This window comes from Notolepis coatsorum (assembly GCF_963971535.1).
Source record: "Notolepis coatsorum genome assembly, chromosome: 4".
Classification (NCBI taxonomy): Eukaryota; Metazoa; Chordata; class Actinopteri; order Aulopiformes; family Paralepididae; genus Notolepis; species Notolepis coatsorum.
The window spans coordinates 197,880,644-197,952,732 of NC_140168.1; positions in this window are offsets into that span (position 1 = coordinate 197,880,644).

The following is a 72,089-nucleotide window of genomic DNA, read 5'->3' on the forward strand; positions in this document are numbered from 1 at the left end:
GACTCTGCCAATGGAGCCAGTATGACGGCCGGCCAAGCCGGAGACAACACTGACAGCCGGATTCGATACCAGTGTCTCTCGCCTTGGTGACGAGCGCATAGTCTGCTGCGCCACCCAGCCGCCGATCACCTATACCTTTACGTTTACATTTTGTCATTTAGCTGACGCTTTTATCCAAAGCGACTTACAAGTTCTGTACGACAAGTGGGATCATCTCTATGTTCCCCGGGTCCTATGTTCCCCGGGTCTTATGTTCCCCGCTTGATTCATTAATAGATTGAACATTTTATTAATTCTTATTATTTTATTAATTATTAATGTCCGCCTTGTTTCGAACTGGTTAAGCTTAGGCCCTCTTTCGAACTGGTTAAGGTTAGAGTTTGGAATCAGGGCTGGTGGTCTAAAATTTTCAATCAATCAATCAATCAAAGCAGGGAACATAGAACCCGGGGAACATAGGACCCGGGGAACATAGACATGCTCCCCGACAAGTCATCAGGAAGGGTGCAATTCTTACAGCTGAGTAACAATGATCATCAAACAGTACTGAAACGTGGGTGTTGCAGTGTTGAGTGCATAGTAGTAAAGACATTATTAGTATAGTAGGAAGAGTGCATGATTTTTTATTTCAGATATTGATTGAAGACGTGAGTTTTTATTCGATGGTGAAAGATTGATCGGGTTTCGGCCGTCCTGACTGTGGTGGGAAGCAGTGTTAATTTTATCAACGAAAATTATGACTAAAGAAGTTCGTCAACAAAGCTTTTTCCCCCGACGACAACGAGACGTGACGTCACGTTAATGTTGATCATGTGACACTAACGTGACTAAATGATTTATGCATGATCGTTGACTACATATGAGGACACAAAAATGTATTTTACAAAAACCATGATGAATGATCTCTTAATTTATGTTGACTAAAACAAGATGAGACAAAATAATTATAACTTTTAGAATAATTCACGTTATTATTTCAGCATTTCCGTTTCCGGCTAATCGATAGCTATTAGCTATTGCTCCCCACCGTTTATGTCCCACTAAAAGCCAAGCTATGTGAGGCTAAAAACCGCGTCCCAGGTATCTTGTGACTACAGCTTATACCAATAACCATGAACGGAATCTGCTACTCTCTTAACACTCCTGCGGCAACCGAACAGTTCTACCAAAAGAACATAGCATTTAAGACGACGGAGGCTAAAGAGGATGGCTAGGCTGCGAGAAGAGCTAATAGCCTAGAACCTATATCCCAGACAGACGTGCTCTCCCCTGTAGATACTCTTTTGTCTGTGTATACCCACTACTATCAACATTACACATGGATACAAGGACAAGACCACGTTCACTTAAAAAGGTAATGTTGGTATGAAAAGAAAAGACACAGACGAGTACTAACAGAGAGTGAGATGGACCCTACTACTAGTATAAGTTGTTAAAGAATCCCTTTAGCGCTTGAAGTGCACTAAAACATCGTAATGACTTTTTATTTTTCATATAATGTTGGGTACATGCTCAGTAGAGTTAGAATGCTACCAGTCTTAGGGGCTATGATATTTTGTTACCACACTTTATGCACATAGAAGCACGGTGTGGTGGCAGGTTCGCTAAGCTAATGTTGTTAGCCGAATGCTCTGATGGGGGCCGCCATTTTAAGTTTTAAGTTTAATGTGACGTCAGCGATCTACGGTTGTACTCAACGGACAAAAGGGAATGTGTGTGTGTGACGTGTGTGAAATTTGTACAGTAGGTCCCAGTGAGAATTGCAATCAGTGTGTAGGCTACTGTGTATTTACACTATCCTAATGTTGCTTTGTTGGTTAAAAAAAAACAAGCAATTTAAATCAGAATATGTTCTATTCCATGTCTGACTATTTCTGAATCTATTGACCATTTCAAGGAATGTTTGGTTACTATTGGGCTTCTAGCCTTCTACTGAACGTATTGTGAATCACCTAGGGTATTGGCTAGACTATACTTAATAAATAGAATTGCATTATTTACAATATAAAAATATGAAATGCCTTTTTTTCATTAGCGAAAACTAGACAAAAATCATCAGTTTTCTGTGACTAAATCTAGACAAAAACTAAAAAGACAAAATCGAGACTAACACTGACTAAGACTAAAATGATCAGACATTTAGTTGACTAAAACTGACTAAACGAAAAATAAATGAAGATGACTAAATATGATGAAAATGAAAAAAGAACACTTGACACATGACTAAGACTAAAACTATAATGAAAATAGCTGCCAAAATGTGTTCGTTCCACCATTGTGGAGCGAGGACCGAGAATAGGCGTCTTCTCTTTGATGACCCTCCCGGAGCTTGGATAGGAGTGGGTCTGAGGCGGTACATCCCACAATGCATCACTCTTAAAGGCGCAGGCAAAACTTTAATCTTACAACACCCGTTTCATCGGGGCCTCTGCTCACAACTGCTCGGTCAAATCTGATTCCTGAACAGCAAACACTTCTTTCGTTCCGCTCCACGCGGAGAGAGGGGCGACAACGCGCTGTCCACGGGCTACTCGAATGTTTCCAGTCAGGCAAACACGGTGTAATGAGAAGGAGAGACAAGAGGGGTAATCTGCGTCTGGAGCTAACCTCTGGTGTGTGACGTCCCCGGCTCTCAATCAGCGGCGTGGTGGAGGGCCCCTCCGGCAGAACTTTGTCTCAATGGCTGTGAGCTTAATTACCGATGTCTCCAGGCAGGACGTCTCCCTCCACGTTGGCTGGGATTATCCTTCAGTACGCCGTCACTAATCCTCAGTCACAAAAGCCTCCTCGACACGCGTGGAGGAAATTCTACATGGGATCGGTTGCGCCACGCGATGGAACGGAGTCGATCACATAATGGAGAATGAATTTTGTAACGATTGTAATGGTTAGGATGGTTCGGTGTAGAGGATACGTTCCTGGTAAATGTAAATAAAGAGTTTCCTTTCCTTTTCTTCATGGACAGTGCACTGCTGAATGGTACAAATAAGAGTTACAGTATAAAATGAAAAAATATAAATCATATGAAAACTCTGCAGGACTTATAGGATTCGTTATATATTAATGCATTTTACTTAACCTCTTAAGCCCTAGCCATATTTTCTGAAAATCCACCTAAAAATACATACCTAAGTAAATGGAAGATTGCTCCACTTCTACAAGGTCCATTTGGATGTGTAGTGTATTTTTTATTGGTTATTAATGGTTATTAAACAGTAAACAGCACAAATTGTTATTAAGAAGCAATATGAACAGAATGCAAGACAAAGATGTCGATTGCAAGAGCTCAGAGAAGCGTTCACCCCAATCAATACCAGTGATGGGAATAACGGCGTTATAAATAACAGCGTTACTAACGGCGTTAGTTTTTTCAGTAACGAGTAATCTAACGGATTACTCTTCCAATCTTAATAACGCCGTTACCGTTACTGCCAAAAAATGCCGCACGTTACTATGATTGAAGCAGTTTTTTTCATCAGACAGATCTCTGCACCAACACACACACACACCGCGCATCGCCAACACACACACACACGCCGAGCATCGCCGACACACACACACACACACGCCGCGCATCGCAGAAACACACACACACACACACCAGGCCACGTGAGCGGATCGGCGCGGCCAAGAAATCCGCTCTTCGCTCTTTAAAGCTTGGTCCGCTCCGCTAATCGTTCATGTTGACCCCGCCCCCAAGTCGCTCTCCGCTCGCTCCCCACTCACCTTGAATCGAGCGCTCCCCGCTCCCCGCGCCAGAGCGCTCGGCAGATTTTTTTTTTTTTTTTGGAGCATGGTGTAAATGAGCTCAAACTACAACAGTCTACACCCCCTGGGCCCCTTAACAATTGTTTGTATTGAGCCGCATTGTAATTGTACCCATTCTGCAATGTTAAATAACGTTCTTTATCCATTCACTAGCTCTATTAAGCGATGATAGGCTAGCCGAGCCACAATGCTATGGTCGCTGCCATTAACGTTAGCATGTAAACAACAATGGCGTCGATACTTTTTCTAACAGGAGTGAGTGAAGGAGGAGGAGTGAAGCCTGAACAGGATATCACAGATTCACCCTTCTCATTGGTTGAAAATGGCCTTCATGTTTGTACATCGCCATCTGTTGCTTTGGCATTGTACTGCATGTATATTACATCAACAGTGTTAAACCACTGTGAGCGGCCTGGAGTGGATTGGAGCGGAGGAGAACTCTCGCTCCGGACGTCGCGCCGACTCATTTTAAAACCCACTCCTCGCTCACGTCAAAACCGCCCGCTCCGCGCCCCGCGCCGCTCACGCTCCGATCCGCTCACATGGCCTGACACACACGCACGTCGCCAACAAACAACAACAACGTTCTCCCCGCTGGACTCGCGCTGATCAAATAAAAAAAAGAAACATACTTTTTTCGGACTGATCATCTGAGCTCCTCTCCAGTTAAATCCAAATAATCCTCTGCCATTGTTGTAATATGTCATCTGTTCTCTAGTATTTAGTCTCATGCAGTTAAATCCTCTCTAGAAAGGAAAGTGAAACTTACCAAGCCTATAAGTTGTTAAAGGGGCAGTAGGCAATTAATTTACTCTGGATGCCTGAACACAGAATGCCACCAGTATCCCACGGCAAGCCTATAGAAAATTATTCTATTTAATAATAATAATTATAATAATGATCATAAATATAATATATTGAAAAAAAGTTATTAAAAAAATGTATTATATTAATAATAATAATTATAAATATTTATTTTCTGTTGTACCGAACTCGTACCGAACCGTGACCCCAATACCGAGGTACGTACCGAACCGTGGCTTTTGTGTACCGTTACACCCCTAATCTATTGTGTTTGTATTTGTATATATGTATATATTTTCTGCAACTAACGATGGTAAATTAACTGGTGCAATTGTTATCGATCTGAGCAAAGCTTTCGACTTATAGTTGACCACCACCTACTTCTAGATAAACTTCACTCTGTTGGCCAAATAGAAAACAATGTGTTGTCATCCAAGGGTTCCAATCGGATACAATGGTCCAAGAACGTGGTGTGCCGCAAGGTTCAACCCTTGGTCCACTTCTTTTTTCAATATTTATAAATAATATACCTGTTTGTTCTGATTGCAGCGTTCATCTTTATGCAGATGATAGTGTTGTATACATCCAAAAATAATGTAGCACAGATTAAATCAGCCTTACAATCTGACTTTAACACTATGGCGACCGATGTACTTTCTAAGAGCTTTATATATCATTTATATTATTGCTATCTGTCCATTCTCATTGTCACTTGAGTGCATAAACCGTGCTTTAATAATGGCTTAAAGAAAATAAAAATCCATCGGTTGGTTGTCATTTTATAGCGTCGTGAATATAAGGTATATCGCACTTTTTGTCTAGGCTTTTCTATAGGAGGCTGCAAAAAAGGCTAAACGTTGGTGCCGTTATATCAAACGCCATTTCTGCTGTATGTATACGAATGAAATAAAACAAACTGCGTAGCATCCGGACTATTACAGAGCATCTATGGATGAAATGGGGGCGGCGGGGAACGCCGATTACTATTATTGATTAGCAATACAGTGTGCGTTCACTCAGCTCTCAGATTTATAACTGGTGACAGATATGATACTCACCATTGTGTCCTGTATGATAGGGTGGGTTGGCCTTATTTTGCAGAAAGGCGCAACAAACACTGGTATTTATTTATTTTTAAAGCCCTTATTGGTAAACAACCTGTTTATATCTCCTCACTGTTAGATTGGAATATTGGAACCTATTCAACTCGATCGAATGACTGGATGGTTCTTAGGGTTCCTCAGATTTGTTCTGAGCTAGGGAAGTCAGCCTTTTCCTTTGATGCCTCTAACTCATGGAATGTCCTTCAACTCACGCTAAAATTGGAGGTTCTCCCTTCCCTTGGAATGTTTAAATGTATGATTTCAGACCATTGTGTGACTACCTGTAACTGTTTTAGTTGATATTTTAAAATTATTTTTAAACGTTTTTAATTTGTTTTACTCTGGTGTTTACATTTCTGTGAATATTGTTTTTATTATGTACTGTACAATCGTCGTTTCTGTAAATGAGGGAAACCTCAGATGCTTACGATTTTTGTGGGGCGGCGTGGCTCAGGGGTAGAGCGGGTCGTCCAATGATCGAAGGGTTGGTGGTTCGAATCCCGCTCAAGCCCATGTCCATCCCACTGCCGTTGTGTCCTTGGGCAAGACACTTAACCTACTTGCCTCGTATGAATGTGTATGCATGTGAATGAATGTTGGTGGTGGTCGGAGGGGCCGTAGGCGATGATTATTCGCCACGCTTCCGTGAGTCTGCCTCAGAGCAGCTCTGGCTGCAATTGTAGCTTACCACCACCGGTATGACTGTGTATGAACGAATAATGGACTCTGTAAGCGCTCTGGGGTCTCTGGGGTGTCACGAAGAGCGCTATATAAATCCAATCCATTATTATTATTATTATTATTATTATTAAATAAAGGTTGAAATGAAAAAAATATATAGCATTTTCATTGATCGATCACGTTACGTGATAAAACAATGTCCATCCAATCCAGCTGTAATTTGGGATAATATTATCCTACCGTCAGGCCATGTGATCACCGGCATCATTTCCTCACCAGTCATCGGATTCTGGTAGATCGATATGCACATTGGCTAATCATAAATCCCATTATTCCACGCTAAAAAAAAACGCTCTGCAAGCTGATCCAAGATGGAGGGTCTTCTTTTGGAATCAAGGATCTATGATCCGCCCACAAAACTGTACTTGCATTTTTTTTTTTATCCACATAATGATACTGCAGTAGAGCGATGGCACCCCTAAGCGGGTCTGGCCGGTACTGTATGTTTCGAAAATCAAATATGTGAAAAGATCCTGCTAGTGGATCGGGTACCTAAGAAGCGTTATAAATACGGAATAAAACAATAACAACTCATCACGTATATACTCGTGGCTCTGGTCCACAACGCTCTTTTTCAAAACACGTGTATATATACGTGGACGGACGCCATAGTGTTAAGACACTACAGAAATGGCTTGCTGAAAATAAACGAATACTAAACAAAACCAAATCGTACTTTATGATTTTTGGTACTCGAAAAAAACTGAAGGCAACCGAATCTAATGCAAGCATTATCTTATCTGCCGATAATACACCTCTGCAAAAAGCTGAACGCATCAAGTATTTGGGAGTATGGCTTGACCCCGAACTCTCATTAAATTTCCATATTACCTCTACTGTTAATAAAATGAATTGTAGCATTGGAGCCCTTTATAGAGCTAGACATTGTTTTACCTTCACTGTTAGAAATAAACTTGCACAACAACTTATTTTGCCAATAATGGACTATGCTGATGTTGTCTATCAAGCTGCCTCCAAAACCCATTTATCACCTCTAAGGTCGCTTTCACATATAGTTTTGGTGGACTCGGTGCGGTTCTGGGGGTGAAGTTGCAACATTGTTGCATTCTTCATTTGGTTCGCCTGCATTCACATAGAAATCTGTCAGCGCACCGAGACCTTCTGAACAATGTCACACGGTCGAAAAGGGCGCTTGTCTATTGGACAGTGGAAATGTGTGTGTGGCTGCGATCCCGTGTGTGCGCGCGCGTGTGTGTGTCTGTGTGTGTCTGTGTGTGGACTGCGGAGCACTCCAGATCAGCGGAGCCGAGTTTTGACATGGCATTGATCCATTGTTCTATTGAAGCACATTACCACCATCCTCTCGCTAAACAACTTGTAGACCACTGTGTTTTTATGAGTGCCCACAAGTAGCTGTTTTATTAATAATATAATAAGCCGCGCTCGGTAATAATAATAAGCCGCGTTTTTTCTTCCTTCTTCCCAAGATGCACAGATATATAGATAGATAGATAGAGAGATTAGATGCAGTGTGCTTGTTTTGCAGTGAGTGCTGCGAGCAGTGGTAATAATAATCACTTCCTATATTTGGTTCGCGTTTGGTCCGATGAAGCCGAACCGAGACCGACGTTTTCAGGCGGACCAGAGTTCGACTGTTTGGTCCGCGAACCGAGTTCGACGCGCATTCACACAGACCCGAAAAACCGGACTATCGAATTCTGGTCCGAAAGTCCGGACCAAACAGCCCCTGTGTGGAAGCGACCTAAATGTGGCTTACAATAGACTGTCCAGATTTGTTCTTGACTGTCCGTTCACAACCCACCATTGTACTATGTATCAAACCTTAGACTGGCCTTCTCCTACTTTAAGAAGACAGAGACATTGGCTGCAATTGATTTTCAAATGTATCCATTCTGACTATCCTGCTTATCTGAAACAGTTGATGGTCCCTTTTTCTTGCACTTATCGTCTAAGCCCCTTCGGACTGGAACAATCTTCCGGTGAACATTCGATCCATATCTTCATTTTATCTCTTTAAAAATGCTCTTTGTTCTAATTTTATGGTCAAGTGTACATGCTTCCGTGGTGGGGCTCCTGCGCTGGTGAGGGGACGTGGGCCACAACCGTCCTTTATGCGGGTGTTACGGGTTAGCTAGTTGGCTCTACTCCTATTTTTAGGCAGGGGGGGGCGATTGGTTGATTTGGGGCGCTTGTTGGGCGGGTTGATTGCTCCTCTTCTCCTGCTAGTCCTGGAGCTCAATATCTATTACATCCTGTATTCTACTCACCCTCTGAATGTTTTGTTGGGCCTTTTTCGCGGCGGCTGCCTGGCGGTGTCATCGCGGAGTAAGCATATTTGTTTGCCCTGCGGTGGCACCGTCATGTGACTGCCGTGGAGTGGGCCTATTATGATGGAGATTGAGACATATCCTCTTATCTTCTTATAATGAGACATATTCTCTTACAATGTATTCTCTTACAATGTGTACTTGTTCTGTTGTGTTTTTGTATGTGTCCTTTATTTATTAAATTTTTTTGTCGTTGTTGTGTGCCATGTGTTCTGATTCTGAATTACATTGCACAAAATGTGGTATCTCAATGTGGTTATCCCAATAAAAGAATTTCAATATATTGTATTTGTATGATCCACTATATAAACATAGTAATTATAATATCTACATATACATGGCATTTGATTGGAGGCTAGTCTCACTTTGTCCCACAGCAACATTAAAATAGTTTAGATTTGTGTATGTTGTTTATGTAAAAAATGTACTTGAAAGTAACGCAATAGTTACTTTCTGAAGTAACTAGTTACTTTTATAATTTGTAACTGAGTAAGTAATTTAGTAACTTTTTGGAAGAAGTAACTAGTAACTGTAACTAGTTACTTTTTAAAAGTAACTTTCCCAACACTGATCAATACACACACACACACACACACACAGAGCGAGAGAGAGACACACACTAGATGCATGTGACACACACTCTATCTCACCCCCCACCCCAGGAACCAGTTTTGTTGCAAACCTGATGAACGAGACACACACACACTAATTAATGCATGTGACAGAGATTAAGACTCACACACCAGGTATAATGTCGTTAACATTTGAGTGACAGAAAGCCCCATCCCAGAGACTCACACACACCCAGACACCCCCACTCAGCCAGAGACCAAACCAGTTTACCCAGGTAGTGATAAGCGAATCTCATCACAGCATTTAGATTCGGTTGAAACACATATAAGCCACACATCTTGACATTAGAGGACACACAACCGAACCAAGCTGTCCGTGTCACTGAGAGATTATTTGTATCCTGTGAATCTGCTGTCTACAGCTGTTGCCCTGCTGAATAAATCGACTGGAGAAATCTGAAAACCATTGAAAACCATAGACCTGTATCCAGCGTCTACTTTTTGCCGTGAATTGGTAATTTTATCATTGTTGTTTACAAAGTCATAGCTGATTTGTATACTTCACATGTTAATGGTATCTCGGGACATCTATGGATCTCAGGGAATGTATTCCCAGTGTCAGAAATATTGTGTCTGTCACTAGGCTTGAGTCAATTGTAATGAACCAAAGGAGAATATCAATTCAAATTTGTTTTCATCTTTGACGGTGAATAACACCATGCAAAAAATGACCGGACATGAATAACTGCCACTGAGCTCGTTCAGCACCTTCTTGCGATCACGTGCACATAAATTCTAAGCAAATTAATAAAGAGAAGATGATTAAACAGAAGGTTTTGTAGATACAGTACTGAATTCTGCCATCCGGACACATGCATGTTCTCTCATTCCGGGTGTCCTAGCCACCTCGTTGAGAGTCATCCAGCCATGACTATTTTTTTATTAATACTTTGATGAGTTAATAAACTGTATTAACCAGGTCTCTTTTGACTGAGTAAGTTATTCAGCTTCGGCTACTTTCCACCACAGTCCCTATCAGCTATATTATATAGTATAGAGTATATGCTACACTATAGACTACTGTAGAAGCCACTATAGGGCCACTGTCGGTGTGGACGTCAGCTCCACTGAAGCCTCCCCAGCAGCTAGCTGCCGCTTCCCCCCCCCGGGAGGACCGCGTAGCTCCCCTTTCATTTCCATTGGGCTGATGTACCAGGTCGGGGCACTGTATGACTTTTGAACGATTGTGGCAAGAATATCCGCCACCGCTCTCCCTCTGAGCCTCTCCGGGAGAAACGTTCTCTCCCTCTGTGCCTCTCCGGGAGAAACGCTCTCTGGGGACAGTCGTGGCTTAATCGCATGTGACAGGTGAGTCCACATTGGGGGCCGTGCACCCCCCACCACCACTCAACAAACCCAATTATTATTCGTGTGAAATCCCCGCTCTCTCGGAAAGTATAAACATTGTTTGTGAGAAGGGAGGGAACAGCAGAGAAAGATCCGCTTTACTGTAGCCGTGTAATAAATAATAGTGTAATAATAAATAATAGTGTAATAAATGCACACTGCCAGTTGATCTCTCGCCATGTCTGTAAAAGCTCTCGTCATTTCTTCCTCCAAGGCCAGAGCGAGGTTAGCTGTCGAATCTAAAAGAGAGCTAATGATTGACCATATTCACACGGCGGCCATTTTGCACTTATGTCACGCTCAGGTTGTCATCGCAAGGGCAGGGAAACCTCCTCCCCTGCCTCATGGTACCCCATACACAGTGCATCCGTCCACTCAAGTTATTATGCTATTATTCTATCTCCCATGGTGGATATTCAGAAGACCTTTTGAAACAAAAAAAGCAGCACACACTGGCAGGGAGTACAACGCTGAACCGTAGCACAGTGAGATTGGTCTAATGAACTCCTGGAGCGAGGAGGGAAAAAAAGATATTCAAGTCTACTTTGTTCCATAATCCGAGGGAGATGAGAGGAGGAAGTCGAGAGCGGAGTCACTACTGTACCCCTGGAAACCATTATGAGCCAGAGAGCAAGTCTTCCATATTATTCCTGTATCCCAGAATAAGGCCATAAGTCACAATACCACCTTATTTCTGACGGAAATGGATGTCACATACTAAGCACTGCGCACGCATCCGCTCTACTCTGACGTACGTGTACACCTGTATACATGTACACCTGTACACCTGTACACCTGTACACCTGTACACCTGTATACATGTACACCTGTACACCTGTACACCTGTATACCTGTACACATGTACACCTGTACATCTGTATACATGTACACCTGTACACCTGGCGGATTCCCCAACATGTTTTGTACAATAAGATATTGAGTGAAGATGAGACTTATATAATGAATGTAACTACGTATTTCCACGCAGAGGTACCTTTATTAACTATATATTTTCATTTTAGGGAACTTTGTACTTTGACTCCACTACATTTCAAAAGGAAATATTGTACTTTTTACTCCACAACATTCATCTGAACCCACCCGTTACTAGTTATTTTGAATACAATTTGCATGATTTTGCATAGAAAACATGGCAAAAGATTTATGATTTTTTTTATGTACTTTCAAATTTGAAGCCTGTCAACTTCAAGACGTTGTAATCCGAGCAGCAGAACTGGACCACATACCACTTTAACATAACCTTTAACCAGAGCAGCATAACGTTAGGTTATGACTATAACCAAGTTCTGTTAGTTAGGGGCGACGCTTGGCATCACCTTCTGCACTATCTCGCGTACGTGCACGCGTACTGAATAAATTCCACAAATGTACCTCTAATACCAGTATTAGTCTGACCACACCCCTCATCAGCTTACCTTCATAAGCAGGTGTGTGGTCACCTGCTCTCCTCCTTCCCAAGCTTTCACCACAAGGTGAGGTCAAGGGCTGCAGCGGCCGTCTGATGCCAAGCGTCGCCCCTAACTAACAGAACTTGGTTATAGTCATAACCTAACGTTCTGTATCGTTAAGGGGCTCAGCTTGGCATCACCTTCTGCACAAGGGAGGCCAAGCGGAGCCGCTGGCTGACAAATACACCCCGCTGACAGCCCCCCACAACCATCAGAACAGGGAGGGCCGAGCCCCCCCGACCCCCCCTAATGGCGGGTAGCCCCCCTATTAGGGGCTTCACGGGAAGGCGACGGACCCGACCGTGCGAAGAGGCACTCAAGCAACTCAACGCACAGGGTGAGCAGACCGTGGCTTGACCCCACGACTACACACACGCACAACCCGCATGCCACCCGGGAACGAACGGAGGAACAACCTCGTTACTGCCCCCAGAATCACGGGGTCAAGAGCAAACCCAACCCCGTGGCAAGGCCGTAGCAGCGGAGCGCGAAGGAAGACCCAGATCCACCAAAGGACCGGGCTCCCTGGAATGGGGGCCCGGAGAAGTCCATGATGCCAGCATCAAGACCCCACCAGGGGGGCACCTAGTGACCCCGCCCCCCACATTGCCAGCGTATCGGGACAAGGGGCCCCTCAGCCGAGCGGGCCCTGTCCTCCCCAACAGCACACCGCCTGGAACACAAGCCCTGCAACAGGCAGACAGCACGGTTAAACACACAAGAGGTAACCAACGGAAGCAGGCAGCGCACCGGGGAAAGACCAGGCAACAGGCTGTCAACCCAAGCCTGGAAAAACTGCGGACGAGGCAGGCGCCAGAAAGGACAGCTGAACAGCCGTCCCGGCGGAAGGGGCGTATGCTGGCGTTGTCGCATAACCAAGCTTTCAAACAGCACGTCAGAAGTGGGATCCGTAGACCACTCGACCCCTGACAGCTGCCCACAGAAAAGCCCATATGATCGGCAGACGTCATGAACGTGCAGGGGCACCCTCAACCGGAGAACCGGGAGTTGACACTGCAGCAACACACCAGAGAACCAACCACCCAGGCATCACCCCATGCAATGGTTGGTCCCATAACCCCTCAGGAAAGAACCCCGAAACACACCTGCGGCACCGCCGCAGCCCGCATTCCGGTTCCCAACAGGGCTATCCCGGGCCTACGGGTCAACGAGCATCACCCCGGACCGGGCCCGGTGATACGGGGAGCACAGGATCCCAAAGGAGGTTAACCCCACCCAACAGGCTCCTCAGCGCCAAAACGCAAGAGAAGAGCGTAATATGGAAGACCAGCCCCAGCACCCCGCACTCGGTATTCCCAGGAGGTCACCCAACCAAGTACCAACCAAGACCAACCCGTACAGCGGCCGAGATCCGACGAGATCGGACGCGTACAGGTCGGCACGGCCGTAAGCCATTACGACAGTGCAGAATACAACGCACCCAACAAGGGTCCCATAACGCTCAACCCTGTGACACCCGGATCGACCTAGCATTTTTCCCCCTGAAAAAACCCCAAGTCCCTCAGGGTACCAGAACAGCAGATCTGCATCCCCAGCGGACAACGGGTGCACTGATCTGGACCAGCGCGACCAGAACCAGTCCCGTGCCCTAATCACGCCGACCTGCCAACCCCAGGAGAAGGGGCAGATATGCGCGTTTGATCCCAACATAAAAAAGAAGGCGCCACCCAGACGTGTCGGTTTAAACCGCGTCCGGCGGCCCACCCCTAGGGCGTGATACCCTTCCCCATATGTCCAGACCCATTCCGTCATCATCCCCTGACATGAACGGGAACCCATCGACAACACACAGGATGTCGGAAGAGGAAAAAAAAACCCATCCCAATTGCTCCATAAAAACGCTGTTTTACCAAAACAAACGAGGCGCGCCAGTCAGCAACGGCCCAAAGCACATCCTGAGCCAGCACTATGTGTGCGTTCTGACATATTTACCCAACAGACTGCAGTACAGGAATACACACAAAAAGATAAGGGGAGGCAGACCTGAGAAAGACGTTAGTCTTGTTTCCATCAGGGACCCTCATTTCATATCCATCAAGACACATTCAACTCTTTATAAAATAAAGAAAAGGCATCACCCGTATGACCCAACTGCACAGCTGGGAGTAAAAACCCTGTTTTTCACATGATTTTAATCCAGTCACTCCTTTTAATCAGAGTGTAAGACCAGACTCCCCCAGAAAACACCTTCCCACATGAGACCACGGTCAAGAAAAAGATATGTAAACTGTGAGACACGTGACCAACAGACTCAAGTTTGACACATAAACGGGCGCAGCAGGCTGTAAGTCCTGTGCCCAACCTCGACATCTTTAAGACACCAGCTCATGGAAGGCGTCGCCATAGCAACAACGCTACAACGGGCGGGGAAACCCACCGGATCCTGTCATAACAGGAGTCGGTAGAATACCCCTTCCCCCCCCCCCCCCCCCCCCCCCCCCTGTCAAGCACTGGCTTGGCCCTGACTGGCTCAGCAGAAAAGATCAACAAATCCTTTAAACCAATCAAGTGGGAAAAAGGAGGGGTTTATTCGACACCCCCTCCCGAAAACACACCTTTTATCCCTACACACAGAAAACAACCGTAGCCATCTTGAAAACCTCCGGTAGAAACAAAGCATAGCATAAGCTAATACAATGCCTGCTACCCACAAAGTGTAAAAAAGGGTTTACAACAAAACACAAGTTGCCTGTGCGTGAATCCCATACCCGTTGCCTATGTCATACATAGGAAGACCGCTGAACGAGAGTAATGGCTAGGCCATGAAAAAATGTGCATACGAGCATTACTGCAACTAACAACACAGCGTTGTGAAAACACATATACTTAGTTAAAGCAATGGAATGAATGAATGAATGAATGAAAACTTTATTTAACAGATTGCAGAATGGGTACAATACAGTACGGCTCAATACATACAATTGTTAAGGGGATGCAGACCTGAGAAAGACGTTTGTCTTGTTTCCATCAGGGTCCCCCATTTTCAATTCATATAGACATATATGACATACATGACATACAGATAGTCAGTACTGCTACATCTATACATTTATGACATACCAGATTTGCAAATACAGTACTGTTTGTGATACAGAAGGAGTCAAGAAAAGGGAGTATATACATTTGACGTAGAAACTGTACATTGGAGGTTGGGTGGGGGGGGTTGGGTACATTGGGATATTGACAACCATACTGGGTAATTTACATTGGAGGTGGTTGGGGGGGGGGGGGGGGGGGGGCGGGGGGCATACTGTATAAACAAGTAACACTGTACATTGAGGGGGGGGGGGAGGAGACACTGTACAAACAAACACAATTGTACATTGAACTATTGACAAAACCATACTAGGTAAATGACTGTACATTGGAGGGGGTTGGAATGATTGGGTTAGGATATTTACAGGGGCCAGTGTTGAATTGCAGTCTCCCGTAGGTGTCCCTTGAGAGAGGTTTTGAAAGTGGGTAGTGATCCACATTCCTTTACAGCTTTGGGTAGGGCGTTCCACATTGATGTGGCATAATTGCGAAACGTGTTTAGTCCCTTATTTGAGCCGAATCTGGGTTTGACATGATTTGTGGAGCTCCCTCTGGTGTTGTGATCGTGGTATTCACTGACCTTTGGGAAGTATTTTGACATGTACATGGGTACCTTGGTCGTGTAGTGTATCTTGTAGACCAGGCCCATTGCAAGTTGTTGTACTCTGTCGTCTACTCTAAGCCATCCTAGGTTGTCGAAGTGGGCAGGGGTGAGGTGGGTTCTAGGAGTAAGGTCAAGCAGTAGTCTGACCAGTTTGTTTTGAGATGTTTGTAATTTTGTTTTTAGCGCCTTTGAGGTGCTTTGGTACCATGAGGTGCAAGCATAGTCGTAGTACCCCTGAATGAGTGCTCCTGCCAGAGTCTTCAGGGTGTTCTTGTTTACCAGAGAGGAGATCCGGTACAAGAATCGAGTTCGTTGGTTGACTTTTTTTATTACATTGGATGCCATTTTGTCACAGGAGAGATTAGCCTCTAGGATGGACCCCAGGTAGGTAATTTCATCTTTCCTTGTGACAATATTGTCACCCACTGTAACTGAGAAGCCGTCGGTCTTGCTGAGTTTGTTATTTGAACCGAAGAGAATGGACTCTGTTTTGCCCATGTGTAATGATAGTTTGTTATCAGCGAGCCATATGCAGATTCTGCCTAGTTCCGAGCTGAGGGTTTTTTCAACCTGTAACTTGTTCTTGTCAGAGACCAGCAGGGCTGAGTCGTCCGCAAACAGGAACAAGTTGCAGTCACAAGCTGACGACATGTCATTTGCATAAATTAGGAACAGTAGCGGTCCTAGTATGCTTCCTTGTGGAACACCACAGCTCACTGTGAGGGGGGGGGATAGGGTACCGTTTACCTCCACCATCTGTTCCCTCCCCTCAAGGTAGGATTGCATCCAGCTCACTGATAGACTATCAAAGCCAATTGCTTTTAGCTTGTCAATCAGAATGGAGTGATTGACCGTGTCAAAGGCCTTTTGTAGGTCCAGCATGACCATGCCGCAGTATTTGCCTGCGTCCACCTCTTGTTTGATGTGGTCATTCAAATAGAGAAGGCATGTGTCAGTGGAGTGGGATGTTCTGAAGCCAGATTGGAATTCGTAGATTAGATTTTTTTCCGCTAGGTACTTTTCGACCTGTTCGTAGACTATTTTTTCCATGACTTTCGAGATGGAGGTGAGAATAGAAACAGGGCGGTAGTTGCCTGGGTCTAATTTGCTGCCCTTTTTGTGCAGAGGGGTCACCCTCGCAATTTTGAAGTCCTTGGGGACGTGTCCCTGTTTTATGGAGAGGTTTATTATGTGTGTGATGATTGGTGTGATGGCGGCTGCTGAGTCTCTGAGGAATTTGGAGGGGATGTTGTCATGAATAACACCAGTTCTAATTGCATGTGGAGCATCAAGCTAATAGAACCTATTACCGAGTGTAAGTTGCAGACCTTGCTTAAAACCCGTAACACAACACAACTCACCCCCCAACGTAACAGGGTAGATTCATATATACACAACCCCACCATATGATTTGTATGAAGAAACACACAGTTTGTTCGGCCAAACACAGTCCCCCTTATATCGGGGAACTTTTTTTATTAATTAAAAAAGTGTAAGGCACAAAATCACAGAGGGGCAGGGAAGGGTGTAGAGGAGGGGACACAAAGGGGAAAAAGTCACTCCTAACGGCGTCTGCCACCTCGCGCCGCTCGAGTCTTGCCACCCCGGGGAGCCCCGGAGGGACGATAGGTTACAGTCTGCTGGACACGACGTTCCCTACCGTCTCCTCCGGTCTGGGATGGGCCGGCGGTGGCCGAAGCGCCGTTTCGTCCCCTGGCCCTCTTGGCAGGGCCAGCAGCGGCGGTGGAGGTAGTGGTAGCGGCGACGGAGACAGCTCGACGTCGCGGAAGCCTTCTGCCCCCACCGGCAAGGACGGGAGGCGGAAAATGGGGTTGAAGGACGGATCTCTCCTCTGCCATTTCTCTGCATGTTGAGGTCATCAATTGCAGGGCCTTCCCGAACAGGCCAGCGTCGGAGAGGGCGGCCGTCAGAAGAGGGGCTCTCTTCTTCTCTGGCACACGGGCCTGCTCCAGCCAAAGGTGACGCTGGCCCAGGGTGGCCAGGGCGCGCACTTTCCCCATGGCTATGGCCAGCACCTGGGAAAGGTGCAGAACAGCTCCCGCAGCCTGGGTGATCTGATCGCATTTTACCTCGTTCAGATCCGTGCCGCCCGTCATTATCCCCGATACAAATCTAGCCAGGTGGGCGATGTTAGACGCCGCAGCCAGCGACTGTGTACCAGCGATGAATGACTGGTCACCCCAATAAGCCAATCGCCTAGCCGACTTCCCCTGGAGGACCGGCTTGCATAGGGGTTCCCACACCATATCTGGACAGAGGAGCGCGGCCATCAGATTGTCAAGCCGAGGTACGCCCTCCCCCATACCTTTGACTAACCCCGACACCCGCGTAACTGGTACGTAGGCGGGAGTTAGTCCCATGATGTTGGACACCGCCTGACCCCGACGAACATAGGCCCCCATCGATGGGAAAAATGGGTAGACAACGTCCACCCCTCTCACTGGGGGATGCTGCCAGGGATGGCCTATGAGGTCATCAGGGACAGGTGCAGGCAATGGCAACGGCAGCGGCACACCGTTTGCGGTGGCGGCTACCGCCATGAGCTCGGGAAACAAGGCCCGCAGTTCCCCCTGCGAACCCTCCTCCACCGACCCCGCATCCCTCGCATACAGCAGGCTGCGACTGGTTAAGGAGCCACAATCCGATGCGGCTGACAGTAGGGCATCCTGCTGATGAGGCCAAGGTGGTTCCTCGACATCCTCGAACAAGGCGCCCCATGGAGCCATTTCTCCCCCCTCCGGGGTCTCCGGAGGAGGGATACTCTCCTCCACGGGACCATCATACAAGAACCCGTCCGCCTCCTCCATGAAGTCTTCTGTTTCCATCAGAAATCCAGAGTCGGACGCGTCCTCGCTGGTCTCCAGCAATTCCCCAAACCCAGGCCGTTCGCGTCTGCACGCCACCATCTTGCGACGCGAGCGAGCAGACGCAAAAAGTTTTCGTCGCAAATCCTCCGGCTCCAAGACAATCCCCCGTTCATCAACGGGCGATTCCCCAGAACCAGAGGAACCAGAGTCGAGATCAGGCCATCGCCGGAGCGACGGCACCAAACCCTCGGCTCGTCGGTGAGGAAAACTATCCACCGGCAGTCTCCCGGGCTGGGTCGGCAACCACGAGAGTGGCAACAGCCCAGCACCGAGGCGCACGACGGAGGCGGGAATGGAGAACCGGTGGTGAAGAGTAGGTCTAGCGGGTCTACTCTCCGCGGAATACATTATGACCCAAACCTTTTCTTATACAACAAGTGAGAGAAGAAAAGGTTAAGCACAATGTAAACCAGTCACAACTCTTTTCAACTAACAACACGTCAAGTGGGGTACTACCGAGGCACTTTCCTTGTGGTGAAAGCGAGAAGGAGGAGAGCAGGTGACCACACACCTGCTTATGAAGGTAAGCTGATGAGGGGTGTGGTCAGACTAATACTGGTATTAGAGGTACATTTGTGGAATTTATTCAGTACGCGTGCACGTATGCGAGATAGTGCAGAAGGTGATGCCAAGCTGAGCCCCTTAACGATACAGAACTGGACCACATACCACTTTAACATAACCTTTAATCAGAGCAACATAACTGGACCATACCACTTTAACACGACATTTAGAGGTCAGTGGTTCGAGGGTTGAATTTTACACACGTTGAAATAATGTCTGTAGGTGAGGATAATAACTTTATTTCTAATTTATAATGTTACTTTTGATACGTTCAATGTCAAATACTTCTCTACTTTTACTCAAGTAGAATTTTGAATGGAGGCCATTTACATTTACCAGATTACTATTTCATAGTAACTGTTGTTGGTAATAAAGGAAGTAAAGGAACGGTGCACTTCCTCCACCACCGCTCACAGCAGAGGCTGTGGTCGTGAGCCGTTCAGTCCAGATCAATCCCAGGTCATATGGATTAGTGCGGAGAGTGATCCATGATCTAATACGGCATGTGGTGCAGCATGTATTATTATTTATTATATTACTCAAATATAAGGTGATACATAAATATAAAACCTCATTATTATCCTAATTATATTTGATCTATAACATAATTGTATTCAAATAGTGACAAAAATATATATATATATAGAAATTATAAATAAAAAAAAAACATAAATAAATGTGTATACGTTTTGTACATAAAACTATGAAACGTTTGTAACCTTTGCTAAATGATATACTGAATTATGTTTCTTTTTTGTATTTTTTTGTGTGTAAATAATGTAATGTAAAAAGGGTAGGCAATTAATTATAAGCCTCGGCTTCAGCCTACACCTTTTCTTTTTTTTATCTACTTTTTTCTCCCATTTTCTTCTCCCATCCCAATTTCGTATCGTCCAATTCTACCCTCCCCTGTCTCGAACGTTGTTAGGCCATGCCTCCCACAAGCCGGCTGCAATGTGGACTAAGCCTTACATCACGTGTCACCTCCGGTACTCGAGGAAGCAGCAGTCGCATCTTTTCACCTGCACAGCGTGATCTCTCAGTGTCGGAGGTCTGCGTTTGGAGGGCACGCCGCCCCCGTCGCTTCCTGATTCTGCTGCGCAGGCGCACCAACCGACCTGTAGGAGTTGCTGTCCACAACGTCCGATCCCCACCCATCAGCTTCCCACCCCCTAATACTGCCAATTGTATTAGTATGAACGACCAGCCAAGCTGATAGCAATGCGGAGAGCTGGGCTCGAACCCAGCGCCTCCTGCATTGGTGGTGAGCGCCTTGCCCACTGCACCACCTAGCCGCCCTCAGCCTACACCTTTTCGTCATTTTATTTATTTTTTTGTTTTTAAATGTTCTACTACTATGCTTTGTAAAAGAAGACCGCAATAAAATTCCTTGTATGTGTAAAGTATACTTGGCAATAAAGACTTGTCTGATTCTGATTCTGACTTGAACTGTCCCAGGGGGCAGGAGCGGGGCTGGAGTTACTGTTTACCCCTCTATTTATCTTGTGCATTAACACCCATTTAATCCTAATGGTCACATTTGTGATACTTTTCTTTTTTTAATTCTAGAAGCTCTAGAAGCATGGTAGTTTGCTCTGGATAAAAAAATAAACGTTCACAAGAAACAACATGTTGTCTACTTTCAAATTGTATAAAGGTCATGTGACTAGCTTGAATCATCACATGACCAGGCCAGTCTACTTCCTGTTTGTCCATGCAGCACAAAAAGGCTGCCAGAACACCCCACAAAAAGAAGTAAGTACAACATCTTACTTTACAGATTAAACTATATGTTGTGTATATACTAATTAAAGGGTCTTCTACTGATATGTAATGACAATGATATGCTTGCATGCATATTTTAACCTCAAGGGGTGGAAATGTAACCATGGTCACAAAAGTGACCATTGGGATAAAACATAGTCAGAAATGGGCGATTTTGATGATTTCTCTTATTCATCCACGTTTTTTGATGACCACCCAGACTACACATGATGCCACCCAGACTACACATAATGACCACCCAGACTACACATAATGACCATCCAGACTACACATAATCACCCAGACTACACATAATGACCACCCAGACTACACATAATGACCACCCATACTAAATAATGACCACCCAGACTACACATAATGACCACTCAGACTACATAATGACCACCCAGACTACACATGATGACCACCCAGACTACATAATGATCACCCAGACTACACATAATGACCACCCAGACTACATAATGACCACCCAGACTACACATAATGACCACCCAGACCACATAATGACCACCCAGACTACATAATGACCACCCAGACTACATGATGACCACCCAGACTACACATAATGCCCACCCATACTACACATAATGACCACCCAGACTACATAATGACCACCCAGACTACACATAATGACCACCCAGACTACACATAATGACCACCCAGACCACATAATGACCACCCAGACCACATAATGACCACCCAGACTACATAATGACCACCCAGACTACACATAATGACCACCCAGACTACATAATGACCACCCAGACTACACATAATGACCACCCAGACTACATAATGACCACCCAGACTACACATGATGACCACCCAGATACATAATGACCACCCAGACTACACATAATGACCACCCAGACTACATAATGACCACCCAGACTACACATGATGACCACCCAGATACATAATGACCACCCAGACTACACATAATGACCACCCAGACCACATAATGACCACACAGACTACACATAATGACCACCCAGACCACATAATGACCACCCAGACTACACATAATGACCACCCAGACCAAATAATGACCACCCAGACCACATAATGACCACCCAGACTACATAATGACCACCCAGACTACATAATGACCACCCAGACTACATAATGACCACCCAGACTACACATAATGACCACCCAGACCACATAATGACCACCCAGACTACATAATGACCACCCAGACTACATGATGACCACCCAGACTACATAATGACCACCCTCACAACGCTTCTTCACTCTGCTGCCCTCTGGGAGGAGAATGAGGAGCCTCCCAGCTGCAGGACCAGCAGACTAAGAGACAGCTTCATACACCAGGCTGTCAGGAAGCTGAACTCTCTCCCAGCCCCCCCCCCCCCCCCCCCCCCCCCACAGACACCCAGCTTCCCCCCCACTCTCTTACCTGCCTCCACAGAACCTGGACTAAACCCCCCCATACACACACCCAGCTCCCCCTCCTCTCTTACCTGCCTCCACATAACCTGGACTAACCCTCCCCCACACACACCCAGCCCCCCCCCCCCCTCTCTTACCTGCCTCCACAGAACCTGGACTAACCCCCCCCCCCCCCCACTGACACACACACCCAGCCCCCCCCCCCCCCTCTCTTACCTGCCACCACAGAACCTGGACTAAACCCCCCCCCCACACACACAGAAATGTTCGGGCGGGGTGTGGACCTGCCCTGTGGGTCGGATTCACTCCTAATTATGAGGGATTCTAAGTTGGCCCATGCCACATGCATCCACCAAGTTTTGTAAAAATGTGTTCAATAGTTTTTGTGTAATGCTGTTCTAAAAAATGAATGGAGTTGAATGGAGGTCAATGGACAGCTGTGTTTGGATGGCCCGTGGACCCGCCCTGTAAGTCGCATGCACACTAAAATGTCACAGGTTCTACAATGGACCACGGTACACACTTCCACCAAGTGTAGTGCAAATCGGTCCAGTCTAACGCAAAATATATAACAATACATAGTCAAAATCTGCAAAATTGCTAATTTTGACTATGTTAGATCCCAATGGTCACTATTGTGACCAAGCATAAAACTAACATTTTCACCAACTTAACCATCATAAAATTAAAAAATAAATACAGATCATCTGTTAGGGAGGTCTAAGGAACAAAATGCAAGCACTTACATTGCAAGAAAAAATTGGGATTAAATGGGTTAACTGATTACATAACTATATCTCAGTAATTTTTTTAAGTGCATAGCTCTTGATCCATGTGATATGACTATACACATGTGTTGATGTTACACTCTTCCAGTCATTTTACAAACCTGATCTCTGACCATTTTCAATTACAATAGTAGATTCGATTCGATTCGATTAGATTCAAATGTATTGTAAGGATAAAGGATAAGGATGAACTTTATTGATCCCCTTGGGGAAATTCGGTGACATACACATACAGCCATAGCCTCATTATACAAATATGGATTTTGTATATACGGTACAGTATATACTGAATCATATACAGCACTTGCTCTCATGCAGAGTTGTATGGATTATATGCAGGTGTATAAGTAGGTATATAAAAGGATATATATACATATTGTGATGAATCTGCTGGGGACGAGACTCGCCATGGTTCAAATACAAACAAATTCAAAAGGTCCACACAAGAGCAATATCAATCAATAAGAATATTTATTGAATTAAGGCAAAAATCCAGTTTGATAAGCAAAAGAATGGTCATAGACAGTCCGATGGTCAAAAACACAAAACAGGAAGGCAGCTGGGTGGCGCAGCGGACTAAGTGCTCGTCACCAACGCGAGAGACACTGGTATCGAATCCGGCTGTCAGCGTTGCCTCCGGCTTGGCCGGCCGTCATACTGGCTCAATTAGCAGAGTCAGCGGGAGGGAAGCCGGTGGGGTGGTATTCTGGTCGTTGTAAACAGCGACTCCTACAGGTCGGTCAGGGCGCCTGCACAGCGAGGGAGGGGGTGGTGAGGGTAGTGTGACCTCCCACACGTTACACCTCACCAATGAGAGTCCGCGCTGGCAGGTGAAAAGATGCTGCTGGCTGTCTCCTATGTCTCAGAGGAAGCATCTGATAGACTTCAGGGCTCCATAGACCGACCAGTGGGGGGCACATGCGAGCAACAACCAGGAAGGGGAGGGGGGAATTGGCATAACGACTAAAATTGGGATGGGAGAAAAACACAGAAAAACAGGAGGAAAAAACTGTACAACTGTACAAGCAAAACTGTACATTGGGATATCGACAAAACCTTATTCTGTCCCAAGAAGAGGGTCTCATGTATTATTGAGTTAGGACATTTACTGTACATTTACAGGGGCCAGTTTCGAATTGCAGTCTCCAGTAGGTGCTCTTTGAGAGTGGTTTTGAAAGTGGGTAGTGATTCACATTCCTTTACAGCTTTGGGTAGGGCGTTCCACATTGATGTGGCATAATTGCGAAACGTGTTTAGTCCCTTGTTTGAGCCGAATCTGGGTTTAACATGATTTGTTGAGCTCCCTCTGGTGTTGTGGTTGTGGTATTCACTGACCTTTGGGAAGTATTTTGACATGTACATGGGTACCTTAGTCGTATAGTGTATCTTGTAGACCAGGCCCATTGCAAGTTGCTGTACTCTGTCGTCTACTCTAAGCCATCCTAGGTAGTCAAAGTGGGCATTGGTGAGGTGGGTTCTAGGACTACGGTCAAGTAGTAGTCTGACCAGTTTGTCTTGTGATGTTTGTAATCTTGTTTTTAGCGCCTTTGAGGCGCTTTTGTGACAATATTGTCACCCACTGTAACTGAGAAGCCGTCGGTCTTGCTGAGTTTGTTATTTGATCAGAAGAAAATGGACTCTGTTTTACCCAGGTGTAATGATAGTTTGTTATCAGCGAGCCAGGTGCAGATTCTGCCGAGTTCTGAGCTGAGGGTTTTTTCAACCTGTAACTTGTTCTTGTCAGAGACCAGCAGGGCTGAGTCGTCCGCGAACAAGAACAAGTTGCAGTCACAAGCTGACGACATGTTATTTCCATAAATTAGGAACAGTAGCAGTCCTAGTATGCTTCCTTGTGGAACACCACAGCTCACTGTGAGGGGGGGGGGGTAGAGTACCGTTTACCTCCACCATCTGTTCCCTCCCCTCAAGGTAGGATTGCATCTAGCTCACTGATAAACTATCAAAAGTTTCAAAACCAATTGCTTTTAGCTTGTCAATCAGAATGGAGTGATTGACAGTGTCGAAGGCCTTTTGTAGGTCCAGCATGACCATGCCGCAGTATTTGCCCGCGTCCACCTCTTGTTTGATGTGGTCGTTCAAATAGAGAAGGCATGTGTCAGTGGAGTGGGATGTTCTGAAGCCAGATTGGAATTCGTAGATTAGATTTTTTCCCAGTAGGTACTTTTCCACCTGTTCGTAGAAAATTTTTTCCATGACTTTCGAGATGGAGGTAAGAATAGAAACAGGGCGGTAGTTGCATGGGTCTAATTTGCTGCCCTTTTTATGCAGGGGGGTCACTCTCGCAATTTTGAAGTACTTGGGACGTGTCCCTGTTTTATGGAGAGGTTTATTATGTGTGTGATGACTGGGGTGATGGCGGCTGCTGAGTCTCTGAGGAATTTGGAGGGGATGTTGTCATGGCCAGTGGCCTTGTTAGGTTGGAGGGCGCTCAGTTTTTTGAGTACCTCATCTGTTGTTAACATTTCCAGTTTGAAATCGTCTTTGCGGACCCCTAGGTTTTTGTAGTATGCTACTATGTGTTCTACCCCATAATGCCCTGAGTGGGAGGGTAGTTTATTAACCAGTGTTGTGGCTATGTTTGTAAAGAATATGTTATATGGTATTATATGGTATTTGGCCACATCCAGTTTGTCTGTGATGAGCGTGTTTTCTGTCTTTATGTTTATGTTTGTAAATCTGGTTTTTAGTTTTTTGCTGCAGCCTAGTTGGTTGTTGAGTCATTTCCAAAGTTTGCGGGGTTTGTTTTTGTTTTCCTCAGTTTTGTCATTGATTTTTCGTTGCGGTTTTGATCATGGTGTTTACGTCATTTCTTAATCTGTTTCTTTGAATTTTTAGTTCAACCACGTGGGCTTGGAGTTCACTGTTTGCGATTTTGGTAAGCTTTGTCTGACTTTTATGAAGTTCAGAGCATTTTTTGTCTCTGGTTTTCATAGCGGTCAGTATTTCAGTGTGCATCCATGGCTCAGCGCGATTTTTTAACCCTGGTGGTTCTTAGGCAGTGGCGGACTGGCCATCGGGACGTTCGGGACGAATCCCGATGGGCCGGGACCAAAGTGGACTGGTCCAAAAAAAAAAAAAAATTAGACTTTTTTTTTCTTTTTTTTTTTTTACTTTTTTACTTTTTTTTTTTGGGACAGTGTGTGGGCCAGTGTGTGGGCCACTAATGTGGGCCGATGTGTGGGCCAGTGTGTGGGCCAGTGTGTGGGCCAGTGTGTGAGTCGGTGTGTGGGCCACTAATGTGGGCCGATGTGTGGGCCAGTGTGTGGGCCAGTGTGTGGGCCAGTGTGTGAGTCGGTGTGTGGGCCACTAATGTGGGCCAGTGTGTGGGCCGGTGTGTGGGCCAGTGTGTGAGTCGGTGTGTGGGCCACTAATGTGGGCCAGTGTGTGGGCCAGTGTGTGGGCCAGTGTGTGGGCCGGTGTGTGGGCCAGTGTGTGGGCCAGTGTGTGGGCCACTAATGTGGGCCGGTGTGTGGGCCGGTGTAGTGTGTGGGCCGGTGTAGTGTGTGGGCCAGTGTGTGGGCCATATGTGGGCCGGTGTGTGGGCCATTATGTGGGCCGGTGTGTGGGCCAGTGTGTGGGCCGGCAATAAAACAATAAACAAGTTGCATAAACTAAATCAGATTAAAAATGATCACAGTTCTGGTTTGCCTTAAGATGCAGTTTAAGATGGGTCTTGAACATGGAGTATGTAGGGCACTCTCTAATCACAACTGGAAGGCTATTCCAGTAGTTACCACTTTTAACAGAGAACACAGTTTTTGCAAAGGTAGTATACCGAAAAGGCACCTTACAGTCCCCTCTACTGATGGCCCTGGTGGTAATGCCAGTGTCTGCTTTCTGTTGGATGAACTCATTCAATGGGGGAGGGGCAAGTCCATGCAGAACCTTGTACATGAAGCAAGTATATTTGAAAACTTGGAAATTCTCGAAACTTAGCATGTTATGTTTTTCTAAAACATTACAGTGATGAAATGAAATTGGTTTCCTATCAAATACTTTTATGGCTTTTTTGTAGAGTAATTATATTGGTGTAAGAGTAGTGACATATAAAAGAGACCAGTTGATAAAACAGTAGGCCGGTGTGTGGGCCAGTATGTGGGCCGGTGTGTGGGCCGGTGTGTGGGCCAGTATGTGGGCCAGTCTGTGGGCCGGTGTGTGGGCCAGTGTGTGAGTCGGTGTGTGGGCCACTAATGTGGGCCAGTGTGTGGGCCGGTGTGTGGGCCAGTATGTGGGCCGGTGTGTGGGCCGGTGTGTGGGCCAGTATGTGGGCCGGTGTGTGGGCCGGTGTGTGGGCCAGTGTGTGGGCCAGTGTGTGGGCCACTAATGTGGGCCGGTGTGTGGGCCGGTGTAGTGTGTGGGCCGGTGTAGTGTGTGGGCCAGTGTGTGGGCCATATGTGGGCCGGTGTGTGGGCCATTATGTGGGCCGGTGTGTGGGCCAGTGTGTGGGCCGGTGTGTGGGCCACTAATGTGGGCCAGTGTGTGGGCCGGTGTGTGGGCCAGTATGTGGGCCGGTGTGTGGGCCGGTGTGGGCCAGTATGTGGGCCAGTGTGTGGGCCGGTGTGTGGGCCAGTGTGTGGGCCAGTGTGTGGGCCACTAATGTGGGCCGGTGTGTGGGCCGGTGTAGTGTGTGGGCCAGTGTGTGGGCCATATGTGGGCCGGTGTGTGGGCCATTATGTGGGCCGGTGTGTGGGCCAGTGTGTGGGCCGGCAATAAAACAATAAACAAGTTGCATAAACTAAATCAGATTAAAAATGATCACAGTTCTGGTTTGCCTTAAGATGCAGTTTAAGATGGGTCTTGAACATGGAGTATGTAGGGCACTCTCTAATCACAACTGGAAGGCTATTCCAGTAGTTACCACTTTTAACAGAGAACACAGTTTTTGCAATGGTAGTATACCGAAAAGGCACCTTACAGTCCCCTCTACTGATGGCCCTGGTGGTAATGCCAGTGTCTGCTTTCTGTTGGATGAACTCATTCAATGGGGGAGGGGCAAGTCCATGCAGAACCTTGTACATGAAGCAAGTATATTTGAAAACTTGGAAATTCTCGAAACTTAGCATGTTATGTTTTTCTAAAACATTACAGTGATGAAATGAAATTGGTTTCCTATCAAATACTTTTATGGCTTTTTTGTAGAGTAATTCTATTGGTGTAAGAGTAGTGACATATGAAAGAGACCAGTTGATAAAACAGTACTCGATGTGTGATAAAATCATTGAATGCAGAAACATCCTTGCAGCATTAACTGGCAGGCAGGGCCTGATCTGCCTGAAGTTTTCGATGTTAAACTTGACTGTTTGTCACTTTCTTCACATGACTTTTTGAAGGTCAATGTAGAGTCCAATGTGACCCCAAGATACTTGAATTAATGTACAATGTCCAGCTCCGCCTCTCCCAGAAACACATTAGAGTGAGTGACCTCTACTGGTGACTTTGTGAACATCATACACACTGTTTTCTTGGTGTTAAGTGAAAGACATGCTTTTGTTAGCCAGTCTTGAATGAGACATGAGACATCAGTGAATGCGATTCACGTTTCCTCCCAACCGCGAGTAGGCCTAGAAGCGCAGAAATGGAGAATGCAAAAAAAGAAAGGGTGGAGCTGAAAAAGCTAGAATTAAAAAACTAAAATTGCTAGTAAAAGACGCAGAACAATGTTCTAAAATTACAGACATGTTTACCCGCTGCTGCTGCTAATGATGATGAAGTTCAAGTGGAAGGAACCAACAGTAACATGACAGGTGCATGCAGTAGCCTAGTGCATATTCTACTGTTGGTGTCTGCCGGTTCATGAGGGCTAGCTAGCCTATACTAGCTCTTGCAGTGATTTCAGTCATTCTATTACAAGACAATGTGCTTTCCGTATTCCTGATTCCTTACAGCACGTGGACGTAAATAGTTGTGACTCGTGACGTTTTTTCTCTGACTAAAAGTTTAGTTAGCAATGTTAGGACTAGTGCCCACCACAGCATCAGAAGCTAAAGTGCTAACCTAGAGAGCCAATCAGAACCTAGGACGGGCTGCAAATTAATCGGCTACTAATATTATAATAGTAAATACTAAAATATCATGTTGATATAATATTGGTAATCTAATTGATTGAATTGATTAGATGCCATTTTACATGCTTAAATAAGATGTACCTTAGAATTCCCAACTGTTAGCCATGTTCTCGATCTGTATATGATTAGTCTCATCTACATGTTTGTAAATAACCACAGCTAACTAGCTTAAGCTAACAACTAGGTCAACTACTACCCCGTAGTTAAATATATGTGATTGCATATAACAGCTAACTGCTACAGCTAAGTTGGTAGTTAGCCTATTCCATTAATGTTGAATGTATTTATGAAGGTTGTTGATGGTGGTTGGCGCTGATTAGCAGACATGATTCCGTCAGTCTGCCACAGGGCAGCTGTGTTTGCTGATGCTGCTCACAACCACCAGTAGTGTATGACTGTGTGAGTGTGAATGCTTGATGGTTTCTGTGAAGCGCTTTGTGGAACAATGCTGATATACAGTTAAGAATGAGTCATTCGCTTTTGGTTTTTAAGAAAAATTTGTAAAGCTATTTTTGAAAACTACAGGGGTGAAAAATACTGTTTTCTTTTGCTATTTTCTTTTAGAATACTGTTTTGGAGTCTTAATTTTTTTTATTTTTGTTTTTTTTTATCCACTTTTTCTCCCATTTTCTACATTTTCTCCCATCCCAATTTCGTATCATCCAATTCAACCCTCCCCTGTCACGAACGCTGTTTCTTGCCTCCCACAAGCCGGCTGCAATGTGGACTAAGTCATACATAGCACAAGTCCCCTCCGGTACTTGAGGTAACAGCAGTTGCATCTTTTCACCTGCGCAGCTCGATCTCTCAGTGGCGAGGAGTAACGCGTGGGAGGCTCACGCTGCCCCCGACACTTCCTGATTCTACTGCGCAGGCACACCAACCGACCTGTAGGAGTCGCTGTCCACAACGCCCAATCCCCACCCATCAGTTTCCCACCCCCTAATACGGCCAATGTGTATTAGTATGAACGACCAGCTAAACTGAAAGCAATGTGGAGCGCTGGGCTCGAACAGGCGAGCCCAGCGTCTCCAGTATTTGTGGCGAGCGCCTTGCCCACTACGCCACGTAGCCGCCAATTTTTAAAATTTTTGTTAAGAATATAGGACAGGCATATAAGCATAATGCTTCAGTCTGTACCTTTTCAGTCACTGTAAAATCAAATATTGTTAAATGATGGGGTATATTGTATTGTGTGAGATGATGACTGAATAAACTACTACTACTACTACTACTACTACTTTGGGTGTTTTCAAAAGGCTGAAAAACGCTGTATGAATTCAAGCCATTATTATTGATTGCTGATGTTCTTCTTATGCAGTTGACTCTGAGGAAAGAGAGAGCGCCCAATCCAGCACAGCTGACCCTGAGGGGAGAGAGAGCGCCCAGTCCAGCACAGCTGACCCTGAGGGGAGAGAGAGAGCCCAGTCCAGACAGACAGACAGACAGACAGACAGACACACAGAGAGAGAGACAGAGAGAGAGAGACACAGAGAGAGAGAGACACACAGAGAGAGGGAGAGACAGAGAGAGAGAGACACACACACACAGAGAGACACATACATAGAGAGAGAGAGAGAGAGAGAGAGAGAGAGAGAGAGAGAGAGAGAGAGAGAGAGAGAGAGAGAGAGAGAGAGAGAGAGAGAGAGAGAGAGAGAGAGAGAGAGAAAACAGGCTCTTGGAATGGGTGTCTGGGAGGAAGTGGGGGGTCTTTCAATGTTGATTAAACGGCAAGCAACTAATGTCATGAGTGCCAAATTAAAGGACAATAAATCCAATCTAACTGAAATTGTGTAGCACAGACCTTTCTATTAGGGATGCTCGATATTGGCTTTTTTACCGATACCGATATACCGATATTGTCCAACTCTTAATTTCCGATACCGATATCAACCGATACCGATATATGCAGGGTTTCCCGCCCCAAGAAATGGAATAATTTCAGGTAATTAACATTACATATCTCTTGTTGTGGAATTAACACAACATTATGCATACTTTTGACAATAAATAAAATCAGAATTGGTTCTTACTTGCTTGCCTGGGTAAATAAAGGTTATAGAAATGTAAATAAAATATTATTTCTTTAAAACCGATACCGATATTTTTCGATATCACATTTTAATGCCGATATCGGCCGATAATATCGGTAGGCCGATAATATCGGACATCCCTACTTTCTATGGATCAAAACCTCAATATTATTATGGTGTAGTTAATACTTCATGTATCCTTAATCCCTAGGCTAATGAGGCACTAAGATGTTAGTAAAAAAAAAACATATGCCAATGACGGGAAGTAACGGTATATGTATGTGTGTGTCTGTGTGTGTGTGTGTGTGTGCACTGTGCATGAGTGCACATCTAGGGGTGGTGTGTAGATTTGGTCTCCCTGATGTTGACTCCTTAGCCACAGCCTTGGGTTGTTTAATACTGGACAAGTGTTTCATAACGCCCGTTGTGTGGGCCGGTTTCGGGGCCGGTGCGTGGGCCGGTGCGTGGGCCGGTGTGTGGGCTGGTGCGTCTGAATGTCCCGGGCTGAATTTGTGTCCCAGTCCGCCACTGTTCTTAGGGGTGCCATGTTGTTAAGTATTGTTGTGAATTTGGTTTTGTTTCTTCAACCTGTGTACCACTGAGCTCATCTGACCAGTCAATGCTCTCCAGTTCTTGGTTAAAGGCCTCTCTAGAGTAGGTTTTGAGGTCCCTATATGTGACTGTTTTGTGACAGTCGGCCTTTTGTTTGAGCTTTTTGCGGGTACAGAAAATCATACTCAGGGTTGTCGTCCGGTCCAGGGTCTGTACACAACAGGGTTTCTCAGACAGTCCCGGGTCCCGTACAGAAAGAACACCTACTCGCCTTCACCTCTCATCTCACTACATCTCACCGTCACAACTCTGAATACTCAATATCTCTCTCAATAACACAACTCCTACACAGCTCAACTTACTCCTCTCTATCCTAGTGTTAATGTAGTATGGGACTGGGTGTGTGCATGTGAGATGCGTGTCAACAAATTATGAGCAGGTGTATTCTAACAGTACTAATCAGCTACCTAATTGACTCTACTCCTCCTGTGGCAGAAATATCTTCCATCCTTCACATATCCATGGGAGGGGGAGGAGATCTGTCACAATATATACATATACTGTATGATTAAAATCTGTGTGTACATCTTTCTGCAAAATGCGTACATAAATACATCTGTATGCTCATCCAGTGCAGTATCTTATGCAATACTGACATGTTGTGTAAAAGGGCTACGTGCAATCTAGAATTAATCTATTCCAGCACTTTACAATTCAAGTGCAATAAAATTCTAGCACTTTACAATTCAAGTGCAATACAATTCTAGCACTTTACAATACAATTCTAGCACTTTAGAATTCAAGTGCAATAAAATGTGCACATTAGCACTCTGCCACAAGCACCAGTCATTTGGTAACTAAATCACTTTAACCCTTTCACTACCACACTAACAAAGGGTTAACCATTTCACTGCGACAATACAGAAGGTTAACCCTTGCACTGCCACATGACAAATGGTTAACCCTTTCACAACCACACTACAGAAGGTTAACCCTTTCACTACCACACTACAGCCTGTAGTGTGGTGAAAGGTTAAATGTATAGCCTTCCTATTTCCTGGTTTATCGCCACATCAAACAGATTGTATTGACATTGTCTGTTTCATCTATTGTCTGTGTTTTATGGTTGTGAAGTTTGTGTAATTTAGTAACTTGTACATGTACTGTGGTTATGACGTTTGTGTACATTTGTAATGTTCTGCTATAAGGCGAGACAGTAAACAAACAAATAGGCAAAACAAATATTTTAATAGATATCACTATGAAACTTTCCCAGTTTGTTATGTACATAACATCTAAGAAAACATTTATTGCAAGTTTTTTGAGATTTTATGTTTATATATGCGAAATTAGCGTGACCTAATTAAATATGCGCTAATTTGCATATTATTGCCAGGATAGACATCACACATTGGATGATGCCAGATTAAAAAAATGTGTTTCATTATGTTGACACATAACACAATGAACTTTTTACAGAAGGGATTGTGGCTATGTCTTTTTATCATCCCATAAATCAGGAAATACTGTCTACAGTCATAAAAAAAAAAGATTCACCAGGTATTTTTGTATAAATGTACTATAAATCAGGCTATGAATGATATATCAACAAACCCTTTTGTAAAAAGATGCACGGTATAGATAGGAAGACATTTGGAAAGTATGGTGTGTGTAGGTGCTATAGGGAAATGGGATATTTCATCTCTTGCGTGTAAGAAAACACATTTTTGGGAAAATGTCCTCAAAGTTCTGTATTGTAATTGTGATCTATGGACACAATCAGACAAAATTAAGTAAAATAACCAACTAATTGTGTGTTTTCGATATTGTATTGCCACTAGTAGACATGTTAACACATTGAGTGCCACGGACACTTTTTGTCGTTAGTTCATGCCGACCTTTGAGTGCCCCCGACGCTACTCTATATAGCGTTTGTTTGTCTTTTTTTTTTATTGGCGATTTGAATTCATATTTCATCAATCGAGCCTCGGGTTAGTGCTGCAGAGTCTCTCTGAGCTCAATTGGGAAGATACCGCCCCCTATTGTCTCTCCCTGTGTAACTGCACCTCATTACTTTACACTGATGCAGGGGGAGTGGTCAGTTTGCTAATTTTACTTTTCCGTCAAGCCAACTGAAGGATCGATTGTGCTCACCGGCCCGGAAAACGCCTGGATTATGTATTTACAGGACTCAACACTGTAATCAATAAGCGTGATCGATATTTGGAATGGCGATCAGTAATTGGAATAATCTTTTTGGATAACATCTGATCTCAGGTAAGGAATTTATTTGACCAGTCTTAGGATAATCAGAGCTGTTTTCACAGAGATATAAGCTTTTGCCCTATGCGTGTGTGTGGGTGTGCGCGGTGATCACTGATGAGGAAATGAGAGAATCGATTTTTCAGCCCGCCTCTATAGCGTGCATAAGTACACATATACTATCGATAATCTAGCGTTTATTTGAAAATGATTAATAAATAGGCAGAAAAATGACAACGTTTTTGTGTATGCTAGAATATTCCAGTAAATGCCTTTTATCACGGAATCTTTATATTTTCCTTGAAAACAAGGGCTTTTCAAAATGAACCGATTAAGAGACAATCCGTATCGACAATGTTGACTGCAAACAAGTCATTGATAAGCAACAGGCAGATTAGACACATAGCCATAATGTAGACAGAGATTATGCGTTCACAACGCTTTCATTGAAGTGGGTGGTGGCATTTAACCATGTTTCCAATGTTAATGGCTGGCACTCAAACTGTTAATGAAGCTAAATATAACGTTAGGTTATGACTATAACCAAGTTCTGTTAACACTAGTGGACGCTCAGCGTCTCATTGAATATATCTCGCTTCAGCATATATATACTGAATAAATTTCAAAATGTACCTTTAAATGCCAGCATTCATCTGGCCACACCCCCATCCGCTTACCTACATAAGCAGGGGTGGTGCCACACACTCATCTCCTTCCCAACAAATTTCACCACAATGAAAAATCAAGGGCCGCAGCGGCGTCTAGACGCTGAGCGTCCACTAGTGTTAACAGAACTTGGTTATAGTCATAACCTAACGTTCTGTATCACACTAGCTCCCGCTCAGCGTCTCATTGCATAATAGGAGCTGAGCGGGAGCTAGAAGCTCGACAAATGTACCCCGCTGAGGCCCCCCACAGCCATCAGATCAGGGAGGACCGAGCCCCCCCGACCCCCCCTAATGGAGCGCACCCCCCCTATTGGGGGCTTCACGGGAGGGCGACGGACCCGACCGTGCGAAGAGGCACTCAAGCAACTCAACGCACAGGGTGAGCAGACCGTGGCTTGACCCCACGACTACACACACGCACAACCCGCATGCCACCCGGGAACGAACGGAGGGAACAACCTTGTTACTGCCCCCAGAATCACGGGGTCAAGGGCAAACCCAACTCCGTGGCAAGGCCGTAGCAGCGGAGCGCGAAGGAAGACCCAGACCCACCAAAGGGACTGGACCCCCTGGAACGGGGGCCCGGAGAAGTCCATGATGCCAGCATCAAGACCCCACCAGGTGGGCACTTAGTGACCCCGCCCCCCACATCGCCAGCGTATTCGGACAAAGGCCCCTCAGCCGAGCGGGCCCTGTCCCCCCAATAGTACACCGCATGGCACACTGACCCTGCAGAACAAGCAGTCAGCATGGCCGTAAGCACACAAAAAAGGTTAACCAACGGAAGCAGGCAGCGCACCGGGGAAAAACCAGGCAACAGGCTGTTAACCCTAGCCTGGAGACTGCGGACGAGACAGGCGCCAGAGGGGACAGCTGAACACAGCCGCCTCCGCGGAAGGGGCGTAAGCTGGCGTTGTTGCATGACCAAGCCTCCATTTAAAAAAAACCCACCCAGAGGGGTTGAGGCAGAGAAGGCTGACACGATTGGCAGACGTCATGAACGTGCAGGGGCACCCTCAACCGGTGAACCCGGGAGTTGACACTGCTCCAACACACCAGGGAATCAACCACCTTGGTGTTACCCAATGCGGTGGTTGTTCCTATAACCCCTCAAGAAAAAAACTCCAAAACACACCTGCGGGTATACACCGGCTATACCGCAGTACAAGTGTTTCAGTTTTCAAAAAAGGGTTAACCCAGGCCTACGGGTCGACGAAACATGACTTCGGACCGGGCCCGGCGATACGGGAAGCACAGGGTCACCAGAGGAGGTCAAAGACCACCCCAACAGGCCCCTCTTCGCCATGCGTGATAGAGGAGCGAAAAAGAATGGAGAACCAGCCCCAAGCACACCGTACTTGGTATTCCCAGGCGGTCTCCCAACCAAGTACTAACCAGGACCAACCTGTGTAGCGGCCGAGATCTGACGAGATCGAGCGTGTACAGGTTGGCATGGCCGTAAGCCATTACGACAGTGCTGAGTAAAAAATTTACCCAACCAGGGTCTCCATAGCGCTTAACCCTGTGACACCCGGACCGACCTGGCATTTTTCCCCCTGAAAAAAGCCCAAGTCCCTCAGGGTACCAGAACAGCAGATCTACATCCCCGGCGGACAACGGGTTCAACTGATCCGGACCAGCGTGACCAGAACCAGTCCCGTGCCCTAACCACGCCGACATGCCTACTCCAGGAGAAGGGGCAGATATGCGTGTTGATCTTAAACATGAAAAGAAGGCGCCACCCAGACGTTCGGGCGAACCGCGCCCGGTGGCCCACCCCCAGGGCGTGAGACCCCTCTACATATGTTCAGATCCATTCCGTCATCATCCCCCAGATATGAACGAGAATCCGTCGATAACCAAACCAGGTCGTCGGATTTGGTCGTCGGACGAGGAAAAACCTCCATCCCAGTTGCTTTATAAAAACGCTGTTTTAACCTCAAGCAACCAAGGCGTGCCAGTCAGTCGCCTGTTTACAGAACACCCCGAGCTAGCACTATACATGCGTCGGGACACACCCACATCAATGAACAGGCTATTTAGACCTGTCATTGAATCCCCAAGGCGCCCAGGGGAACGACAAGAGGGGTGTGATACTTCCTAACTCCAACTCTTTTTAATAGAAAAGAAGGAAGCACCAACAGTATGTATCCCAGTCTACACAGCCGGGGGTAAAATTTTTTCACATTTTTACATCCCACCACCCTCCCATAGGAAGGAGACGGGAATCCCCAGAGAGACTTCCCACGCGAGCTGTACAGATTGAAAAGAATATATTGCACCTTGAGCCATGTAAAAAATTGGTTTTAGGGCTCTCCGGGGAGGAGGCACTGAACCCATACACACTCAATAATCGAATTGAATCGAATACATACACAATAGAGTAGGACTCCTTCTTGAGGGTCCACTCACCTTGACAATCTGAGGAGGAGGCTCTGTACTCTGAAGGAGGCTCCCTCACATGGAAGGAGAGTCCCAACTCACAGAAGGCCCGAATAGGAGCTTGGTGAGGAGGAGCCTTGACCACCCCCCGAAACAGATCCATCACATGGACCTGAACAGCACACGGAAGTCATACCAACAGAGACGCGCACAGTAACGTACTCTATGGCGGGGGAATTTCTGCGGTGCACACGCCCAATATTCCAGGCCGTGGGACCAGGAAACTCCCTCCCCCCCTCACCCTGTAACGTGCCGAACCGCAACGTGACAGGAACCTTGAAGGACAGGTGGGTTTACCCCTGACCAACAGAAAAAAGGGGGAGGAAAGGTTACCAGTTCACCCCTTTACGACCCCACACCCATGATACGATGTAATGACAAAAAGAGAGTATGACACAGTCATAGTCAGCTCCATGAAGCGTCTGACAGCTTCACACAGCGCATGAGCTAACCTGCTATCTGATTTTTACTAAGGAAAAAACACAGAATAGAGAGGGCTCTCCAAGAGCCTCGGTACCAAACTTACACATGTGCTTCTGTGGCCAGTCCAACCCAGTTGTAGGTCACATGACACACACAACCCATCATCACCTACAAAAAATGGCAAAAACACTCTACAGAGGAACGCCGTTTTTCATAATGAGAGAATACATAATTCTCGATTAGTATCGGCCACAGGCCTTGCTAAGCACACACGAAAGCGACCAAACAATCTTTTCTTTTAGGAAAATAAAGTTTCTCCAGCCGTTTTAGCACAACCTCAGCAATCAAGCTAAGGGTTACATCGTATCCCTACCACACAGTGACACAATGTAGTGCAACAACATGTCTGAGAGGAGGATGAAGAAGTCCCCAGGGAACCAGGGGGAAACACAATCCTCCTACTTTACCCTTAATACGGCCAGTTAAAACAGGAAAACCTCTTAATATGTGAACACACTGTTCATTGTCATTACAGGCTGAGAAAAGAATCATTCTTTACTCATTTGTCACTAAGCATAGCTTTATAGGTTAGTTAACCCCCTTAGTTGTGAGTACACGGTACATATAAACACACATGATGTTTCTCAACACAACAAACCAGATCATTTTCACATCTGTAACAACAACCCGATTTGCATGGAGAAGCTAAATACCAGTGACAAGACAATTCACACACAACTCGCGTCGTATCCTAAATGTAGTGCAGCAACACTCGTTTTGGAAAACATCGTTATTTACAAAACATTTAGAAGGGAAAGCCAGAAGAAGTGTACAAGGTCTGGTCAGGCCTTGCCTACCCGGAGCGTAGATCAAGCGAAGTGCAGTCTCAAGGCACCGTAGTAAACACAGCCGTTCTGTGTTGTCGATCTGGGCAGCATCGCCCCTCCATCCCGTCGCTACGGTCCCCCTTGTTGACGCAGTCCTTGCCGTCCTGGCCCAGGGCAGGTTCGACGAACATCCTCTGTTAAAAAGATGACGTCGTAGTCAAGAGTGTTTAAAACATGTTATAATCAAAGCACGTTCAACAGAGTAGCATTAAGCTAACGGCCGCTCTAACCGTCGGGCGCCACCGCCCCTGCCAGCGAGACGCAGAGCGAACGGCGGACGCGACCAGAGGGGAGACTTCGAATCCCCCCCGCCTCTCCCCGTGAGGGAGAGGGGAGTTGGGAACCGCGGCGGCGCGCGAGGGGCCGGGGCCACCCCGCGCTGGGCCTCGGCCGATAGCAGCAAGCTAACGTTTCCTAGCCTAGCCTAGGTAGGCCACCTAGTGATCACAGCAGGCTAGCGCCGAAGCTAACAGCTGACTGGCTAACAGTAGGCCACCACTAGCACGTAAGCTAAGCAGCTATCACCTGAACTTGTACACAATGATATAACACTCACTCAGACAGGCCGCCGTTCTGAAACCCTCCTCACTTTTTAAGAGAAAAGAGAAACAAGATGTTAACACAGTTTTACAACGGTGATTTTACCAACACCCGACGGAGCCAGCACAATACCAAACTGGCCTGTAGCTGACTTGAACACAGATCTTCCACTAACGAACATCTATGCCCATATTTCCTCGTGAGGGAATACTCTCATTTGGATATGAAAGATGGGGCCTACACGGTGACAGAGAAAACATCCACTCGTCCAGAAAACACAGGTATCACCAGTGTTAATGGTCGTGGCCCACTAGTTAAACTATAATGGGCTTCAGATCAAGGTCTTCCGCTGTTGCCTAAGAGGCTGAACAAAAGACCTTAATCTGGGGCCGGTGTTCGTAAACATTGTCAGCCAGCCCCCATAGCACTAACAGACAAGTGGAGCCGCAAGCAAAACATCACTCACCAACCTGGAACTCACCGCTTCTCACAACAGCGGCGCGTCCTACAGTTCAGCTGTGTCCTGAAAGGTTTTACCGCAACCAGCACAGCAAGGAACTGCAGTTGAGAGGCATGCAGCGGCGTGCTCCCAATACGAAAACCGGTGGAGGATTTTAGAATGATCACCATCTTCCAGACACTCCAGTGACGAAGACAATATCGCCGTATTTTCTCGAAAATAGTGAGAGAGAAAATAAAGATATGATGTCAACGTATCTCTTGTTCTTCCTTTCCTCGTAAACATTGTCAGCCAATATTTTTCTCCACGTCAAGTGGGCATATGAGCAACACGTTGCTTGTGATGAAATTTGAGAAGGAGATGAGTGTGTGGCACCACCCCTGCTTATGTAGGTAAGCGGATGGGGGTGTGGCCAGATGAATGCTGGCATTTAAAGGTACATTTTGAAATGTATTCAGTATATATATGCTGAAGCGAGATATATGCAATGAGACGCTGAGCGGGAGCTAGTGTGATACAGAACAAAATCTCAATATCGTCGAAAAAAAGCAAAAATGCGATTTCGGGGGTACCGTCTCGCCTTAACATCAGCCTGCAAAGGGACTACAGATGGATCCTCTGGCTAAGATCTGTCAAAAATGTACATGAAAACATTCATTAATTTGCACTGTCCATATTCTAAATAAATAAATAAATATATATAATGCATGCACAGCGTTTCAATCAGTGTTTGAATCTCAGCATGGAGCATATATAGCAGGGCATATCGGGGGCGACAGTGGCTCGTGAGGTAGAGCAGTCGTCTGGTAATCCAGAGGTTCCACGGTTTGATTCCCATTCCCAAGACACTTAACCCCTAATTGCTCCCGATGAGCAGGTCGGCACCTTGCATCGTCTCCTCCGCCGTCGATGTGTGAATGCAGACCAGGCTGCAGAAACAAATTAGTGGGGGGGCATAACATTTTCTCAGGGGGGCACAATGGTTTTTCAACACAGGTTCCCTTTTATACGTTTCAGCTGGGACAGCGGTGCTGTGGCTTGCTTGGCGCTGCCCACGGTGCTGAACTAAACAGCAGAGAGGCAATTGAAAAATCTAATTTCTCTCTATCTTAAGAACTTTCACTTATACAAAAACAGACTGAACGGATATATATAACAGACCTGCTGGGGCAGCGGACTGAGAGCAGGGGACACAAACAGGCTGGATAAGATGGTCAAGAAGGCCAGAAGCGTGGTTGGGGTGGAGCTGGACTCTAGCGAGGGTGGCGGAGAGGAGGAGCCTTGCTAAGCTCCAGGCCATCAGGGAAAACCCCTCCCACAGACTTGGCTGACAGGAGGAGCATGTTATAGGCTCACACTACCTAAATGCAGCACTGAACGGCACAGGAAGTCCTTCATTCCGACAGCCATCAGACTATACAATGCATCACTGTGCCTCACTGCATCACTGAGCACAGAGTGACAATTACCATCTTCCTGGACTCTTACTTTTTAAACAGCACTGTGCAATATTACACCTACTGTAGACTTCAGTATATTTTTACTGTATTTATTTACTGTATCTTTTATTCTATGTTTATTCTATTTAATTTTATTCTATTCTTAGGCCATTTGTTTTGTTATTCTTATTTGTGACTTGTCTAAATGTTTAATGTTGAGTGATTTGCAGTGTCAGGATAATACATTTCTATTCTATTCTATTCTATATCTTTGAAAAGTCTCCATTTATTCAACACTTCTGAATTCACTGACAAACTGAACTGAACTGACAAAAATAAGGTGCATAAAAAAGCAAACAAAATTCCTCCACAGGCTACTCACCATCATAAGTAGAGCGGCAAGCGGCGTTTGGGGACAGAGTGAAATCTTCTTAAAACACTGCCCCTCCACTCATTCCTGAACTTTTTTGTTAAGTCCTTCTAAAACTGAATTAAATTAGCCTTAGTTGCGTCGATGAAGCATACTAAGGCGATGTTCTGTAAAGACGTTCTTGAGGGTAGAAAACGAATTCTCACAGAATGCCGTGCTAGCTTCAGTAGTGTTGTTGTTGACATCAGTGCCCACTAGGGATGTCCCCGACTAAGGATTTGGATAGTTGACTTTGATTAAAAAAAATTAAAAAAAATTAAAAATAAAAAAAAAACGTTTTTTTGTTTGTTTTTTTTACCAGGGTGGGCACAGCTGACTCAGTGGGCGGGCCCGGCCCCCTAATGCCCGCCCATGGCGCCGGGACTGTGTGAATGTGTGAGTGAACGGGTGGAATGTGAGGAACAAATTGTAAAGCTCTTTGGATAAAAGAGTTATATAAATGCACCATTTACCGTTTACCATTTATATCAGGCAATGAAATCTGTGTTTTTATTTTTTTTGCAATGTTGCATATTCATGAAGAGAGATTGCAGAAGTCAGTGGGAATAAAGCACCAACGGTTGGCACCGTGATTCTATAGGGAAGCACTCGGATGACAAGGCCTTCTCCAGTCACAACAACCAAAGCCAGGTCAAGAGCACGTGCAGCTCTTTCACATGGAAACACATACCCTTTGGTGATGGATGCAAAGGTTACATTGCCCGTCAACCTAAACCTAATGGGTGGTGATCGCAAGGACAATCGCTGCCACTCATTACTGTGCAAGCCCATCTTGCTTCAAATATGTAAATACGGTCGACCACAGGAAATAGGTACATATTGTACGTTATAGCATTTGGCTAGGATTAATCCCCCCCCCCCCCTTACCATTCTCTCTACAATTTTCTCTGTCAGCCTAGTGCTTATTCTGTCCCCCTTGTGTTGCTGTTCTATCTTCTGTACAGTGTCCAGTTACTCTATTGTCATTCCCTGTGTCTTATGTCTTACCGTACTGTCTGTTGCATACAGTAGTCCTACTCCCATAGTCTCCTATGTCTTACTATATTATTGTCGGCTGTATAGTCTTTGTGTCAGAACATAATTGTCTACAGTCCTATGTCATACTGTATCGTCTGTTGTATACTCCTAGTGTCTTGTGGTCCTACTCTTTTGACTGTCCATCCTGTCTTTTGTCATGTTCTATTGTGCTTTGTTACACTATGTGACTATGTCAATAGTTTTTAATTTTGTAGTTACTGTACAGCACTTTGGTCGGCTCTCTGAGCTTTTAAATGCGCTATATAAATAAATGACTTGACTTGACTTATATTATAGCCATAAGTAATATATTGATGTATATACGAAAATGTACAATGTGTACATATTAGTAATATATATATGAACAAATAAGTACATATTACATATTCAAAACTGTTTGAGTTCCCCTGCTGGGAATGCTTGCATGGGAGGCAAGTGCCTTTACCTCAAGACTACATTACCAAGACAGACTTTTCTGTTAACCTCGCCCAAACCCTAACCCTAACCACACTGTTACCTTAAACTAACTATAACCTTGACCCTAACCCTAACCTTAACCACACTGTTACCTTAAACTATAACCTTAACCCTAACCCTAACCACAATGTTACCTTAAACTAACCATAAGTTTAACCCTAACCTTAACGATAACTGTATATTGTAACCATAACCGTTAAATGTTAAAAATTAATCATCATCATAGTATTTCTGTGTTTGTATCAGGGTGGGTGAGTATCTTAGTCTAGTGTTGAGAGCTGTGTTTGTATCAGGGTGGGTGGGTGTCTTAGTCTAGTGGTGAGAGCTGTGTTTGTATCAGGGTGAGTGTCTTAGTCTAGTGGTGTTATGGTTTGTTACCAACCCCAACAGCACGGCACAGACAGGTAGTTCAGAGTTAGCCAAAAACCAGGGCGTATTTATTTCCAATAACAGAGAATAGCAAAAACAGAAAGCAACAGGGGAGGAATGTTCTTGGGCAGAGTAGTCTGCGGCTCTGCAGCTTGCTCAGGGCAGAGACGGCACTGTGGCATTGCGCCTCTGACTCTGCGGCTCTGCAGCTACTTGGAGATCCGCTCGGGAGGAACAGAGAGAGAGAGAATGTAAACAAACGAGCGAACGGAATACAAGGCAGTCCAGGATTGTTTAGCTGAGTCCAGTACTAACAAAAATGGCACATCTTCAGTGTTACCCAAACACACAAAAAACGGAAAGGTCCCGAGTCAGGAAGATGCAAGGAAAACAGAGTATCCAAAAAATACGTTCCAAAACTCACCAAGGCGCAATTGCGCAAAGCGGGCAACGAGGCACAGATCCAACGGATGGCAGAGCAAAGCAACAGCGGCGACTTCCATAGACGTCCTGGAGAGAAACAGACGAGGAACAACACAGGAGTGGAACAAGCAGCAGCCAGTGGTAATCCAAAACGACCCGACACAGAACGTTAGGAACACCAGAGTATATAAAGGGCTCCACCGAGCTGATTCGAACTCACTTCAGGTGCGCGAGGGTAATTGGTACCTTGAAGCGTGCGGAATCGGACCAATCCTCACAAGTGGTGAGAGCTGTGTTTGTATCAGGGTGGGTGTCTTAGTCTAGTGATGAGAGCTGTGTTTGTATCAGGGTGGGTGTCTTAGTCTAGTGGTGAGAGCTGTGTTTGTATCAGGGTGGGTGGGTGTCTTAGTCTAGTGGTGAGAGCTGTGTTTGTATCAGGGTGGGTGTCTTAGTCTAGTGGTGAGAGCTGTGTTTGTATCAGGGTGGGTGTCTTAGTCTAGTGATGAGAGCTGTGTTTGTATCAGGGTGGGTGTCTTAGTCTAGTGGTGTGAGAGCTGTGTTTGTATCAGAGTGGGTGGGTGTCTTAGTCTAGTGGTGAGAGCTGTGTTTGTATCAGGGTGGGTGTCTTAGTCTAGTGGCGAGAGCTGTGTTTGTATCAGGGTGGGTGTCTTAGTCTAGTGGTGAGAGCTGTGTTTGTATCAGGGTGGGTGTCTTAGTCTAGTGGTGAGAGCTGTGTTTGTATCAGGGTGGGTGTCTTAGTCTAGTGGTGAGAGCTGTGTAATAATAATGAAATTAATTAATTGACACAAAGACTATAACAAGGATAGTTTTATTTAGTTAGAATGTGTTTACATTACGTCCACAGATGCTCCGCTCAAGAAAATAGTGCCTTCTGGCCATTCTGTCTGCGGCTGACTGCTGCCTGTGAGCATAGCATCCTAGTACACATATTAGCGGCTAAGATTAGCCTATTTAGTGTTAGTATTCACGTTAAACTGAACATTTCCATTGAAGGTAAAAAAAAAATTGAATCCCTACCCACCTTCAAAACCGCTCTCAAAGAGCACCTACGGGGGCTGCAATTCGAAACTGGCCCCCGTAAATGTCTGAATCACCCACCTACCCCCTCCTAATGTACAGTTCCCTCCCCCTTGTATGTATATATTTACTGTTAGGATCTGTTTAACAGTACTGTATATTTGCATATCTTGTACATCACAAATGTAACAGTACTGTATATCTGTATGTTGGGTATGTCATAAATGTCATTAGGAATGGAAAATGGGGGACCCTGATGTAAACAAGGTGAAAGTCTTTCTCTGGTCTGCATCCCCTTAACAATTGTGTGTATTGAGCTGTACTGTAATGTACCCATTATGCAATCTGTTAATTAAAGTTTTCAATCAATCAATCAACCAATCAATCAATCAATCAATCAATCAATCAATCAATCAATCAATCAATCAATCAATCAATCAATCAATCAATCAGGTACAGTGAGACAAAGTGAATGGGACTTATTTGGGAATATTGAAGTTGACGCTTCTGTCATTCATCTCTACGTGTGGTTCTTGCCGCGGCTTTGCAGTGGACACACCTAGGAAACACGATGACTAAAATCTGTAGTATTAGGAGGATACACTACTGCTTATCTTGTCATTTAGTTACTAGATGTCATGCTACTATGAGAGACACTCACCAGATGTGCTGCTGTTGCCTGGATTGGAGGACAGAATCTTGCTCCACTTTTCCCTGTCTGTAGTGGTTGGAGCCCAGTAACTCCCGCAGACTCCCCTCGCATTTGCATCATGAATCAAAAGTTTCATTTTCTCCAAATATGTTCAAATTAACCTGAAAATAAATCCTCCATTGTTAGTTATACAGAGAAGTGTTGACAGAATCCGGCTATAGGGCGACAATAATGTGGTCAAGAGGCATGGTTTCTATCTTTAGCCTTTAACTGGCGTGGTTTATTCATTCACATGGTATGAGCAGCAGTACATGAGGTCTCCTCTCACTGAGAGGCTGGGGGAAAGAGATAGAGTAGGAGGAGACATCTCTATTTATACTCGCCACCTGGTGGTGTTCACAATCGTTATAACTTATTATGTATTGTTTTTACTTCTGTTTAACTGTGTTAATAAACAAACAACAAACAACAAACAACACTCCCACTTAGGGTTGTATTAGCATACTGGATAACTTCTCCGAAAAACATTTTTTTTTTTTTTTTAAACTTTGGCCATTTCCCTGGCTCTTTTATACGTTTATCGCATTTATACTTGGTCAAGTTCGACCGACAGAAGCAGGCTGAAAGGGTTCAGATGGGGGGGAAGACACTCTGGGAAAGGCACGGCTGCAGTCCGGGATTCGAACTCGCTCAGCCCCAGATCCGTGACGAGCACGGTTGTCCACGGCGCTGAAATAGCACTCGCGGTACGTGGTGAGCTACTGGAGCTCCCCCCCGAAAAACATTTTACAAAGGAAATAATATAATCCAAAACATCAACAGAGTATGGCAGTCAATATTTACACATTAAACATGACAAATCCCTTCAATTTCAATTTGGAACAGGTTTCCTCATAGTGTCTGCTACCCTGTCGTCCGTTGGACAATAAACCAGTGTCATTCTTTCTTCTCTGATGACAGATCTGATGAGATGATATTTTCTATATCGACATGTTTACATCTATGTCGACACACTGGGTTCCTAGCAATCACAATGGTTCCCTGGTTGTCTTCATAAACACAGTGTCCATCATTTTTAAATGATGTTGACAAAACGCCCCTCATCTTCAAAACCACCATATTCGGTATAGAGGATACATTCCAATTACCTATTACATATTAAGCAATATACTTTAATCTTATCTCCATCACTTCGAGCAGTTGTTTTGGATAAATACACTCCTGTATGGTCATAGCTAGAGCCATATATTCGGCTTCACAAGTTGATAGTGCCACTGTGGGCTGCTTCTTTGTTTTCCACGAAACCAGTGAGCTGTCTGTGTTCAAACTCACACAATATCCTGTGGTACTCCTTCTATCTGTGGTGCAGTGGCGGCTGGTGAATTCTTCTCCAGGGGGGGGGGCGCTATACCAAACATTTTGCAAACATGTACCGAGGCACGCATTGGCGAATATTTAAGTAGGTACAGTACAACTATCACCATTGCCATCAATCAATATATGATCACAGTCAGTCAATGCAGCCACGTTTCCAATAGCCCTACACAAACACGCACGCCCAGGTCTCTCTCTCTCTCTCTCTCTCTCTCTCTCTCTCTCTCTCTCTCTCTCTCTCTCTCTCTCTCTCTCGTATTCAGATCCGTCCAATAATAATCACAGATGTATATCTTGTCATTTTAAACAAGTTACCATTATATTGTCCGGGTGATTATGCCCCTCGCGGCGAAATTAATTAGTATCCCCGACCCCCTCTATCTCTCTCTCTCACACAGACACACACAGCTGCATAACGTGGAATCCAAGGCAAGCCATCGTTACAAGACTTACTTACCATCACAAGAGTTGAATGGGGCGAGATATTCAGCCCGATATATGTCGTGGTCTTCAATACCCTCCTGGATTGAATACACCCATTTTCCTCCCACTGTCTGTCTGCCCTCTGGTAAATTGGTTGAATACACCCATTTCCCTCCCACTGTCTGTCTGCCCTCTGGTAACTTGGCTGGAGCAAAGGTGTGGTTGTTCTCTAGGGACCTCATCTCCTCATCCCTTGCTCTCTCCCATTTACTTGATTCAGGGAACAATGTGACCTCTTTAAAGGACGGGGGTACCCCACTGACTACCCTGTAGCAGTAATCAACAGTGGTAAGTGTACTGTCACCGTCGTCACTCCCTCTCCGGGCATAGTCTGTCAGATACTTTGGGGTTTGTGTTCCCTTGAGGGATACCTCCCACTGCTTGGGGCACTTGACGTCACCCTCGGGTGCTCCTCGTCATCGCCCTCTGGGGGTAGCTGACTGTCTGCCTGCACAGCCGTACTAAGTACACTGGGCTGATGTGTCTCTGTTTCTACACACCTTACTCTGGAGTCCAGCTCTGGCTCCTCTGTCTGTGTCTCGCCCTCACATGTTGTCTTTGTGACAAACTTGACTAGCATGTGTTTCTGCACTCTCCCTTTACCGGGATGATAAACTAGGAAAGCGGGGCTTCCCTTGTCGTGCGCTACAAAGAGTCCTTTAACACATCTGGACTCGCAGGTATGCATAGCACACTGATCGGTGCATTCTGGCTAGATTACACTTCTTTCCTGTCAGTGCTGTATACAGGGGGTGGTGCCCGAGTGCTTATTAAAGCACCTGTTTCTGGTGTAAGTGGCTTCTTGCACCGCATAATGCCATAGGCTCTTAGGTAAGTTACTGTCTACTAGCTTACACCTAGCCATTTCGAAAAGGGTGCGCCATTTCCTCTCTGCCACTCCGTTCTGGTGTGGGGGATATGGACGTGACGTCTCGTGTCTTATCTTGTACCTTCTCAACAGTGATTGGAACTCTCTGTTTGTGAACTCGGTTTCGTTGTCGGACCTCAAGCATCCTACGTTACCATAAGGGGCTACGTCTGCCAGGAATTTCTCCGTGGCCTGGAGTGTGTCACTCTTTGCTTTGAGAAAGTAAACAAACACTGCTCCTGTGCACACATCTGTAAAAGACTGTACATATCTAAAGCCTCCTATGCTTACTGTACCGGCTAGATCCGTGTTAACTAATGTAAGTGGTACCTTTCCTTTTTCTGTGGGATTTCTGTTTCTCGGTTGAGTAAACTTCCCCTTTTTGCACACTACACATTCTTTATCAGGTCTACGCTTTTCACCTTCAATGTGCATGCCTTCTGTCACTGCTTGCAGTTTCAGTAAATCGTCGTAATTACAATGACCCATAATCTCATGCCATGTCTGAATATCGTGTCTGACAGTTACTTTACACATATCATTGTCACTTGTCGCAGGTAATACACTCTCTTGTACATCTTTATGTCAAACCGTGTACCGTCAGGTTCTACAAGAACATTTTTACCTTTATCGAAGAATACCTTGGCACCGCTTGCAGTAGCAGCTCTTACAGAGAATAGTCCTTGTTGGAACGATGGTACGTAGAGAGCGTTCTTTAACGTCACCGTACGCCGGCGCCCCCCACTGTCCGTGAAGCATACCTGTGCGTCTCCTCTCTCTTGCGCCAACCCGTAGGTGCGCTTCCCGTCTGCCCGTTTCATGCTGAGCCTCTCCGGGTGGAAGGTGTTGTCAAAGTTCTTGAACCGACTCCTGTCGTTGATGACATGGGACGACGCACCTGTGTCCACGATCAGTCCCTTCCTCTGGGCCCGCTGCAGCTGTGCCGGCCTGGCGATGCACGCTGTCCGCGCCCCGAAAGCGAAGTCTTCTTGTCCCGTTATTCTCCGGGCATCGTCTCGATCCGTCTCACGTCAACCGTCGCTGCCATCGTGTACGCAGCCGCCATCTTGTCCACAGCCGCCATCTTGTCCGTAGCCGCCGTCTCGTCCATGGCCGTCATCTTGTCCATGCGCGTATCGCGCGCTCTGGTCGTGTTTCTTCATGCGCGCTCTGCCTGTGTGCCCTGTGGATTTGCAGAAGCTACACCAGACAGTCTTTGTGCAGTCCTCTCTGATGGCCTTTCTCTCCGCATCGCCAACACGCCATTTCCGCCGTGGTCCTGGTCCTCTCCCTTGGCGTCGCTCGGGCCTTTAGCACCCTCTCTCCTGCCTCCGCGGCGGCTGGGTGGGTATCTTCTGAGGCCTCGAAGTTTCTTAACTTGGCCTTGAACTGTCCCAGCGTCATGTCCGCTGAACCGTGTGTTACCAGGAGTGTGAACGGTTTGTACAGCTCCGGTAGTCTTCTCACCACCATCGCCATCATTAGCCCATCGCTTGGTGCGTCTCCTGCACTCTTCAATGGCGTCGTGATCTGCTCCGCTCTGTTGACGTATTCGGTCACAGTCTCTGTGTGCCCCTTCTTCAGGGCCGTTATTGCTGTGTAGAGGGCCACAACTCGGGGTCTTCCTCGCCCGATGTAATGCTCTCTCAACACCTCCAGGCTTTCTCAGCCTTTGTCTTTAGTGTCGTGGAATGTCAGCCCCAAGCTGGTGTCGTCGAGCAGTGGCGCTAACTCACAGTACGCGTCTGCGTTACGCTGGTCGTCCAGGGCTTGCTCTTCCGCCATCAGGTCTCCCGTGGGGGCTGCCAGGATCGTCTCCTTCAGTCCCGCACCGTGCATGCAGCATAGCATGCGCTCTTCCCAGAGCTTGTAGTCCTCTGCTTTTCCATTGAATGAGAGCCATTTGCTCCTCCCCTTGGTTTCCATCGTCTTCGTTGATGGTAGGCATAGCTTTAGCTCTTGTTGGCCTAGCGCAGACCTGGGCATTGTACGGCCCGCGGGATGATTCTGACCGGGCCGCAAAAGATTACATGATAATAAAAAAAATATATTATTATTATAATTTTTTTACTTTAATTATTATATATTTTTTTATGTCAATGTTCACACGCACAATATACGCTTACCTAGGATTTGACTTGATTCAACAACAAAGCAGTCGGGGCAATGGCAAGCCGAAAACGGGCGAAAGTGTGGTTATTTGAAGTTTGGATTTTTTTCACAACTGAGGTAGGTAGATTACATTTTTAGAGATTAAAGTACTGAAAAAAGGTACCGGTATCGATTCACAGGTACCGGTACCGTATCCGTTCAAATGTGAACGGTACCCATCCCTACTGAACACACAACTGCATGGCAATGTTATAATCACAGCCTGGGCATACTTCACTCCCCCTCCTTTTTCCCTCACGTTCTCCACACACTCCTCTTCATCCCCCTCTCCATCCTCCACGCACTTCTCCTCATCCTCTCTTTCTCCATTCACCCCTCCATTCACCCTTATACGACCAGCATCACTTCACTTCACGTCACCTAGCACAGCTGCACTTCATCCCCCTGATTTGCACGCTGCCAGGCACCTCACTCCTCACGGCTGCATCCTATCCCCCTCTGATGAGGTGCCTATTTCTACTCCTCGACGCTGACCAGAAGTCGTTGTGGTATTAAATACCACTACCCAGGTACGACGTCTCTACCTAAAGCTCTGCTGGAATCTACCCTTTGTATTGCCTTGCCTAACCTGTTTCTCCTGTGCCCCAAGGACCGTTCCTGCCTGGACCTTCCTCGAAGAGGACCACTTGCCCACTCGCTGCCACAGCAGCCCCCAAGACAAGACCAAGGACCCCTTGCTCGCTCGCTGCCACAGCAGCAGCCGCAAGACAAGAACTAACCCCGTTCTATTCCCCTCCAATTCCTGTACTACTGAATCATTAAAACCCTAGAAACGCTCCAATCTCCTCTCCTGTGTGTATTCAGCAATTCGGATGTGTTCCAGACCACATTCTCACAGGCAAGGGCATTTTTGCTCATGAAATGCATAGCCATGTGAAAGCCTTCATGACAAAGTTGCAATTAATTTCAAGGCAACTAGGCAGCAACAATCTCGAACACATGAAAACCCTGAAAGAAGTCAAACCATCAGCTGATCACCGGCACAGATACTCATCCATGTTAGGAGCACTGCATGATGAATTTTCAAGGCGTTTTTAAGATTTCAAAAAGTTTGAGGATGAAATGCAGCTGGTTTCCTCTCCCTTTACCTGTAGTGTTGATAGTGTACCCACTGATGTTCAGCTTGAACTCATTGACCTGCAGTCTGATTCACTACTGAAAGAGCACTTTAAGTCAGCATCACTGCTAGAGTTCTACTCTGCTCTCAAGGAGGAGAACTTTCCAAACATGAGGAGACATGCTCAGAAGATGTTGGTTCTCTTTGGATCCACCTACATATGTGAACAGACATTCTCATTCACAATGTTTACCAAATCCAGGTACAGATCCTCTCTCACTGATGAACATCTGTCAGCTGTGCTTTGCATCTCCACCTCAGACATTCAACCTGACTTTGATGGACTTGTTAAAGCTCAAAAGAGACTGGATTTCTCACACTGAATGAAAAAAAAGAACTGAAAAACACTAAAATGTGGGAATATAACAAGTGAAATGGGACACTTGATACCTTTCTTTTTTTCTGCACAGTAAAAAAAAGAACTGAAGACCACTAAAATGTGGAAATATAACAAGTGAAATGGGACGCATGATCTCTTTTTTTTTGCACAGTTGATGAAGCTGGAGTTTGATGACTGAGGGGTTGATAATGGACAGAATCTTATTGGGACCAACAAAACGGGGGGTGAGTTTGCGGGAGAGCAACAAAGTGCACGGCCTTCGAGAAACGGTCAACGATAGTGAGAATGACTGTGTGAGGGAGTCAGACCGGTGACAAAGTCCAGGGCGACGTGCGACCAGGGCCGACCGGGAACAGGGAGCGGATGGAGGAGCCCGGCGGGCGGTTGGTGGGAAGCCTTCCCACGAGCACAGACGGTGTATGCAAGGACGAAGGCGCAGGTGTCCTCCCTCATGGAGACCCACCAGAAGTGCCGCCTCAGCAAGGACAGGGTACGGTTGATCCCAGGATGACAGGCGAACCGGGAGGCGTGGACCCACTGGAGCACCTGGGAGTGGACAAGGTCGGAGACAAAAAGCCGGTTAGGTGGGTCGTTACCTGGATCAGGCTGGACGCGCTGGGCCTCCCGGACGATCTCCCAGGTGGCGGCGGCCACCAAGCAGGAGGAGGGGAGGATAGTGTCAGGGTGCGCGGGACCCTCTTCGAGGACAAACTGCCGGGAGAGGGCGTCTGGCTTGTTATTCTTGGAGCCAGGCCTGTAGGTCAGGGTGAAATTGAACCTGGCGAAGAACAGTGCCCAGCGTGCCTGGCGGGAGTTCAGGCGCTTGGCCGTCTGGACGTAGGCGAGGTTCTTATGGTCAGTCCAGACCAGGAAGGGGATCTCTGAGCCCTCCAGCCAGTGCCTTCATTCCTCCAGGGCCAGTTTGACTGCCAGGAGCTCCAGGTTCCCAATATCGTAGTTGACCTCCGCTGGGGTCAGGCGGCGAGAGAAGAAGGCGCAGGGGTGCAGTCTCTGGTCGAGAGCGGAGCGTTGGGAGAGGACCGCCCCTACTCCGGTACTTGAGGCGTCAACCTGCACCACGAACTGGCGGGACGCGTCCGGCTGGACGAGGATGGCCGTAGCGGAGGTGAAGCGCCGGCGCAGCTCGGCAAAAATAAAGTACACTCTGTCAGACCAAACGAAGCGCACGGAAGGCGAGGTGAGTTGGGTGAGGGGTGCAGCGACCCGGCTGTAGTCCCTGATGAAACGCCGGTAGAAGTTAGCAAACCCCAGGAAGCGTTGGAGCTGCTTGATGTTGGTGGGACGGGGCCAGTCGGACACCGCCTTGATCTTCTCGGGGGCCGGCTAACAAGCTAGACGTCGCAGCATGTTGTTAGCACAATAGCTACCAAGCTAAGCTACGTTAGCTTCTAACGTTGTATACACAATATGTACAACGACACAATGATTTACATTATTACAAATATGGTAACGTGGTTGTGGCTTTTACAAATAGTGGTTAGCTTTAGAGATGGATGGCTATGATCACGGAGCAATAGTGTTAGGTGAAACAGATACATTTTCATTCATCACTCCTCGGCTAGTAGTAGCAAGGCTCTCTGCATGCCACTAGCTGTGTGTGACTCTCAGAGCCCCTCGCTGCCCTGCACCTGAAGTGACGTCACAGCCCTGCTAGCGTCTGATAAGCTTTTAGATTTGCTCGTGCATGTGATTCGTGCGTGGACCTTTTTAACCCTTTATGAGTGGCATTTCCGGCGTCAAATGGGAAAAAATTATAATTTAATTAGATACCAATGATGTAAACTACCCATAATTTCAGAGTAGGGTTTAACCTGCAAGTTGGCCTTTAAGTCCTTGGAATCTAGTCATATGTTGGACCCTGACAATTTAGAACAAGTGTTGGTTATAAAAACAGAATTACAAGCAATTCTACATGAGGAAAATGCATTTGCCCTCTTTCAGTTGCGTCGAAAATATTATGAATCTGGCGATAAGGCTGGTAAAATGCTTGCTCTCAGACTGAAGCAGCAAGAAAATTGTCAATCAATCGCGTTTATCGCTTTTTCTGGTCAAGTATGACCGACAGATACAGGTTGAATGGGGTATAGATGGGGGGAAAGACACTCTGAGAAAATACGGCGAGTCCGGGAGTCGAACTCGTGTACCCCAGATCCGTGACGCGCACGGTTGTCCCCGACGCCGAAATAGCGTTCGAGGTACGCGGTGAGCTACTGGAGCTCCCCTGTGTTTCAGGTTGTTTTAATGGTATTCCCAAGTAGGCAAGAATTACATCCAGAAATGTACAACAGGTATGAATTTGGGGATAAAGGGAGCAGGTGCACTCCAGTGCCACTGCAGACGGAAGACACAGGTCCGTGTTGGGAAAGGGAGCAGGAACTCCTTGGTAAGCTCCAGGGGGTCCAGACAGGGACACGCTGGCACGGAGGTCCTGGGCACAAGAGAGGGAATTTAGAACAGGGAATAATCACACAGGGAGGCCTAGCAGGTCTTCAGACTGAGGCGTCGTACCTAGGTAATGATACTAACACCACGCCGACTTCTGGTCAGCGTCGTCCGGTTGAAGTAGGGTCTTCATCATCAGGGGATGGGATACAGCTGTGAGGAGTGAGGTGCCTGACAGCGTGTGAATCAGGGGATGAGGTGCAGCTGGGTTGAGTGACGGGAGGTGAAGGGGTGCTGTTGACCATATAAGGGCGTGAGGCTTCCGTGGTGGATGGAAGGGAGGATGAAGAGGAGTGCGTGGTGAATGTGGATGGAAGGGAGGATGAGGAGGAGTGCGTGGTGAATGTGAGGGGAGAAGGAGGAGGGGTGAAGTACGCTCTCGCTGTGATTATGACAGGACCCCCCCTCTACGGGCGCCTCCTGGCGGCCCAGGCTTGTCAGGGTTGGCCCGATGGAAATCCCGGACGAGGTCTGGGTCCAGGATTATCTGGCGGGAGATCCAGCTGCGCTCCTCTGGGCCGTAGCCCTCCCAGTCGACCAGGTACTGGTAGCCACGGCCGCGGCGCTGCACGTCCAGCAACTCCCGGACTATGTAGGCCGGGTGGTCATCGATGACCAGCGGAGGAGGAGGCTCCGGAGCAGGGGGAGACAGGGGACTGGAGACCATCGGCTTCAGCTGGGAGACATGGAAGGAGGGGTGAATCCGCATATGGGAGGGGAGCTGGAGTCTGACGACAGAGGTATTGATGAGAGACAGAATCTTGTAGGGACCAACGAAACGGGGGGTTAGTTTACGGGAAACAGACTTGAGCGGCAGGTCCCGAGACGAGAGCCATACCATCTGACCTGGTTGATAGTCGGGAGCCGGGGTCCGGTGGCAGTCGGCGAAGCGATGGTTCTGGTCCGTGGAGCGGAGAAGCGTGGCCCTTGTGTCCTCCCAAATCCTCCTGCAGCGGCGAAGGTGGTCCTGTACCGATGGAACAGCGATCTCCTCCTCCTGGGCAGGGAACAGAATCATCAAATCAAATCAAATTTATTTATAAGGCCCGACAACACACGTTAATGTCCCCATGGGCCGTACAGGTCTTCTTTAAACAAGTCAAGAAGAAAACATAACAATAAGTCAACAACAGAACAAGAACACCATAAGGTCCAAACATTTTTAGATGAATGCAAATAAATGAAAGAATGCAAGCACTCCCAGACATACCCCACGCGAAGGTAAGGAAAAACTCACTAAAACCTAACAATAGGGAAAAAAGCTCCACAGGCAGTGTGGAGGAGAGAAACCTTAGAAGGGCCATTCAAGGGGGGATCTCCCTTCTTAAATGTTGGTGATAGTAGTGTTGCAGACGGACAGTTGGTAAGCATGCACTCATGTGTGTAGTGAAACACAGATGAGTGCATGCAATAGCAACTGAACATTTTGAAAGATTAAAGATAGAGCTAATAGCGATAGCAACTGAACATTTTGAAAGATTAAAGATAGAGCTGATAGCGGATCTATTTGAGGCACAGGGGCGGCGCAAAGAGGGTCACGTCCTCCCCGTCTTAGTCACGGGACATTCAACACTCCGGTCATTGCTCAGGGACAGCCGGAGACAGGGAGATAGGGGGCGGCGCAGAGAGGGTCGCGAACTCCCCGACATCATCGCGGGACGTCCGGCACTCCGGTCACCACTACGAGACCTCCGGAGACAGGGGGGCACGCAGAGGGGGTCGCAACCACCCGGCCTTCATCACGGGACGTCCGACACTCCGGTCAGCACTCCAGGACAGCAAGTCATAGGGGGACAGGGAGACGGGACAGACGTTAGACAGCTCATGTGATTGTAGTGGGCGGACATAGCAATAGATACAAGTGGTAAGCATATATGTGAATGGAGTAGATATATGAAGTAAGCATATTATGTGAATAGAATAGAAGTACTTAACCCAGCAATGAAACCGCGTTGACTGTTAATCTGTTAACAGTCTGTTAATACTGTTAATCAGTTGACAGGACCACGGACAGACGACGGTAAATAACTGATCCAAGGCCTCGGAGGTGCATGTGCAACAGCGGGGTTGGTAGCCCAAAGAGGACTCAAAGGGGGACTGACCTGTGGCTGCCGAAGACAGAGAATTGTGGGCGTATTCGATCCACGGCAGGAAAGTGCTCCAGCCGGAGGGGTCCCGGGCTGTCACGCAAGAAGGCCAGTAGCTTGGTTGGGGTGGAGCTGGACTCTAGCAAGGGTGGCGGAGAGGAGGAACCTTGCTAAGCTCCAGGCCATCAGGGAAAACCCCTCCCACCCACTATACACAGACTTGGCTGACAGGAGGAGCATGTTATAGGCTCACACTACCTAAATGCAGCACTGAACGGCACAGGAAATCCTTCATTCCGACAGCCATCAGACTATACAATACATCACTGTGCCTCACTGCATCACTGAGCACAGAGTGACAATTACCATCTTCCTGGACTCTTACTTTTTAAACAGCACTGTGCATTATTACACCTACTGTAGACTTCAGTATATTTTTACTGTATTTATTTACTGTATCTTTTATTCTATTTTTATGCTATTTCATTTTATTCTATTCTTAGGCCATTTGTTTTGTTATTCTTATTTGTGACTTGTTCTGTCTAAATGTTTAATGTTGAGTGATTTGCAGTGTCAAATTTCCCTCAGGATAATACATTTCTATTCTATTCTATTCTATAACTTTGAAAAGTCTCCATTTATTCAACACTTCTGAATTCACTAACAAACTGAACTGAACTGACAAAAATAAGGTGCATAAAAAAGCAAACAAAATTCCTCCATAGGCTACTCACCATCATAAGTAGAGAGGCAAGCGGTGTTTGGGGACAGAGAGTGAAATCTTCTTAAAATACTGCACTCATTCCTGAACTTTTTTGTTAAGTCTTTCTCAAATGCCAACTGAATTAAATTGGCCTTAGTTGCGTAGATGAAGCATACTAAGGCGATGTTCTGTAAAGACGTTCTTGAGGGTAGAAAACGAATTCGCACAGAGTGCCGTGCTAGCTTCAGTAGTGTTGTTTTTGACATCAGTGCCCACTAGGGCTGTCCCCGACTAAGGATTTGTATATGTAGCAGGGTGGATTATCCCTGCTTCGTGGGAACTGTGGGGTGCGGTCAATAGGTAGCGAGACACAGTAGCACCCTGGCCAGCTGCACCTCCGTCTTTGGGGTCCGGAGCGTCAACTGGAGGCTGGTAGTGGGGGTGAATGAGGCCCAGGGTTTACAAACCTGGTCCGGTACTCTGGTCTTCCTCCCTCTCTCTGGAGTAGTCCGCAGTACTCCCCAACACACCCTCACCCTCCACAGTTGCCCCTTTTTCCCTCCCACACCTACTGACCGGATGGTAGCGAAATAACTGGGTTCCCCCCGCAAGCAGTACCCTCCCTTATGTGAGACGACCAGAACCCTTACAATGGAAATGGAAAAGGTAGAATAGCAAGGGGTTACGATTACATATATTACCCGTAGCAAAGGGTTAGGGTTAGGGTTAGAAATAATGAAAGACACACACACAAGACTCCCATCTACATCCTTTACTGTTATTTAAAGACTGGTCCTCTACAAATATTTAATAGCAATGGGTCAAACGGAAGGTAGTTCTACTATTACTCAAGTTGTAATTCAATACCTTGCAAACACTTATATTGTACACTCACACAGTATAGACTCAGGTATTGCAGACCCAAAGTTAATAGACCCAGATATTGTAGACTTCAATATACTTGACTCCTTACCCACGTCTGGGCTAGTACCAATAATAATACCTCTTCTTAGGCTTTACTTATATGGCAGCGTTACGTTTACCCCCAAGAGGGGAAGGGTTAAATAGATGGGAAAGTAATATTACACACACATGGTATCACGCTCAAAGAAAAGGAAATAAAACCAAAGTGTGGGCCCACAATTACCAAAACAAAAGCCCTATGCTAATGCCGGCATGTAATGTTTATGGGGTACCCCTAGGCACTGTGGTTAGCAAACACCAGCTTCGCCCGTAGGCTGCGACACACTGTGTAATGTACGATAGGATCCTGGGCGCCGAAGCCCTAATGTTTACTCTACCAAAATGGCGGCCGCGCCGCTCCACCACCGTCCTGGTGGCAAGATGGCGTCGAACACTCGCGCCGCAGGTGCTAGCAGGCGGAGCTATAGCAGAGAGGCAGTGCTGGCTGAGCTGGTGCTGGGCGAACTCTGCTGGTGGTAAAGAACTCCCCGTGTCCTGCAGGCAGCCTGGAGCAGGTGTGCTGCTGTTCTCCGGTGCAGACAGCTGTTGACGCCCGGGCAGACTGCTTGGATGTCCCGTACGTCTCTGGCACGCAGACTATACCGTCACTGTAACTAGGTATAACACGAGCAATGCTACTGTGATCCTTAGCCGCACGCTACTTATACCGCTCACTGTAACTAGGTATAACTCGACTCTTAGTGCCCGACTCTGCACTTAATGTTCATAATATCATAACACTGGTACTGCTAGGAGATCGTCTCCACTAGCCAGTACTTCCTATCACCCGTTGTCCTTTCCCGGGGCACTCCGGCATAAACGTCAGCAACGGGGCTGTCTAGAGCTCCCGTTAGCTGTGTCCTCTCGTGTTCAAGTTCACAGCCGAAGAGAACGACTTCCGCGGCACTTCTCCCTTTATCATCTCTCAGCTCTCTCCGCCACTCTCTGCCTGCTACTGCCCCCTGCTGGTCCCGCCTGCCAGTCACACGGGGAGACGCACTGTAAAATATGAATCAATACTGTCATTTATGATCCGTATTCACATGCTCCTGGGACGGGGACGTTTGTGTCATTGTTCGTGTGAATCAATGACACTAGTTAGAATGTCTTTGTGTACAAAAAGGGATATAAACACAGTCAGCAGTTCTGAATAATATACCATATTTTCCAGACTGCTACATTTCCCCCCACTTTGAACTTGCTAAGTCCTCTGCAAGTTAACAACAAAACAACAAAAACAAACGCATGCATGAAAACGGTCCTGAGACCAACAGTTTCACACATCGGTTGACAATTACACATTATGCCAACAGTTTTACACACTCCCTCAGGAGTTGGACACACTGTTCCGCGAACACGCTCTTGAGCACGTAGTCCTGGCGATACCGAGCGGGTAGCCGACCTCTGGTGCTCCTCTGGGGCCGAGCGGCCTCCACTCTGGGTGGTTCCACCTCCCCCGCCTCCGATTCCGTGTCGGATTCCTCAGTGTCTGTCGGCGGGTCCTGGACCACGGCCTCACCCTCCGGGGCCATCGATGGACCGCCCGCGGCCTCCTCTTCGACTCCGTCTCCGCCGCCTTCCCCCTCCTCTCCTGAAGGGGTCGACTCCACCTCTGACTCGGCGCTTACGGCCTCCTCAGGGGCGTCCCGCAGGGGACCGGGGTGGTTACACGCCCTAGGATGCGGTTCCCGCCGGTGCCCGAAAGCACCTCCGATGTCTGATTCGGACGAGCTCCGCGGTGCCACCGGGATCTGTCGAGGGGCCCTCCCCCGCACTTCCGGGTCAGAAGCCGGGAAGGGACAGGTCTTGAGCTGGTCTCGATGCACGGTCCTTTCTGGACCCCCTGCTTCGGGCCTGACCGTGAACACGGGCGTCCCTTCGTGGCTCTGCTTAACCACCACATATGACGTAGGCTCCCACTTGTCTTGTATCTTATTACGGCCCCGGATTCGGTGGTCGCGTATCAGGACCCGGTCTCCGGCCCGCAGGAGTGCACCTCTGCTCTTCCTGTCGTAAATTCTCTTGCGTCGATGGGATGCCTGCTTCGCCGTGGCCTCAGCGGCCTCCGCGGCGGCCTTTAGTCGCTCGTGGTGACTCTGCACCCACTCATCTAGGTCTGCCGCCCCCTCCTCAATGACGTCTCTGCCCCCTAGGACATCTCGGGGCATCCTAGCGTCCCTCCCGAAGAGCAGGTAGAAGGGAGAGTATCCAGTGGAGGAGTGCTCGTGGCAATTGTATGTAAGTACCAACTCGGGTAGGTGCTCCTTCCAGTCCCGCTTCTTCTCTGCGGGCAGACTACGCAGCATGTCGTGCATTGTCCGATTGAATCTCTCGCACTGCCCATTCCCCTGGGGATGGTAGGGCGTGGTGCGGCTCTTTGAAATCCCATACAGTCGGCAGAGCTCCTTGATGACGCTCGACTCGAAATTTCGCCCTTGATCGGCATGGAGTCGGGCAGGGCAACCGTAGTACACGAACCAGTACTTGATGATGGCAGCGGCGGTGGTCTTCGCAGTCTGGTCTTTGGTCGGTACGGCAATAGTGAATCTGGTAAACATATCGGTCAGCACCAGTACGTTCTCGTAGCCACCCACCGACCTCTCCAACACGGTGAAGTCCATGGCCAGGACCTCCATGGGGGCCGTCACGTTAGTGCAGGTCATCTGGGCCTGGGCTTTAGGGAACACGTCGCGGGCTAATGCACATCGCTTGCATCGCTTCACCCATTGCTTCACCTCTTCTGCCATTCCGATCCAGTAGTAACCTCGCCTCATCAGGACCACCGTCCCCTGTCCCCCGTAGTGTCCCGCGTCTTCGTGCTGGGTCTCGTAGATCCTCCTTCGCAGGGCTGTGGGCACCACCAGCTGGAGAACCTCCTCTCCATCCCGGGGATCGCTTACGCGCCGAAACAGCACTTGCTGATGCAGACGGAGTCGTTCCCACTGCCCGTATAACTTGCGGAGTTTCGGGTCTCCTTCCTTCAGCTGTACCTTAGTGGGGGGGACCCCCTGTGTCACCGCCCGCCACACCGGACCCAACTCGGGATCGTCCGCCTGGAGCTGCCGCATTTCCGCCCAGTCATATCCGCTGTTCCCCTTCTGTGCCGCTATCCGTCGTGCGCCGACACTCGAGACCTCCCGCGTCTCTGTCGGTCTCCCAGGGCACAGCAGGGCCCGCACTTCCTCCGCTGGGACCACGACGTAGCCCTCGCGGGCGACTAGGGCGGGGACGGACAATGGAGCGGCCCGTTCCTGGAGACCCTGACGGGTGTGGGTGCCAGCCGCGGCTATCATTAGGAAGTCTTTCTCAGTGTCTTCCACTTCAGGTTCTGATCGCATCGGCATGCGAGACAGAGCGTCTGCGTTCTGGTTGAGTCGACCAGGTTTGTAGTGCACCACGAAGTCATACTCCGCGAGCTGAGCGTTCCACCGCTGCTCCACTGCTCCCAGGTTGGCCGTGCCGAGGTGTCTCAACGGGTTGTGGTCGGTGATCACGGTGAACTGGGCGTACATCAAGAGGTCTCTGAACTTCTCGGTGACCGCCCACTTCAGGGCGAGGAGTTCCAGCTTGAACGCACTATAATTTTGGTCATTCCTTTCGGACCCACGCAGGCCTCGGCTCGCAAAGGCGATGACTCGCTCTACGCCCTCCTGTTTCTGACTGAGTACCGCTCCCAGTCCCAAGTAACTCCCGTCGGTGGTCACTATGAAGGGGAGCTGGAGGTCGGGGTAGGCCAGCACCGGGGGTGTCAAGAGGCACTGCCGCAGATGGTCGAAGGCCGTCTGACACTGCGGCGTCCACTTGAAGGCCTCGGGCCGGCCCTTGGCGAACCCCTTTTTTTCTTTCCCCATCAGGGCGTGCAGTGGCTGGGCCACCTGGGCGAAGTGGGGCACGAACCGCCGATAATAGGACAGGAACCCGATCACCTGCCTCACTTCCTTCGCCGAGCGCGGCGCCGGCCAGTCCTCCAACGCCTTCACTTTGTCGGTGTCGACCTGTATGCCGGCCGCGGAGACCACGTGTCCCAGGAACTTGACTTCGGTCTTCAGAAGGAAGCACTTCCGGGGCTTGAGCTTGAGTCCATGCTCCCGAAGCCGTCCAAACACCAGGTCCAGCTTCTGACAGTGGCTCTCGAAGTCGCTGGCGAACACCAAGACGTCGTCTAGGTAGACGAGTAGGACGTCGAAGGCCAGGTCCCCCAGCACGGCGGTCATCAACCGCTGGAACGTCGCTGGTGCGTTACACAGTCCGAAGGGCATACGAGTCCACTGGTAGAGGCCGAAGGGCGTCGTGACAGCCGTCTTCTCTTGGTCTTCCTCTTTCACCGCCACCTGGAAGTAGCCGGCGGTGAGATCGAGCGAGGAGAAGATCTTGGCTTGCCCCAAGGCGTCTAGGGACTCCTCGATACGAGGTAGGGGGTAGGCATCCCGGTGTGTCACGTTATTTAGGCGGCGGTAATCGCAGCAGAACCGCACGGAGCCGTCTTTCTTTATGACGATCACGGCTGGTGACGCCCACGGACTGCAGCTCTCTACCAGGACACCCAGGTTCACCAGATCTTGCACGTGTCTCTTTACTTCTTGGAACACGTGGGGCGGTATTCGGCGGTGCCGTTGCTTGACCGGGTGTGCGTCACCAGTGGGGACGTAGTGTGTGACCGTGGTTGTGTAACCATAGTCCCCGTCGTCAACGGAGAACACCGCCTTGTGTTTCTCCAATACTTGATTCAGCCGGCTCACTTGGGCTGGTGTGAGATCCTGCAGGTTCGCCTGTACGTCCACGGCGAGCCTGTGGGTCTTCCCGTCCGGCTCTGCCTCTGGCGGGCTGGCTCGAGTCTCAATCGCCGTCACTCGGACGCCTCCGTCTACTTCCTCTACGGTCACCCTCTCCTGGGGCCGTACCTGACGGGGACAGTGAATCTCTGCCAGTCTGGACCGGGGTCGGAGCACAATCTCGACGTCGGTCGGGTTCAACACCCGCACAGGCACTGTCCCCTGTTGGGCGTAGGTCACCACGTTCGCCACCAATAGTCCGGGAGGCAGGTTGGCACTCGGCGTGTTCTCCAGCATCACGGGACGCCGCATCCCTGCTGTCGTCGCGCAACAGCCTGAGACGACCATTTCGCTGTGCGGGGGAATGACCACAGACTCTCTGCCGGCCACCTTGACGTACCCCATCTTTCCCGGGGCGGTACACTCTCGGCCTTCTTGGGCCAGGACGGCGACCACACGGCGGATGGCGATGCTTCTAGCTTCGACACGTCTTCGGGTCACCGGCCGCATCCCCTTGATCCCTGCGAACAGGCCATCTACTCCGCCGAGCACGTTCATGCCCAGCAGTCCCTGGACAGCGTCTCCTAGGTCCCCTCGGCCTGGGTCGTCTTTTAGTATGAATATGCATTTCCCCGTGAATGTCATATCTAGGCACTTCACTTCGGCGTAGAGACACCCCACCACTGGGATCTCCAACCCGTTGGCGGCGATGAGAGTGATCCAGTTGGCGGGGGTCAACTTCGACTTCGGGAAGTGTCTTTGAAAGTGGCTCTCGTACATGGTGGTGACTTCGGCGCCGGTGTCGAAGAGGCAGCGGGTCTCGACCCCGTCGATCTGGACGTCTAGAGTGAGGCATTCCCCTTGCGCGTCTTGCGTCTCGGTGCCCTCCGTGGCCGCGCCGGCGACTCCGGTTATGACGGCGTCGACTGTCCTTCGTGCTCCTGGTCGGTGCCCTGACGAGCCCGGAGCTTCGGGGTTGGGAGTAGAGGCGGGGCGTGGCTCGCCGGCCGAGCGGGGGCATTCTCTGCTGATGTGGCCCGGCTGATTGCAGGCATAGCAGATCAGCCGGCCGTCTTCGTCTCGGCGGGGTTCTCGCGTCGCGTCGTCTCGGCGTCGCCGTCCGGTGGCGCCTCTCCGGGGCGCGTCCCGCTCCCGTGAGAAGGTCTGAGCCAGTTGTTCCTGGCGCACGCCTAGTTGCTCCATTCCCGCCTGGATCTGCCGAATAGTCTCCCGCAGTGAGTCAACGCTCGGCGGGGTCTCCCGTCCCTCTCCAGCCGCGGCGTGGACTAAACCCCGGGGGGGACCCTTGTCGGCGGGGTGGACCAGCTCGTCCTCCGTCCAATCGATCGCCGCCTGCAGTACCTGGGGAAATGGCCGCGTCCCGTCCTCCCTCATGTACTTCCGCATTTCTCTCCTCAGGGCATCGTCCCTGAGGCCCACCACAAACCGCTCCTGCAGCAGGGCGGTGGCGTCGGCGACCAGCGCGGGCGCCCGACGTCGTAGGCGACGGATCCTCTCCTGCAGGTCGTAGGCGAACTGGCGTACGGTCTCTCCGGCGGCCTGTTTTCGGTCGAAGAACTCCCCCAGGCGGACGCTGACCGGGACCTTGTCCCCATAGGTTTCTTCGAGTATCTTGAACAAGGCTTCCGTGTCGGGGGCGGTTCCCTCCGTCAGGAAGCGTACCGTCTGCTTCGCCTCGCCTTTGAGGTGGAGCTGTACGACCTCCGCTTGTTCCTCCTCGGGCACTCGACTGGCACGGAGATGGGCCCTCATTGCCTGGATCCAGTCCTCTACAGGCAGTTCCCCCCTCTCCTGTTCACCTCCAAATTCGCTGCACTTCCGCTCTCGTTGGACGTACACCACCGGGGGGGGCGCTGGGGGAAGCTGTTGGATCATGGCCTGGGCCAAGGCAAGCGACCCTCGGTGCCTGGCCTGCTCCAGTTGTTCGTGTTGGTGGTCTAGGGCTTCCGCCTGGTCTTGGAGTTGACCCTTTAGGAACTCCACTTCGGCGGTCAAGGTCTGCACCGTCTCGGCTCCCCCCTCTTCCTCTTTGAGCGGGGGCGGCGAGTCACCTCCTTGCGTCACCCGGGACGGCCCGGCTTTGGCATCGGGCTTCGGGGTGTCGTTGTCCGACATCTCAGGTCTCTGGGTCGTCACTTACAAGGGAGTGGAGTAGGATGTTGATCCTGTTCGTGACGCCAAATGTAGCAGGGTGGATTATCCCTGCTTCGTGGGAACTGTGGGGTGCGGTCAATAGGTAGCGAGACACAGTAGCACCCTGGCCAGCTGCACCTCCGTCTTTGGGGTCCGGAGCGTCAACTGGAGGCTGGTAGTGGGGGTGAATGAGGCCCAGGGTTTACAAACCTGGTCCGGTACTCTGGTCTTCCTCCCTCTCTCTGGAGTAGTCCGCAGTACTCCCCAACACACCCTCACCCTCCACAGTTGCCCCTTTTTCCCTCCCACACCTACTGACCGGATGGTAGCGAAATAACTGGGTTCCCCCCGCAAGCAGTACCCTCCCTTATGTGAGACGACCAGAACCCTTACAATGGAAATGGAAAAGGTAGAATAGCAAGGGGTTACGATTACATATATTACCCGTAGCAAAGGGTTAGGGTTAGGGTTAGAAATAATGAAAGACACACACACAAGACTCCCATCTACATCCTTTACTGTTATTTAAAGACTGGTCCTCTACAAATATTTAATAGCAATGGGTCAAACGGAAGGTAGTTCTACTATTACTCAAGTTGTAATTCAATACCTTGCAAACACTTATATTGTACACTCACACAGTATAGACTCAGGTATTGCAGACCCAAAGTTAATAGACCCAGATATTGTAGACTTCAATATACTTGACTCCTTACCCACGTCTGGGCTAGTACCAATAATAATACCTCTTCTTAGGCTTTACTTATATGGCAGCGTTACGTTTACCCCCAAGAGGGGAAGGGTTAAATAGATGGGAAAGTAATATTACACACACATGGTATCACGCTCAAAGAAAAGGAAATAAAACCAAAGTGTGGGCCCACAATTACCAAAACAAAAGCCCTATGCTAATGCCGGCATGTAATGTTTATGGGGTACCCCTAGGCACTGTGGTTAGCAAACACCAGCTTCGCCCGTAGGCTGCGACACACTGTGTAATGTACGATAGGATCCTGGGCGCCGAAGCCCTAATGTTTACTCTACCAAAATGGCGGCCGCGCCGCTCCACCACCGTCCTGGTGGCAAGATGGCGTCGAACACTCGCGCCGCAGGTGCTAGCAGGCGGAGCTATAGCAGAGAGGCAGTGCTGGCTGAGCTGGTGCTGGGCGAACTCTGCTGGTGGTAAAGAACTCCCCGTGTCCTGCAGGCAGCCTGGAGCAGGTGTGCTGCTGTTCTCCGGTGCAGACAGCTGTTGACGCCCGGGCAGACTGCTTGGATGTCCCGTACGTCTCTGGCACGCAGACTATACCGTCACTGTAACTAGGTATAACACGAGCAATGCTACTGTGATCCTTAGCCGCACGCTACTTATACCGCTCACTGTAACTAGGTATAACTCGACTCTTAGTGCCCGACTCTGCACTTAATGTTCATAATATCATAACACTGGTACTGCTAGGAGATCGTCTCCACTAGCCAGTACTTCCTATCACCCGTTGTCCTTTCCCGGGGCACTCCGGCATAAACGTCAGCAACGGGGCTGTCTAGAGCTCCCGTTAGCTGTGTCCTCTCGTGTTCAAGTTCACAGCCGAAGAGAACGACTTCCGCGGCACTTCTCCCTTTATCATCTCTCAGCTCTCTCCGCCACTCTCTGCCTGCTACTGCCCCCTGCTGGTCCCGCCTGCCAGTCACACGGGGAGACGCACTGTAAAATATGAATCAATACTGTCATTTATGATCCGTATTCACATGCTCCTGGGACGGGGACGTTTGTGTCATTGTTCGTGTGAATCAATGACACTAGTTAGAATGTCTTTGTGTACAAAAAGGGATATAAACACAGTCAGCAGTTCTGAATAATATACCATATTTTCCAGACTGCTACATATAGTTGACTTTGATTGACAAAAAAAAAATATGTTGTTACCAGGGTGGGCACAGCTGACTCAGTGGGCGGGCCCGGCCCCCTAATGCCCGCCCATGGCGCCGGGACTGCACGCAGCGGAGGGCGGATCCCAGGTCCTGGTTGGCCCGCTCCGACTGGCCGTTGGTCTGTGTACTTACTGTATTATTGCAGTATACTGTAGCCTACGGCGTAATGAATGAACACACAGTATAGGCTTATTATTCCATGAATGCCTACGGCGTAATGAATGAATGCAGTATAGGCTTATTATTCCATTAATACCTACGGCGTAATGAATGAATGCAGTATAGGTTTATTATTCCATTAATGACTTGTTGCATTAGGATTTAGTAGATACTATATGCTCTGCCCTATGTACAGTATAGGTACAGTCTGTACTTATACTGTGCGTAGGGCAGAGGCAGAGCTTATAATAATATCTACTAAATCCTAATGAAACAAGTAACTAGAATATATTAAGCCTATACTGTTCATTAGACATGTAGGCCATACTGGCGCACACAATACATGTTATGGAATATTAATGCAGTCTATTGCCATGCGATTAGCTTTAGTTCTTATTTATTTATTTATTTATTTATCCACTGTCATTTCAGTGTTGGTGTATAGGCTATATAGTGTATTTCAATATAAGTTTAATTGATTAATGATATATTCGAAGGAATGCAGGTTTATAGCTATATCAACCCCCTCCAATGTACAGTAAATTACCAAGTATTGTTTTGTCAATATTCCAATGTAGTCCCCTACCCACCCCTCCTACCCAACCCCCCCCCCCCACCCAACCACCTCCAATGTACAGTCCCCCCCCCCACCGACCCAATCCCACCCCACCTACCCAACCTCCTCCAACAGTTTCTACGTGAAATATACTCTCTTTTTTGGACTCTTTTTGTATCACAAACAGTACTGTATTTGCAAATCTGGTATGTCATAAATGTATAGATGTAGCAGTATTTTCTATATGTATGTCGTGTGTGTCATATATGTTATGATGAATTGAAAATGGGGGACCCTGATGTAAACAAGACGAAAGTCTTTCTCTGCATCCCCTTAACAATTGTATGTAATTGAGCTGTACTGTACTGTACCCATTCTGCAATCTGTTAATAAAGTTTTCAATCAATCAATCAATCAATCAATCAATCAAACAAAGGTCTGTCCCATTGTATACCAATCAATGGGATACATTGCATGTTTACCTGCATTCTTTCAAATGTATATAATTAATAATTAAAACAGATGAGTAACAAATAAGAAATACAAATTCCATAGAAGGCATTAAATAATTATTATTTTCAATCATTTCACAATAATTGCATAATTGTGTTTGAATATCTGAGTAATTAAAGTAATTATACATTTGTCCAAAATAGCTGGTTCAGATATGGTTAAGCAGCTGCCCTGTGATCAGATGAATCCATATTATTTATTTTTCCGACATCAAATGCGTAATTTCTTATCGTACAAATATTGTCATATTTATTTTAATTATGATTAAGTAATTAATTCCAAGGAGGCCTGTAGCGTTAACATGAAGGAATCACTATGAGAACACAGTCTGTCAAGTTAATAAAATGTTCAATTAGTCAATCAATCATAAGAGTGCTCCTCAGCACTCTTAAATCTGGTCTCAGCCACGCTCAAATCTGATCTCAGGAACATTTGGGGACTCGCGCTACCAGCCCTAATATGTCATAATGGGCAGAAATCCGCCTAAGAGGACATTTTTTGACCCATATCTGAAACACAATGGGAAGCAGCACTTAGGAATAGTACTAAAATATCAAAATGTTTTAGATATAAAATTATACAATTAAAGATACTACACAGGGCCTATATAACACCCTGTACACTGAATAAAATGAATCACACCCTACCCAAATTGTGCTGGCATGGGTGTGGAGTAGAGGGTACGCTCATGCACTTGCTGTGGCACTGCCCGCTTGTTAGGAAATTCTGGTTGGACATTGCTGAGGACCTGTCAGTTACTCTCCAAAATGACATTAATCCTTGCCCTATAACTTGTATATTGGGTGTAAAAATGGACACTGCTCAAGCAAAGATTGTAAATAATATTGTAGCACTGGCTTTTCTAGCATGCAAACAGATTATTTTAATGAACTGGAAAGAACGCAAACCGAACTGCTTCAGTTTGGAGAACTGGCGCAAGGACTTCATGGACTTGATATCAATGGAACAGGCTGCTCTATCTCTTCAAGAGAGTGATAGGCCCGATGGCCTTCAAGGTCCCTGGAACTTTATTAGATCACTATCTGGAATATGTTTGTGTACTGAACCTTTGTGACACTCTGCAACCCCCCCCCCCTCACCCCCTTGTTGTTGTTGTTGTTGTTGTTGTTGTTATTATTATTATTATTATTATTATTATTATTATTATTATTATTATTATTATTATTATTATTATTATTATTATTATTATTATTATTATTATTATTATTTTTGTCTTAGTTTGTCTTGTCATGTATGTATTGTCTTGCTTGTGAAAAATAAAAACTTTAAATATGAAAAAAGAAAAAAGAAAAAAAAATTAAATCAAACATTCAGCGTGCAATCCATTCTGATGTTTAAATCCCAGTATCTCCCGAATGGCCGCGCATCCGGGTTACTGACCAAATCGTGACGTCGGTGCAAACACTCTATAGAGGGCAGCAGTGGTCATTATCAAGAAATAACAGACCGCTGAATTCAGCGATCGACCAATCAGAATCAAGCATTCAACCAAGCCGTGTAATAAGTAAATATATTACTTATGGCGATAACAAAACGTTAAATTATGTACCTTTTTCTGGTGGTGGATTAGTACTTTATTTAGGTTTTCTGACGAGACTGTGTTGCAGCTTTATCAGTGCTGTGATCTTTGCCTTCTGTGTTGTCCCAATCCCATCAATCGGGGTAGCGATCGACTCGGTCAATCGTTGCGTTCCAGGGGTCATTTCTGTTGAAACAGCAAAGCTGTCTAGGAAAAAATAAAAGCCGCTCTTGGTTTCTGAGGAAGCACTTTTGCAGCATCAAGAGGGAATCGTTGTTGAAAGACATTCTATAGACGTACAGTAACTAATGAGATTCGATTTGTAGCCAGGAATTATATTAGGGATGAAAGCAGATTAAAATGAAATTAATCTATCCATTCATCAGATATAATCCCCACAGATACCGCCTCCTCGCTTGTTCTCAATGTCATAAAAACACAATGGAGATTTTCTTTACAGAACTAGCGCAAGTTAGAAATTAAAACACAGTGTCTCTAAGCCTCTGATATAAGCCTACATACAGTACATATTATACACACATATCAGTCTTTGGCTCAAGTGGTTCGCTATCTTCCATATGTGACAGCTGAAGTAGTCATGCCTGAGGCTTGCAAGCCCACGATTACACACTCAGCACCAACCCTCTGGGTCCCAGCGCTTCCCACATCTGTGCGCCAGTGGAAGAAGAAGAAGGTTGAAGTGGGTTGAGGTTGAAACTTTGCAATGAAGTAGCACAGTAGAAGATAGAATTATTTAGTGTGTGTTCAATATTAGGGTTATATTGTACAGTAATATTGAATATTATATTTAGTAATGTTTTTTTTATTATAGTGTCATGCACCCAGGGTGCCCAGGCCCCTTGGATTTACAAGGCACTACATACAGTATACAGATAATGCAATGGTGTAATAATAATAATAATAATAATAATAATAATAATAATAATAATAATAATAATAATAATAATAATAATAATAATAATAATAATAATAATAATAATAATAATAATAATAATAATAATAATAATAATACACTCGATTTACAGTGCACTCTACATTTGTAAACCAAATCTCAGAGTGCTACAGGGTAAAAACAGACTTTAAAAACATAGTCAATAAAAAAAACAAGGCATAAAAGCATAAAAAAGGGATAAAACACACAAGGCATGTATAAAAAGGTTAAAACTAAGGGAAGGCTTTCGTGAAGAGGTATGTTTTAAGTCCTCCTTTAAAGGAATCAGTGATATGTGGTGCTCTGAGGTAGTCAGGGAGGGCATTCCACAGGCGAGGAGCAGCCGAGCAGAAGGCCTGGTCGCCCCCATGGTGCGGAGCTTGGTCCTGGGGGGAAGGAGGCGGTTTGTGTTGGCGGAGCGAAGGTTACGGGTGGAGGGTACAACATCGGACTCCAGTTCACACATACAGTATAAAGTGGTCTGTCTTTAAAAAAAATTATAGTTTTGACAGATATTACAATAGATTAAGTTTTACTAAAGAGTAGAATTTTATTTTATCACATGAAGAGCAGTAAAACACACAGGGTTAGTTTTCAATTTCCAAATCACATAACAAAATATCTCCTCATCTGGGATACAGTTGAATAGTTTCTATGGCTAATGGCAATTTACCTGAATGTAAATATGCATTAAACGATCTTTGACTTTAGGGTAGATTTTGCACAACATTGTGGTCCTGAAATAGGCCTATAATTATGCTTAAAATTAGATATTCTGTTCTTAATTTAGTTTGAGCCTATACTGTACCATATGTCAACAGACCATTGTTGTGTATAGTCTACATAAGGAATACTTAACTCTGAATGTCCTGAATATCACACCATAATATACATATATAAAAAAAAAGGAATGATAAATACAGATTTCACTTTGCGGGCCCAGGGGAGACCATTAGAGGTTTCCCAATTAAATATGTTTCTTAGTGAGTCTGTGCTTAATAGGCATGCATGCTTCACACGTCTACAAGTCTATTCCAAAGTCAAAAAAATATCACATTTGAGACCAGCCCTATATACTGTACTTTAGGGTCAAATTTCGAAATTAGATTTATTTTCATCCCCCCCACATGATGAAAGTACAGGATCCCATATCTCCACTCATAGCCAAAACTGGAACGAGCTTTTATGAAATCCCAGAAACGATCGAATGGCTCCGTATTGAATTGTATTACAATTTGCATGTTCATGAAAACCCCAGACACCAGACCCGTACTCTGAAACAGGACACACACACTAGACTTACAGGACACACACACACTAGACTAGCCGATGCCTTCCTTGAAGGTCAGATGTTCACCCAAGGTCAGGCAAAGATATCTATGCTGCTTAGAATATAACAATACTGTCGGCCCAAAATGAAAAAGTTAAATACACTTATTTCTATTGATTGTTTCCTAAAATTAACAATTTGAGT